Source organism: Tasmannia lanceolata, unplaced genomic scaffold, assembly GCF_043159265.1.
Source record: "Tasmannia lanceolata isolate RefF3 unplaced genomic scaffold, GAP_Taslan_0.1 ptg000003l, whole genome shotgun sequence".
In the NCBI taxonomy this organism is placed as follows: domain Eukaryota; kingdom Viridiplantae; phylum Streptophyta; class Magnoliopsida; order Canellales; family Winteraceae; genus Tasmannia; species Tasmannia lanceolata.
In genome coordinates this window covers 52,199,636-52,271,724 of record NW_027518680.1, presented here as the reverse complement: position 1 = coordinate 52,271,724, position 72,089 = coordinate 52,199,636, and the positions used below count along the sequence as shown (strand labels likewise).

General features: G+C 39.2%; 3 protein-coding genes across 5 annotated transcripts; all 3 read right to left on the bottom strand.

Annotated features, from left to right (window-relative positions):
* Positions 1-28,718: 28,718 nt before the first annotated feature.
* Positions 28,719-30,482, bottom strand: LOC143869888 (protein FAR1-RELATED SEQUENCE 5-like). The gene has a single exon (XM_077376446.1). The coding sequence runs from the start codon at positions 30,480-30,482 to the stop codon at positions 28,719-28,721; it is 1,764 nt and encodes a 587-aa protein (XP_077232561.1).
* Positions 30,483-32,756: 2,274 nt separating this feature from the next.
* LOC143863053 (cation/H(+) antiporter 15-like) lies at positions 32,757-42,765 on the bottom strand. Its single transcript, XM_077373874.1, has 7 exons — positions 42,223-42,765; positions 41,138-41,623; positions 40,656-40,859; positions 39,746-40,054; positions 38,140-38,661; positions 37,049-37,503; positions 32,757-33,256 (listed from the first exon to the last, which is right to left on the bottom strand). The coding sequence occupies exons 1-7, from the start codon at positions 42,472-42,474 to the stop codon at positions 32,971-32,973; spliced, it is 2,514 nt and encodes an 837-aa protein (XP_077229989.1). The 5' UTR covers positions 42,475-42,765; the 3' UTR covers positions 32,757-32,970.
* Positions 42,766-43,864: 1,099 nt separating this feature from the next.
* LOC143855722 (vesicle transport v-SNARE 13-like) lies at positions 43,865-65,485 on the bottom strand. Of its 3 annotated transcripts, XM_077365809.1 has the most exons (7): positions 52,790-52,818; positions 52,570-52,662; positions 51,037-51,165; positions 50,906-50,964; positions 50,622-50,810; positions 44,860-45,030; positions 43,865-44,283 (listed from the first exon to the last, which is right to left on the bottom strand). In XM_077365809.1, exons 3-7 carry the CDS (start codon positions 51,128-51,130, stop codon positions 44,131-44,133), a joined length of 666 nt encoding a protein of 221 aa, XP_077221924.1. In that variant the 5' UTR covers positions 51,131-51,165; positions 52,570-52,662; positions 52,790-52,818; the 3' UTR covers positions 43,865-44,130. The 3 variants fall into 3 exon arrangements, with proteins under 3 accessions (XP_077221924.1, XP_077221920.1, XP_077221928.1); XM_077365805.1 differs by lacking the exons at positions 52,570-52,662; positions 52,790-52,818 and adding an exon at positions 65,332-65,485; XM_077365813.1 differs by lacking the exons at positions 52,570-52,662; positions 52,790-52,818 and having other exon boundaries at positions 51,037-51,183.
* Positions 65,486-72,089: the final 6,604 nt, after the last annotated feature.

The following is a 72,089-nucleotide window of genomic DNA, read 5'->3' as shown; positions in this document are numbered from 1 at the left end:
AAGATATATATAGGGAGAGAAAGAGAGAGAGAGAGATATGTTGGTGGAGAGCTCATCATGTTGTCCCTCTTAGTGGAGAATCCATCATTATTGTTCTTAGTGGAGGGCCCATCATGTTTCTTAGTGGAGAATCCATCATTATTGTTCTTAGTGGAGGGCCCATCATGTTTCTTAGTGGAGAATCCATCATTATTGTTCTTAGTGGAGGGCCCATCATGTTGTCTTAGTGGAGAGCTACCATCATTGCTCTTCATAAGAGGCCTCACAAGAGGCCCCATTGAGGCCCCACAACGCGGGCCCCACAACGTGGGCCCCACAACGTGGGCCCCACAATGTGGGCCCCATAATGTGGGCCCCCGGTTGATTCAATTTTAAACAAATGTTCAATGCGGGCCCACCAAACGGGTACAAATTCTCCCTTGCTCGGATTCTCACGAATAACCCTTCTCCGCACTTTAGCGGAAAAAAACAGAACATTGCAGAAATGACCAGAAAGATTTGAGAAAGCGTAAGGGACGAACACCGGAATAGAAAACACTGAAAAATTGACAGCGAAACCCTAATTTCTTTTTTAATCAAAGCAGAGCAAAATGGGGTGTCTACAGATGCCCCTCTTTGGTAGAGATGACGTAGTCATCGAATACCAAAGTCAAAATGACAGAACCATTTTGCGTAGCTTTAATCGACAAAAGACTCTACGGAACCTAGACGCAAGCATTTACTACCTAATGTAAAACCCAAAACGAAGTCCTAGAATTGGAATGTAGTAAAAAAATCCCGCTGCGGTGCCGCTCGACATCACATTTATATGATGTTCAAAGAGAAAAGACCATTTTTGAATGGACTCAGAATGAAATACCATATTTTTACGGCTTCCAAGGAAATGAGACATCACATTTGTATGATGCTCAAAGAGAGTAAGAGACCATAGTTGTATGGACCTGAAGAGAATGGAATACCGTATTTTTACGGAGTTCCAAAGAAATGAGGTATCATATTTGTATGATGCTCAAAGAGAATAAGAGAACGTAGTTGTATGGACTCGAAGAGAATGGAACACCATATTTTTACGGAGTTCCAAAGAAATGAGGTATCATATTTGTATGATGCTCAAAGAGAATAAGAGAACATTTTTGAATGGACTCAGAAGAGAATGGAATACCGTATTTTTTACGGAGTTCCAAGGAAATGAGGTATCATATTTGTATGATGCTCAAAGAGAATAAGAGAACATTTTTGAATGGACTCAGAAGAGAATGGAATACCGTATTTTTTACGGAGTTTCAAGGAAATGAGGTATCATATTTGTATGATGCTCAAAGAGAATAAGAGAATATTTTTGAATGGACTCAGAAGAGAATGGAATACCGTATTTTTTACGGAGTTCCAAGGAAATGAGGTATCATATTTGTATGATGCTCAAAGAGAATAAGAGAACATTTTTGAATGGACTCAGAAGAGAATGGAATACCGTATTTTTACGGAGTTCCAAGGAAATGAGGTATCATATTTGTATGATGCTCAAAGGGAATAAGAGAACATTTTTTAATGGACTCAGAATGAAATACCGTATTTTTACGGCTTCAATCTTCGGTTGAGATTAATGAATTTGGAGGTTTTTTTATGAATTTGAATTTGACGTAGAATTGGATTTGATGAATTTGGGGAATTTGAATTTGACGTAGGATTGGAGTTGATGAATTTTGGGAATTTGAATTTAACGTAGAATTGGATTTGATGAATTACGGAATTCCAAGGAAATGAGGTATCATATTTGTATGATGCTCAAAGAGAATAAGAGAACATTTTTTAATGGACTCAGAAGAAAATGGAATACCGTATTTTTACGGAGTTCCAAGGAAATGAGATATCATATTTGTATGATGTTCAAAGAAAGAAGACCACTTTCAAATGGACTCAGAGAGTATATGATAGCAGAGATTATCAGGAAAGGGGGAACTGGAATCTCCAATTAACAATTTTGGAAGCAAATGATTCAATACCACCATGCAGCAAAGGTCTTTCAAGGCTTGAATATGAGATGCCACTTTATTAGCAACCTGCCCCAGTTTAAGGCCTTCTAACCTTCTTCTATTCATTGACCAGAGATCATTCTTGCAACGATTTTTCACCATTCGTGACAGTCGCACCTTTTCCAAGTTTCTCGGAATCCGTTAATGAACCTGCCTTAAGAGTGATTGCACCCTACAACAATTCTTTAAAATAGCATTTGTAAATTTTTCTAAAAATAGAACCACAGACATTGGTAATAAAAAGACAAAATAAGAAAGATTACTCAAGTGATCTCGTGATGCTTCTGACTTATCAGTATTTTCTTTTGGGTTAGGTTAGCCTCTTTTAAAGAATGTTTCTCCACTGATAAACATCTTCACTTATTTTTTAAGACAGTGATACTTCATATATCCTTCTATCAACTTTCGGATTGTTTTGAAATTAATGCCCTTAGTTTCGGGAATCATTGTTATTTTTGCCTGACCTACTGAGAGTTCAGAGGTCGATGTAATTCTTCTGGCGTGAACCCCATCTTACCACGACCAAGTATTCCTTTTTAGATTTTCAACTTGGCGGACCGTTCAACCTTAACTTTTGCCTGAATCGCCTTTTAGGTTTTCAACTCAGCAGGCTACCCCCTTAACTTTTGCCTAAGCTGCCTTTTCAGGTTTTCAACTTAGCAGAGGAATGATCCTGAATTTTGCCTAGATCGCCTTTTCAGGTTTTCAATCTAGCGGATTTTCAAGCTCCATTTTTTTTTTTTTTTTTTTTTTTTTTTGAACACCAAAAGGACTTTACAGGTGAGGTAGAGCTTTTCAAAGAATGGCTTAAGGTTTTGCAAGAGTTTCGACCGAACCTGTGAACAGGTTGCCTACGTATCCCAGTGTAGGAATCAGGTCATGCGTAGTTCAGGGGAATGCCCCTAGTACATTGGGTTTTGAAGGAAAATTTTATGTAGGCTCGAAAGGGTTTGCAAAAGGTTATATATTTTTTGATTTTGGGTTATGAATTTGGGTTTTATTCGGCCAAAAGACGGCCTTCTGGTGTTCAAGCATAGAACCTCTTGAGTTGATCAAGATTTGTTGGTTCCGGCAATATTTCTCCATTTAAATTACGGAGCTTGACGGCTTTTCCGGGTAAGATTTGGTCCACGATGTATGGCCCTGACCAATTAGGCTTGAATTTGCCTTTTGGGTCAAGCACTGGTGCTCGATTTTCTTTTAGAACAAGATTGCCTTCTTCGAGATCTCTGATTTTAACCTTTTTATTAAAAGCCCGGGCTATTCTGCGCTGATAACCCTGCACATGGTAAAGTGCTTTTAACCTCTTTTCATCTAGCATGTTCAGCTCTTTATATCTGGCGTCTGCCCATTCATTTTCTGGCAACTTGACTTCAGTCAATACTCGGAGCGAAGGTACACGGATCTCCACAGGTAGCACTGCTTCCATACCATAAACAAGAGAGTAAGGGGTTGCCCCAGTTGAAGCTCTAATTGATGTTCTGTAAGCCCACAATGCGTACGGCAACTTATTCGACCAATCCTTATAAGTTTCTGACATCTTGCTAATGATAGTCTTGACATTTTTGTTTGCAGCTTCCACCGCTCCATTTGTCTGCGGCCGATAAGGTGAAGATTTATGATGCTTAATCTTGAACTCTTCGCAAAGAGTGATAACTTCTTTCTTGAAATGAGATCCGTTATCTGAGATAAGTTCATGGGGAATTCCATATCTGCATATGATGTTGGTTCGTATGAATTTAGCAACTGATGCGGATGTAAGCTTTGCATAAGAAGCGGCCTCAACCCACTTAGTGAAGTAGTCAATTGCAACGAGTATGTACTCGTGACCACTAGATGACTTAGGGGAAATCTTGCCAATTATGTCAATTCCCCATACCGAAAACGGCCAAGGAGAAGTAAGAGAATGCAATTCGGTAGGTGGTACATGAATGAGATTCGCATGTATCTGACATTTATAGCATTTCTTCACAAATGTGTGACAATCTGCTTCCAATGTTGGCCAATAGTACCCCAGACGTAGGATCTTCTTTGACAACATCCTCCCATTCATATGAGGTCCACACACCCCTTCATGAACATCTGCGAGAATTTCTTCTGCCTGATCTTCAGTGACACATAAGAGTTGGATTCCGTCGAAGGACCGTCGATACAGCTCTCCTCCACAAATGACAAAGTTAACTGCCAATCTCTGCAAAGTCCTTATCTCCTTATTCGACGCCTCATTGGGATGCCCCTGGCCCGAGATATAGTTCTTTATGTCCGTATACCATGGTTTACCATCGGGACATCTTGCAGCTATCTCTATAGCATCAACATATGCAGGAGCCCATTGCTCTTGAACCGTGATGGGCATCATCTTCATATTGTGAGGTATGTCAATCATAGAAGCTAACGTCGCTAAGGCATCGGCGAATCTATTCTTCAACCTTGGCAAATAACTGAAAGTGATGTGCTGGAATTGCTTAGCGAGAACATCCAAGTATTCATGATATGGCAGCAACTTTTCTTCTTTGGTTCTCCATTCTCCTTGGGTTTGGCAAATGATTAACATTGAATCTCCATATACGTCAAGATTCTCTATGCCTAAGGCCAATGCAGCCTCAAGCCCAACAATGCATGCTTCATACTCTGCCATATTGTTGGTGCAATTGAATTGTAACTTAACGGCAAGGGGAACATGCTCATTTCGAGGTGACACAAGCAATGCCCCTACTCCCTGTCCTGTTTGGTTTGCTGCTCCATCAAAATAGAGGGTCCAACCAGTTTCTGGATATTCATCTTCTACCATCATGATCTCTTCATCTGGGAACATCGTCTTGAAAGGCTGATTTTCTTCTTGGGGTGCTTCTGCCAATTGTTCAGCAATGGCTCGGCCCTTTACTGATTTTTGGGTTACATGGGTGATGTCAAATTCAGACAACAATAACAACCATCTGGCAGTCCTACCTGTCAGGGCTGGTTTTTCAAAGAGATATTTCAGAGGATCCATCCTTGATAGGAGCAAGACCTTATGTGATAAAAGGTAATGCCTGAGTCGCTGAGTAGCCCAAACCAAAGCTAAGCAGGTTTTTTCTAGGACAGTATACTTCTGTTCGTACTCCAACATCTTCTTACTAAGATAGTATACAGCCTTTTCATGCTTGGTTTCTGGATCTTGCTGTGCTAACATACAGCCCATTGTGGTTTCTGTTACTGACAAGTAAAGCAGCAATGGATGCCCCGGTATTACTGGTGCCACTATCGGTGGTTCAGACAAACTTTGCTTTATTTTCTCGAAGGCCTGTTGACATTCCGCCGTCCACTCTTTGGAAGAGTTTTTCTTTAATAGCTTGAAGATAGGTTCACAAGTTGAAGTCAGATGAGCGATGAATCGTCTTAGGAACTGTATCCTTCCTAGGAACCCCCGTATTTCCTTCTCGGTTCTAGGCGGCGGCATCTCCTGGATAGCCTTAATTTTCTGAGGATCCACCTCTATGCCCCTTTGACTCACCATGAATCCAAGCAACTTACCAGAGGTAACCCCGAATACACACTTGCTAGGATTCAAGCGAAGCTGGTATTTGAGTATTCTTTCAAAGAACTTCTTGAGGTTCGGGATGTGATCTCTCCTTTCCTTGGCTTTTACAATCATATCATCGACATAAACTTCGACTTCTCGATGTATCATGTCATGGAGTAAAGCTGTAGCTGCTCTTTGATATGTTGCACCAGCATTCTTAAGACCAAATGGCATTACCCGATAGCAATATGTCCCCCATTGTGTAATGAACGAGGTTTTAGCCATGTCTTCGGGTGCCATCTTAATTTGATTGTAGCCCGAGAAACCATCCATGAAGGATAGTAATTCATGCCCGGCCGTATTGTCTACCAGGATATCGATATGTGGTAGAGGGAAATCGTCTTTCGGACTTGCCTTGTTCAGATCTCTGAAATCTACACACATTCTCACCTTTCCATCTTTCTTCGGTACAGGTACTATATTTGCAAGCCATTCTGGATATTCCACCACTTGTAGGAACCCAGCATTCAACTGCTTAGTAACCTCTTCTTCTACTTTCAAGACCCACTCGGGCTTCATTCTCCTTAGCTTCTGCTTTTTAGGTTTAATTCCTGGCAACAAAGGTAGCTTGTGCTGAACAATGTCTTCGCTCAACCCGGGCATATCTTTGTAGGACCAGGCAAAAACTTCCTTATATTCCTTAAGTAGGTTTATTAATTCATCGCGCTCTTCAGAGGATAGAGTATTTCCAATTCGTATTTCCTGTATTAAATCTTCTGTTCCGATGTTTATAATTTTGATTTCATCTTTAAGAGGCTGGGCTCGGCGTTCCTCCTCTTGTTTGAGCATATGCTGCAATTCCAGGGGAGTTTCGTCGATCCCTTCTTCCTCGTCTGAGGAGGGAGTGTTATCATTATTAAAGTCAGAAGCAAACACAGAGACATACTGAGAATCGGATTTCATTGAATTGAAAGAAATTACATCATTATTCTTGGACTCATCCTGAACAGGCTCAGGATTCATATAGTAAATAAACTCAGAAAACGACTCGCCTGGACTAGGCACTGACACTGATTCAGTTGGCTTGACTAGACTTGCCTTAGCCATAAAATAAGATGGAAAAATATCAGAACTCCAGTTGGAAAGATTTTCTGTTGCAGGTGCAATCTGACTCTGAGGTTCAGTAAAGGCAGCATCGCCCTGAATAACCGCCACTAGCACATCTTCACAGTCAGTCTCTTCTTGCTTTTTAGAATGATCTAAAACGGGCAACTCCTGACAAACAACATCAGGCACATCTTCTTCGAACAAAGACCCCAACATATCTGGCTCAAGGCAGACTATCCAATCCTCAACAGTTTTTTCAACACAATATACCGGCGGTTCTGTTTCTGGGAGAGCAAGGCCACTGAATATTTCAAAACCCGGTATCATGATCCCTGTTACTGAGTCATACCATGGTTCAGAAAACCCATAGTATGGAGAAGTCTCACCTTCTTTGATAAAGTGACCATTCATTGATAAGGAATATGGAGTCATTGGGAGTACCCTTCCAGTGCGGCGGATTTCTTCCTTCAATTTCAACAATTCTTTCATGGATTCCTCCTCCTCCTCAGTAGGTATATACCCTAGACCGAAAACTCCAGAGTTTGCTTTGATTGGGCGCCAATGAGACGCTTTGCTTGGATCACGGCCTAAATTCATACCCGGAAAGTAGTTCATTTTTCTCATCATCTTGGCAACCACAGGACTGATGGCAAAAGGCAAATACAACTCCTCCCGAGAGGCATCTTCATAGGAAATAGCAGTAACATCGAATGCGAAACCATTCAAGTTGTAATCATCTGCTTTTGTAACTGGAAGGATCCGAGTTTCTCCTGTTATCTGCCCTATTTCTGGCTCTTCGTCGCCTCTGACAGTGATCAATTTTCCTTCTTTAATGAACTTCAGTTTTTGATGAAGGGTTGAGGCAACAACACCTTCCTTATGCAACCAGGGTCGTCCCAGAAGTATATTGAACGAGGCCTTGATATCAATAACTTGAAATTCCACCTCAAATTCTTGACCGCCTATAACGATCCTGGTGGTAAGGACTCCGACCACATTTCTGCGGGTATTGTCATATGCGAGGATACCAAGGGTTGATTCGGCAAAATCAGTGGGACCGAAACCCAAGGTAATGGCAGTTCTTAATGGACATACATTCAACGCGGATCCATTATCTACCAGCACAGACGGTACTTTCTTGCCTTCGCAAACAACAGTGACATGAAGAGCTCTAGCATGATTCCGACCTTGAGGAGGCAGCTCCTGGTCTGAGAAACTAATGGCCCTGGTGGCGTGTGTCAGAGCGACAACTTCAGCTAGTTGCTCTGGAGATATTTCTGAGGACACCTGTGTGGTATTCAGTTCTTTCAACACAGCCTCTCTGTGTTTCTTCGATGCTATCAACAACCCCCAAACAGATATGACAGCCTGAGTTTTCTTCAACTGCTGAACAACTTCATCATCTGGGTCCTTCACGTATTGCGGCTCCTCTCCTCGAGCCAATGCCCCTGGATTTTCGACTCTTAATTCAGCAGGTTTGAAAATTCTTCCACCCCTTGTCACATGTCTGACTTCATCCAATTCTGGCTCACCATAGGTGATAATTTGAGGGTCTTGTGGCTCATAGGTGATTACCAAGGGAGGTACAGACTCTCTCAGGTACGATTCATCACAGAAGATGATTTGGGGTTCAGAAACGGGTTCTAAAGCACATATGAGGGTGAGAGGGTCAAACTCAGGATCTCCTATGGTTATGGCATTAACGGCATCGGGAGGATTAGCATGACCAGGTAGCGGGTTTTGGGTAACATTGGGTCTTGGCTGGAATGCAATGACTTTTTCATCAATAAGTTTTTGGATTCTGAATTTCAAAGCGATGCAATTGTCTGTAAGATGACCAGGACCCCTGTGATACTCACAGTGTAGGTCGGCTCGCCAATTGGCAGGTAAAGGATTGGGGGGAGGCCGGGTGGCAGGTAGGGTTATGCGACCTGAAGCCAGACATTGCTTAAGCACCTCTGAAGATGGAATGGGAAGAGGAGTAAATTCTACCCGGGCTTGTTGCCGAGGTGCGGTCGCGGGTTGAACATAGTCCATTACTAGAGGTTCCTGGGATTTAGAGGATTGAGCATTAGAACGGGAGATACTACTGACTTGGGCTGGTGGGGATTTTTTGAAATCTCTGGGGTTTGGGTTGCTACGGTTGAATACACCTTGAGCCATAGCCTCCTCTATTTGGGTGCCAGCTACGATGAAGTGCTTGAAGTCCGGGTAATATTGTAATGACATGTGATATTGGAGCTGGGGGGAAATATTTTTCATGATTATCTGGACTTGCTCCTCCTAAGACGGGCGCTCCATCATCTGAGCTGCTATTCTCCTCCATCTTTTCACAAAAATCAGAAAGGATTCTCTCGAGTCTTGTTTTGTTCTCTCTAAATCCTTTCTGGTGATTTCTGTCCCATCATCATATTTGAACTGCCTGATGAATTGCTCGCCGATATCCTTCCATGTCCTGTAACGAGTCTTGTCCAAGACCATGAACCATCTCCTAGCAACCTTGGTTAGGGAAACTGGGAACAATTGAGCCATTTGCTCAGGAGATAAGCCTTGAGGCTGACACATGATGGTGAACATTTGTAAATGTGTGATTGGACAACCCACACCATCATATTTGTCGAAATCGGGCATTTGAAAATTAGCAGGAAGGCGGATTTCGAGAAATAGAGTAAGATCACTGGGATTGAAACTACCCTGGTCTTGAAACTGAATGTCTTGAACTTTTCTGGTAAGAGTCTCTAATTTCTCCATAACAGACTTATCAACCATGGACTGAGAAGGTCTACTGCGATTCTCGCTATACTGCTCTTTTTCCAAATCTTCTTCGGTTTTATCATGGATATTGATGAACACTGGCTGGACAGGTGCTGCTGAAGTAGCTGCTTGGTGCACAGGCCCTTTATCCTTGGACAACGAAGGTCCCAACTTTTCAGAAAGCTGAGCCTTGATAACTCGGTTTTCTTCTTTGAGTTCTTGAAGCTGTTGGAGAATCAAGGTAAGAGTATCGGTAATAGCAGTGGGTGGAAGACCATCTTGGTTGTTTGCCATTGGTGAGGATGAGGACGGGAAAGAAGGAGATGCTGGGGTTCTCAGAGAAGGTGGCGGGGATACAGATTTCCTCTGTAATCGAGAAGAGACCCGAACCCAAGGAGTATTAGGGTTAGCTATGGTGTCTACGGCCCTGTAATATTTGAAAGACATATTTAAAATCAGAAAGAAGTAGACACTGATGTATGCATAGACGAAGATACTGAAAGAAAAAGGTGAACTTTTATTGATAGATCATTAAAGCTTGAGTACATGGTTCGATCTTTCAAAGATAGACTGATAAGAGAAAACATGACATTAAGCACTCTTTCTAGACTTCTTCTTTGGACGACTATCTTCCTCAACTGACTCCTTGAAAGATTTGATGACTCGAACATCCCAAGCAGATGAAACGGCTTTGACAACCTTGGGCTTGAGATCCTCAGGCGGATAGAAATGACGAAGGGGAGGCACAATGGATTGCTCCCTTCCATACTGACGCTGAATCCTGGCAGGAATATAAAAGGAAGTCTTTTTGAGGCCAAGAAGGCGAACGTAGTTAGCTTCTCCAGTATTGAAGACAGCTTCTTGGATTCCAGGGATTTGCCAATAAATCTGATCTTCATGGCGAGAACTCAACCACTCAGCCCAATCGCCTTTATGATTGAAAGAAACATCATGACGCCATTCACTGAAGGTGTATAACGTATGATCAAAATGCACAGGAGCTGCAATTTTTAGCTTGTGGCATAACCACACGTGAAGTAATGCAGGACATCCTGAGAAGGACCCAACAAAAGATCGAACATAAGAGCCTGGACCTGAGCTGGCACGAAGACGAGCCATCTCATCCAATCCATTGAAGGTTTCTGCAAGCATAGTAGGAATTGGATTGGCGCCACGATCCATCTGATCAACGAGGTCCAAGAGAACAGCTGACGCACAGCGAGAAGGCTGGACAGTGAGGAACCTAGCAAAGGAGCAGAATCTCAGAGCGCGACCTCGGGCTTTTTGAATATCAACAGCACCAATATGCCCAACAGGAGGGTAAATGTCAATCAGTTGTTGCATGGACACTCCCTGGTCTTTGATGAAAGAGTTCATGGATTCATCTGGATTATTCATCAAGCGAAGGAACAAAGGACGATAATCCGACACGTAAGATGGCTTCACCAGAGGGCCATCTACAGGATATTCCAATAAGGCACACCATTCTTCAAAGGTGGGACACATTTCTTGGTTGCCAAAACGGAAGACATGATGATCGGGATCCCAACACTCTGATGCAGCATAGAGTAATCCCCAATCGAGCTTGATGGTGGCCACGTAACCGAAGAGATTTTTCTCTTGCTCACTTATGGCATAGATATGGGATTCTCTTAATGTACCACGGATCCAATCAAGAATTGTACGAGTAGACATGGTGTCTGTAAGCCAGGAGAAAGGATACAGGGATAATCAGGATTACATGAACATGAGATTAGGATGAGTTCCTACCAATATAAAGGAAGTATGGATACTCGATCGAATCAGATAATATAAGATTAAAAATCGTACGATCGAGATGAGATGAGATAGCATAAGATTGCTTTCAACGGATGGATCATGAATGACTAATCCTATGAGATCTTTGGAAATGAATGGGATTTAAATCCTAACCCCAAAGGGAAAGTTTTTTAATCTTTGCATATTTTATCAGTGTTACCTGAAGGCATCAACCCTAATCCTAATCTAGCGGAGTGGAGAGAGGATCTCGACTCATGACTTTGTTTGTGTACCTAGGACCGATCGTAGCCATTAGAAGATGGTCTACGGCCTAATCTAGACACAAATAGGTAGGATATCCTAAACTAGGCTCACACACGTGATGCACATGTGTTCGTATACTACATGCATGTGTGGGTTAATCTAGGGGTAAGGCCAAGAGTTCCCTTAGCGCGAATCCCTGTTCGATATACTGTACCAGTGTCCGGCGTATCAGTACGTGAACAAGAGATCCGTTTACGTACCATAAAGGTACTAGGCTAAGGGTGGAATGCTTCTCTAGCACAGAGGCACCAGGTGATGAAATCCCAGTCAACCATGCTAGATAACACTCCGGGTTCCTAAAATAGGACGTGTGTGCATGTGAGATGCAGGGGTTTAGATGAAAGTGATGCAAGTGTGTGCAATAAGTTCGCGCAATCTATGATGCCTTCAGGTTTTGTTAGATTAAGTTTGAGTATATGTGATGAGAAAATAAAGCATACAAACTAATCTAACAAGCATAAAAGAGATAGAGTTTTCATGAGCCAGTTAAAATAGATTCAAATGAGTTATCCTTTGGAATTGTAATGAAGTTAGGTGGTCCCCAGCAGAGTCGCCAGACTGTGGGAGCCAGATCCCGCGAGAGGGGCGTGGGGCGCGAGCCGCCGCGCGCTCTCTCTTGGTCTCTCGTTCCCACGCGATTGGCGTGTGCATTTTATTTGTTGATTTGAATTCGTCTTTCCTGTGAACTTGGGATCACTAAGGCAATCCGAATTCCACACGAAAGAGATTGACAGAGTCGCCACCTAGATGTGGGATCTAGGACCCATAATTAACCAGAAATCTAGACTCGCTACCTGGTTACGAGAATGGAAGGTATGGGGAGTTATCCACCACATGCACCATTCTTGCCCGATAATCGGTCTTCGATTCCAAAAGCTAACTCTTTTAAATTTATTTTAAATGGCTCATTCAACTCTATGTTATTGTGCGAACTAAGTGACATGCATCCTATGATCTAATTTCAATGTGAATCCTAAATGTGTATCTTGATTTCTTAATTTGTCTGGATTCAATCTAGGTGAAAGTTCTCCTAAAATTCTAATTTCATGAAAAATCCTAAGTGATTTGATTAAGCATTTACAAGAAAATTAATATACAAAACACCACAATTTGTTGTGGTGCCGACTCGCGGGTGGTATGCCATCAGACATCCAAGCTGCCTACGTACCCAAGCCTCACTGGGATCAGAGTCGACGTAGTTCGGTGCACCTAAGCTAAGCTACTTATGCCTAACTCAACTAGGACACCGACTTAAACGGATTTGACTGTTTCAACAGTTTTAAAAGTAGTTATTTAATTCAAGTTGAGGATTTTATTATCTTAGGATTTCATCTAAGATGCTGTATGATTCTTATCTAAATGCAAGTTGTTCCTTAGACTAATGCAGGTTTGCCTACACCCTAGTTTACTAGGCTTGTCTTAAGGAAAGATTGGGTGACTAGTGTAACTAGACCTATGGTACGGTTGCTATTCATAGCAAGCGTCCGTGATGAGGCTGGACTCCTAACTCTAGGACTCCCTAAAACCTAGGACACGGCACGACACCAGTGTTCCTAAATTGGGCTCTAATGGTTCTTAGATTGGAAACCATAATCCAATGGTTCCGAAAGACACAAGATAAATCGATTTAAGTTCTCGAGGTTAATGAGTTTCAGATTTCGAAGATTTTCAGTTTCTAGACATTTAAGGATTACCAATGGTTCTAGGGTTCACCAATTTCGGCCTTGAATGGCATCCAAAGGAGGGAATCGTGCGCTCTTTCCTTGTGCAATTTAATACTTAGGTTATAGCATCTTATTGCCTGGCAGAATCTCAGGATTTCCGTGGACAATAACCTCGGAGCCAACAACATGCTATAACTTAAATATTCAAATTGTCAAAGATCAAGTTGCAATTGGGATACGATTATGGATGCACTGGCCATTTTTCCAGGAAAATCTAAAGATCCTAAAATTTCTGTTTCAATGGATTAAGGAGTGAACATGTGACAGAATTTTAAAGTTCTTTAGGAATTTTTATATGATTTTCAATTAATTTCGAATTTTCCATGGATTTTATCAATTTTAAGCATATGAGCGGTTTTACAAGTGAAAGTGTTGCAAATAAATTCGAAATGATTTGAAATTTCTACAGCAGCAAGATGAAAATGTATGTAGCTTACAGGATGAGTTTTGCATATTTTTACATTAAATTCACATTTAATCTTGATTAAACCATTAAATGTCCAGATTGCACAATTAACACATAAACTAGTAGAAATATAACTCTAAATTCTATGAAATTTCTACAGAAATACTATATGAATCAAAATAGCATGCAGTGAGATTTTCATGAATTTTAGAAATTATTTACTACCAATTTCGGATTTTACAATTTCCAGACCAGATTATAAATTAACACTACATCCCATATTAAAACAGATCCAAATCACACGAAACTTTTACAGTAACAAGTAATATGGAAGATAAGACTACGGTAAAAATTTTATGAATTTTAATGATGATCTGATGTTAGTAAAAATTCTCCTAAAATCTGATAAGTTTCAAAGAAAATATTAAATAATATACCAAATAAACTCCAAAAATCTTTATAAATTCATGGTAAAATGAATCCGTAACATATTATTTGCCCACGAAATTTCATTAATTTTAGAATCTGTTTGGTATATAATTTAATTTTTCTTCGTCAAAAGATGTTTTTTGAAGAGTTTTCCATTTTTAAAACACAATTTGCGGAAAAAATCAGAAAAATTCGGAAAAATACAGAAATATTTTGAGAACAATGCACCTACCTGTGGTGAAGATCTCCGCCCAATCCAAAAAAATATAAAAAATCCTGCCGCCGCCGATCCGCTCCGCCGTCTTTCGCTTTCTCTGGAGTGTTTAGAGGGAGTGATTGAGGGAGTGAAGAGATAATGGAAGAAGAATATTAGGGAGAGGGATGGAAGAATATATTGAGGAAAGGGATTGGAGGGAGTGATTAGAAGAGATAATGGAAGAGAAAGAGATAATGGAAGATAAATTTCTCTTTTTTTTTTATGGATGGGAAGGAAGATATATATAGGGAGAGAAAGAGAGAGAGAGAGATATGTTGGTGGAGAGCTCATCATGTTGTCCCTCTTAGTGGAGAATCCATCATTATTGTTCTTAGTGGAGGGCCCATCATGTTTCTTAGTGGAGAATCCATCATTATTGTTCTTAGTGGAGGGCCCATCATGTTTCTTAGTGGAGAATCCATCATTATTGTTCTTAGTGGAGGGCCCATCATGTTTCTTAGTGGAGAATCCATCATTATTGTTCTTAGTGGAGGGCCCATCATGTTGTCTTAGTGGAGAGCTACCATCATTGCTCTTCATAAGAGGCCTCACAAGAGGCCCCATTGAGGCCCCACAACGCGGGCCCCACAACGTGGGCCCCACAACGTGGGCCCCACAATGTGGGCCCCATAATGTGGGCCCCCGGTTGATTCAATTTTAAACAAATGTTCAATGCGGGCCCACCAAACGGGTACAAATTCTCCCTTGCTCGGATTCTCACGAATAACCCTTCTCCGCACTTTAGCGGAAAAAAACAGAACATTGCAGAAATGACCAGAAAGATTTGAGAAAGCGTAAGGGACGAACACCGGAATAGAAAACACTGAAAAATTGACAGCGAAACCCTAATTTCTTTTTTAATCAAAGCAGAGCAAAATGGGGTGTCTACAGTACTAAACAGATTTCAATTAGTTTAAAAATGCAATTGCCAACACCAAAATTGTGGCCTTCATGGCTTGTCTCCACCTAAGGAACCATGAACCATTGACCCCCAAATAACCAAATTCAAAAGATGATAGGGCCTGAAAAATTATATGAACCTGATTTTCCATGTCTGGCTCTAATCTCTTGGGAGTAAAGAAAGAGATAGCAATAAAGTTTGTTGGCAGAGGGGTCATACCTCACATATCACAAGATCACCTTATAAAAAGGTAGACCAGCATTGACAACACATGCTTGATCACAGAGACTACCATGCTAGCTCACACCACCTCAGATGCAAGCAGCCACACTGAATAAATTCAAGACTGAGGAAATCTTCCATTCTTCCTATCAGAGCAAACAATGGGACCAATGACAAAACAGGGGAAGTGTGCCATATCATGTTAGGAAGGTCCCAACTCCCAACACTCACTCAATGAGATGGGCAAAGGACTAAACTTTGCCCATAATACCAAAACAGCAGAAACTAATCTTTAGAAACTCATACATGAGCAAAATTGGTCAATATATGAGAGTCAGTGATGGAGCCAACAAGTTATTTGATTAAATTGGCCAAGTCTAACAAGTCTTCGTCTTCACAAACTAGGCATGAAAGATTTTATTAATGTATTGTCGTGACTTGTTGATAAATACTTATGGGCAGCCTTTGGATTCTCTCACCATTTTTCATGCATGAAATCTCTGTATATCTGCTTTCAGAAAATATGAGGACTCCCCATAAAAATTCTGTCTAAGAACAATGAAAGGGCTTCTTCACCATTTCCTTGAAATTGTTGTCAAAATTCCAGTACATATCTATACCGATGGACCACCAAAGTTTTCCCATTATATATAAATTTGAGTGAATTGTGATTAGGAAATATCTAGAGATGTGATAATTGTGCAAAAGCAAATGTCTCCAATTTCACAAAATTTCAACTTGAACTAGTTCAATATAATGGGGCAGAACTCAACCTACACATATATGGATCAATGAACAAGAGGCTAATAATAATATGATCCGAAAGTGATTAAGGATCTTGGTGGATTCGAACCACCATACTCTCGAGAAACATAGGTTAGGCAATGTTTCCCAAGTGCTCTTCCATTTGAGCTAAAGATCCAGAAGAAGATTGTTGCAAGCAAAAGCCTCTCAAAGTGAATCAATGAACAAGAGCTCGGTGCAACCATAAATAACATGTGCTTAGAGAAAAAAATCTCTTCAATGGACAACACTCAGCAAACGCTACAAGGCAATACTTTAGAGAACCAAACCTCATTAACTCCAAATCACTGAGGCATTTCATCAAACACTACAAGGCATTTAATCAAACACTGAGGCATTTCATCAAACAGTAGAAGGGATTGAGGCATTTCATCAAACACTACAAGGTCATGAGCATCTAAAAATTTCAAAACATTGAGCATCTCAACTTTCCAAATCCATTGCAATATGACCACGACAAAACTCACCACTTTCAGCCCCCTCAAAAATTTTCAACATTTATAATAATAAAAAAAAACCAATGAAATGTGCTAGTGGTTTCACTCTTACTATGCTGAGTTGCTGAAGCACACTCCCTATTTGGAGTAATGTTAGTTAATAAATAGAGGAACCTCACCAAACAAGGCCTTAGGGTTTCACAGGATCTTCCACAATGATTTCGTAGTGGGATTTTCAAAGGATCTTCCATTTCCACCAACATCCACAGTTAGGGATTCGTATTAAAAAAAACCCAAATGTCAAAAAAAAAAAGAAAAAAAGAAAAACCTAAACCCCATCAGAAGATAGGGAGTCATAACAGAGGTCCCTAAAAACCTAAACCCCATCAGCAAATAGGCCCTGTTTTGAAATGGTTTTGGTGTTTAATATTTTTGCGTGCCCCAGCTTCTCACTCGATCATAATTTTCTTGCTTGTGTTGTGCATGATGTTGAAAAATTGTCTAGCATTTTCACTCATAAAATAGGATCAAATTAACCCATATTTTGGATGGCACCACATCATTTAGGCCCTGTTTGCTTAAGACTATTATAACTGATTCTATGGACCAAACCGACTATTACAACCGATTATATGGACCAAACCGATTATTGGACTCAAAATGTAATTTTGAGCCCAATAATTGGTTTGGAGGTAACAATCTATTGTCATAATCTTAAACAAACAAGGCCTTAATACTGTACATGTAGGTAGGGCTAAAGATGACTGTAAAATTTAAATTAAAAAAAAACGACAAGATTACATTAATCGAATTTCATACAAAGTTACAGATGAACTAATTCCATTTCCCATGACTTGTAGGACTCATATCTAGAATAACTAGGACACTAATTTAAGCAAATTAACAATTCAAAAACCAGTAGGAAATCTAAAAATTCAATAAACTGTTCTACATAAGTTAGAGACAGAGAGAGAATACTAAACATTCCATGAACACCACCAAAACTTGAGAAATCGAAATTCAATTCCGAATCCAATTGAACAGAAAAACAATAAATAAAATGCATCAAGTCTGTTGCCTTTATAAATCAGTACGAAGAGCAGAGCATTAAACCCAAACGATGGAAAAAGAAGAAGAGATTTTTCTGATGCACAAAACAAACAATGGAAAAAGAAGAAGAGATTTTTTTGATACCTCTAAGAAAGCTGCAGATTGAAGAAGCTGAGGAGAGAGAGAGAGAGAGAGAGAGAGAGATGGTGTGCGTGCTCGGTGGAGAAAAACTAGGGTTTTTTTGGGTTTGGATTCTTTGGAACGAGGCAGAGAAGAATACGTAAGAGGCCCTATTTCGTTGGCTTTTTTCTCATTGTAATGAACGTACGGTCCAGATCATCGTGATCCGATGGTTGAAATGAATAAGCGCCTAATTTGTAAGTAGGGAACACACGCCCAAATTTACAGAGCATTAGTAAATTTAGAATCCCTAGATCTAGTACATGCCTATTTGAATAGCTTGTTGTTCATTATTAATCTCTAGTTGCTTAATCAATGTTCCGGAAAAAATATTTGATTTTCGGGCATATAATCTAATACTAACTCTAACATTATTTGCAAATAACTATATTTAACTTGGAAAATTTTAGCATATATATATACATATGAGAGAAGTGTTTCTACGTAGGTGCATAGAGACGTTATCTGCGCACTAATGGGGTTTTTGGGTTTCCATTCGCCCAAATCAGTGGGTCCCATTTAATGTGAGGTTTACAAACCACAAAAGAGGATTTTAAAAATTACAGCCGTGTCCCCACATCACGTTTTGAATTTTGAGAAGTAAAAATCCCAAAAATTCAAGATCGTCTCCCTCCCCCTCTCTTTCCAGCGTAAAAAAAACCCCAAAAAAACAAGGGTTTGGGTTTTGGTTCTCTCTCTCTCTCTCTCTCTCTCTCTCTCTCTCTCTCTCTCTCGGGTTTCCCTCTCTTCGGATTATTTTTTTTGGGTTTTGCTGCTTCACCTCTCTCTGCTTCCTCTCTCTCTCCCTCTCAGCTTCTCCTTCTTCTTCTCTACGGATTCAACAGGTATGTATTACTTTCTGTTTATTTTCATTTTTTTTTGTTCAAGATTAGAAATAAACAAATCAGATGTTGTGATTAACACAGGAAATGGGTTTTTCACAGGAAATGGGTTTACATGAATTTCTTGGGGGTTAACACTGCTGATTTTTTGGGTTTAACACTGTTGATTCACTTTTAGATATGATTTATCTTCTCTCATATATTTCTTTCTTCATTGAGATTTGGGTTATTTAAACCCAGATTTCCTCTTGGTTGTGGTCATCGAGATTTCTCTCATATTTTTTTAGTTTGTGTTTATTTTGGTGTTAACACTGCTGATTCACTTTTGTTTAAGATTAGGGTTTATTTTGAAACCCAGATTTCCTATTCAAACCCGTATTTTTATTTTTTATCGATAGGAAACATCCTTAGGCCCTATTTCTTTTAGATTTTAAGGATTAATTGGGAGTCCAAAACTGATTATTGGACTCAAAATTAAACGTAAATTTGTGTCCAATAATCAGTTTTGGACCCAACTTCCACGATAAAAAAAACCCTAAACTCCCTAAACTCATCAACCTTTACTCGAATTTTTTATTCTGTTCGATTTCATTATTGTCTATCTGGGAATAAAAGAAAGCAGAAATTTGCTTCAAATGACAGAACTTCATTCTATCAAGTGAGCAGAATTAATTATTTGGTTTAATTCAACAATCTGAAAATGCAATTTTGGAAAATTATGGCTTATATGTCAGTATGTGTGTTCCTATTTAAACTCCACTCAGTTTTTGTATTCTGATTTATACAAGTTGCAGAAAGGACTATGGATTGCTGAACGTTTAGAAATTGTTCCTCATGACTTGTTCTTCATGTTATTAGGAATTAACATGGCTTCCTCTGTCTGTAGTACTGAATTACTGATAAGGGGTAAGGCGTATATTTTGTCCTTTATGTCCGAGAGGAAAAGGGCCGATGGAAGTTTACATATCAAGAACAACGAAAAATACAAGCAGGCCCCTTTACACATGTTCTAACTGGAAAGTAAGTGCTAATTTTATCTGCATCGATTGACTTTATTTCTTTCTTTCTTATTATCACCATATTTTCTAACGGAAATGTAGATGATAAAAAATTATAGGGTAAAGATGGTTGTGGATATTTCCAATGGGTCGATGAGATGCCTACAGGAGTCGGACATGAGGAGCAAGTTGAATATGATGTGCCTTCGCCAGATCATCAACAGAACATTCAGATGCATCTTATTAGGATTATATATCTGGTCTTTTTTTTTGTTTTTTTGGTGGGATATGCTATGAACTCCTTGTATCTTGCTCACTAATAAGTGAGCAGCTAGAGTTGTTGTAGAAAGAAGACCTTTATTGCTCTCTTTATGCATATATTTTGTGTTTGATTTGTCTTCTTTTTTTCTATGTACTTTCACCTCAGGTTCTGTCTTCTGTGTGTTTGATATACACACTCGGCAATGTTGTTATACACCTGATGTATGTAATGTGAAGTGGCCTCACAACTTATAATCCATTGGATTTGATTTTAAACCCTAAGTTGGATTGATTTTTGTATAAAACCAAAGGGACAAGGGCCTTATGATTCAACTAGCAAATAGGCTGTACCCAAAGTTAGATAGTTGTCCACTCACTTTTTCCTATGAGACATGATCACTACCTTTGTTTTTTTGGTCAACTTCTTCTCTATTGTCTTGGGCCATTGTTTAGATGACTAAGATTATTTTAATTAATTGTTGTAATTTATGAACTCTGGCCCATCTAAACCTCACAAGATCAATGGTCCACCAATGATGCTACTACTTGTTGGGCAAGGATGAATGGCTAGTAATACAAGAACAACTTGTAATGACTCCAAAATACTATATGGGGTGAAGCTCTCATAATTAAACACATTTTCTGATTGGCTGTCATAACCTTTTGAGAATTAAAATAGCCATTCACTACTATGGAGCTCTCATAATTATCAATCCATAAATTTTTAGGGCGATGATATTTTCACCCCCATTGTAGTACGTTGCCCACTGTGGACCCCGATCCGGGAGAGAGGTGGGGGATGAGCCCCCAGCGGCCTCTTGGATCATCCACGTGAATGGAGAGCTCTACCAAGGAACTCTCGAAACGGATGCCACCCTCATAGCATAGCACGAGTGGCGATATAAAAGAGATACCTCTCGATTTGGGAACAAGTCCGGATTCGAAACGTACCTAAACAAACTCAGAGTCGCCATCCATGGTATATGGCCATGGATCCTTTAAACAAAAATATGCTCTGTATACCATGGATAACCAGAAATATATATGGGTTCGTGCCTGATTACGAATGGAGAAGGTCTGAGAGCACCCCCAATTCGTCCGAGTGCAAGCACTTGGTCTCTTATGCCATTTATTATTAACCTCAAAGAGTTTCGGGCGAATATCATATGAAATAGGAACAATTCTCAGGAATCGTCTACCTAAGCATGCATTTCCTGAGGATAAAGAAATAAGCATACAAAATAAAATGAAAAATGTGTCACCTAAGCAAAGCTAGGTTATGAGTGACATGTCTAATGGGTGTCTAAATTCTGATGTGCAAACACATACAAGCTATAGCTAAAGGTATAGGATCAGTACTAAAAAGTAAGAAAACATATCAAATCATATAATAACTACACAACAAATCCTAAGACTCTAAATTATTAGCCCGAGTCCTCGGATGGTCTGGTATTCATCCAAAGAAGCCTACGTATCCCCGCCTCCACGAGAATCAAGGCAACGTAGTTCTTCGCGCCTATTCTAAGCTAGGATGCCTAAGACACCTAGACCTCTATCCTAGACTCGATCTAAAAGACCGGACCAATTATTAAAGTTTCTTGTACGATTATTTAAATTCCAGTAAATGGTGGATTTTAGGACACCCTATATGCCCTAACTAAATGCATATTAGCCCTAAGCTAATGCAAGTGGTTCCTATAACCTATGTGTAACTAGGCTGTATTTCCTAAGGAAAATAATGGGATCACTAACGCATCCTAGACCTAGTCATCAGTCGGCGATGTGAATCGCCAACTGACCGGACGGAGGCGCTCCTATAACTCTAGGACAAACCCCTAACTCTAAAACAAACACAAACAAGCACACAACAAATCCAAGACAAACTCCTAACTCTAAAACTCTCTATCTAGGACAAACTCCTAACTCTAGAGGAAGATCTTGTTAAAAACAAGGTTTTGAAGAAAAAAAGTTAAAGCATTTATTTACAAAGTTTGGCTGGACTTGGGATATGTATTCCAAGCTGCACTACGTACCTCTTGAAAGAGGATCAAACCAACGTAGTTCGAAACGAACTCTCCCAATATGCTATAAAACTCAACACTTTAGCTGATTTAAGGTTTTTTAATGTTTTTCAAATGTTTTTGATATTTTTAAAGTTTTCAAATGTTTTTGAGTTTCAAATTTATAATGTTTTTGGATTTTAAAGCTTTTCCAATACTCTGGACCTTTAAATGCTTTCAATCTTAAAGGGAACACGCAAGCACAACCACAAACTAGGGCAAAGCCCTAAATCCAAAGGGGAAAACTCCGAACAAGCAACAAACGCCTCAAAGAGACAAACCACAACACGCGAAGAAGTGTCCCAAGAACAGAGAAAAACAATCTAAGATCCCAAGCAGGGAAGGCTCCAATGAGACTGAGTTAGTCTCGAAAGGAAAAACTCCTCACTAATGACACCAGGGAGGGAGTACAAATGAGTCGGAGACTCTAATAATACTACTAAGAATGGGGTAAAAATGAGTCAAAGACTCACTAGAAGAAAGGGAATATGAGTCAAAGACTCTAACAATACCAACTTAAAGGATAAATGAGTCAAGGACTCTCTAAAAGAAATGGAACAAGAATTTGCACATTTGGCAGAGGTAAAACACCCAGCCGGGCCGGACAGCTACTTAGCCCTAGGGTGCAACAAATGTGCGCCCAGTACCCCATAAGGGTAGGAGTATGAAGCCAAGCCGAGTAGGGTGTTCTCCTAAAACCAAACGACGCACAAAGAGGAGAACTAGCGAAAGAATGAGACCGGGCGGGTCTCCCAAACACACACAAAAATGGGCTCCAAGTAACCTTATCATTGCCCTTGCAAGGGGTAAGCAAGGATAAGACAACTAATTGACCAAATTGGTCTCTAATTAACAGAGGAACAAATTGAGGTGCAACCTCAGAGAGGATTCTACAAATGAGGCCAAGCAGGCCTTCTAAAGGCTAATTATTTACAAAGCCAAAACAGATGACTCCCTAATAACATCAATAAAGATCAAATGAGTCAAAGACTCCCCCGATAACATCACTACACAAACGAAAGATTCAAAGGCTCTCTAAATGAGGCAAGGCATGCCTCCTATGGGTACACCATTTATCAAAATCAAAGCAACCTCCCTGAGGTTAAGCTAAAAATGAGGCTTGCCTCCAAAGGAGGATTTTCTAATGAGACAGAATATGCCTCCTAGTATAAGTTCTAGTATATAAAGAAGTCTAGAAGACTGCGCTAGTCCAGCAAGAGAGCAGAAAAGAGCTACTAGGCAATCTCAAATTTACATTCAATTCTTATAAAAATAAATCAAGTGCTAAGCAAAGAAGAATTTTCAATAAAAAAATACACAATCTATAGCAATCATAAAATGATAAACAACATTAATTAGTCCAGACCAGCCGCTGGATAGCCTAATAAAGTAAAAGAAAACAATATCAAACACTTCTATGTCCAACCACAAACACCACCCAATATGGGGATGAAATCAGATGATGCTAAAGTAATCATCTGATATCATATACACATGATAATATTTCTATATCCCGCCTTGAAATCAGACAGTACTCATGTCGATAATATCGAATAGAGTAGTCATCTGATCTCCTTCTTCCTATTAAACAATTTATTTAAATAAAAAAGAATGAGTATAATAAGCTTTGAGATAATCTCACCTGAACAATCCATTTATTACCATCTTCGAACCCTAACTCAAAGCTTAGTATGAAAGAGAAGAATTAAATTTCCAACAGATTATAGAAACACATTAAATGATATTTTCAATTTGTACGAATTTTAATACATAACAGGGCATCAACTTGTGCAGATTCAAATGTAAAAACTGTGAGAGTGAAATATAAGCAGATTTGTGCCAACAGTAGGGCCGAAATGTGAACTTATTTGTACCAAGCAAATGGGTTAAAATATGGACTTATTTGTGCACAACAGGAGACAACAAGGTGTGAATAGATTATGTGCATCACAGGCGGGAATACTCACCACTATACTACAACGATAGATTTATGTGCAATATTTAAGACAGATTTGTGCATGAACTAATGCCAAATAGGGACAGATTTACGTGCTGAAATGAGCAGAAAATTGTGTTAAAACAGAGGGCTAAAATGAGGCTGAATTATGGGTGAAATCTGTGCTCAACCAGGGGCTGAAATTGATGGACAGAATTGCGCAAAAACTGGGCTGAATTATGGACAGATTTTGTGTAAAATTATGCTCAAATGTAGACAGATTCTGGTGAAAACTGTGTTGAAAAAGGGGCTGAAATGGACGAAAACTGTGTTGAAATAGTGGGGGCTGAAATGTACAGAAACTGTGTTGAAAAAGTGGGCTGAAATATTAAAAATTGGGTTGAAACAATGGGGCTGAACTGTGGACAACTTTCGTGTGAAAACTGGGGCTGAAATGTACTAACACAGGGGTTGAATTGTGCAAAACTGGGTTGAAACAAAGGCAGCAGTGGGGTTAAATCTGTGCCCAACAAGAGGTGAAGTAAGTGGACAGAATTATGCCAGAATTTAGGCCAAAACAGAAATAGATTTTGTATGCATAAACCTGTGCTGTACAGAAACAGAATTCTGTGTGTGTGCACTGTATTAAACAAAGACAAATTTATGTGTGTGCACTGTGTGTTGAAACAGGAGCAGCAATGGGTGAAAAAATGTGTTGAAACAGGGGGATGAAGTGGGTGAAAATTATACTTAAACAAGGAGTGAAGTGGGTAAATCATAATGGACAACAGCTATATACAAAAATGGACAGCAGCTATATGGAACTGTGAAATGCATGAGCATGACAAAATTAACTTTCTTGTTGCAATCCTATGATCAGATCATGAATTAATCAATATAAATGATCATCTAAAAATGCAATCTGACACAAATTCATCTATCCAGTAGTGTCCTAAACACTACAATTGCTACAAGATAATTTCAAGCAGTGCTATATAAAAAAAATGAGACTTATAAAATGAATCTTTTATTTCAGTGGCAATCCATGACTCATAATTTTTCTCCTTACTAAAAAAAAAACATATCTGCACCAAGCCTATCAGAGAATAAATGTTCAAATCCAATTTTGAGTAAAGGTTTCAAAATAACAAACAGCTGAAAATCTAAAGATCTTTTAAATTCATAAAGTAAATAAGAATATAAATAAATAGCAAATTTGACATATTGTCCGAATCAATCAAAAGTAATACCAGGCCAAAATATTTAAATTCAAATGCATTAATCACACTAAAATAGAGATTTGATAAACTAATCATATTTTCATACTTGGGCCAGCTACCTATAATGTGTTTTTTTTTTAAGAAAACAACAAGAGATCCTTTGAATTTAAGAGTCATCAACACGCAAAATTCCACCATTACAGACCACATGATCCGAAGTGAAAACTCATTGACATACAATATTAAGGTCCAGATGAGCCAAATTTATAAGGAAACATTCAGATCTAAAGAAATTGTGCCCGATCTTTCTAGATCTATACCATCAGCAATAGTAATTTTCTTGATAGAACAAAGAGCAATCAAGACTTTTTGTTTCTCAATTTTTTTTACCAAATTCTGACTAAATTGATCACATGTACCGAAATTACAAGCAAATGTTGAGAACTCTTACCAAATCTGCGATGCTAGGGTGAGTTTCTCACCTTTCTTCACAAAGCTCATGCACACCAACTGATTTTTTCCAGCGTTTTGACGCTAGATCTGAAGCAGATGACACCTCCTCGCAACCTCAAGGATCTAATTTGAAGGACAAGAACCGAAGCTGGAAAATCTAGCTTCCTTGCACTTAAATGAAATTCAAGAATGATAGGAAATTTTCCCCAAAATTGGGCTTTCCTCCAAAGAACGAAAACAACTTTCTAATTCAATGTCAATTGTCAGATAATGAAATCAAAAAAAAAAAAAAAATTGCAATGATCAGATCTGCCTTGCTAATAAGCAGAGAATAACCAGAATATGACTGGAATCTGGCAAAGGATGATCGGAGAAGATGAAAAATTTTGAGATTCCCACGCCAAAAATTCAGATCGAGGCTTAAAAATGATAGAGATGCACTATGGACCTGTAGATCTAGGATTATATGTAAAGAAACAAGAGGGAGGATAGAGATAGTGAAGCTTAAAGAAGAAGAAAGGTTCGGCCGGAGCTCGGTCGGAATTTGGGTAGGAAAAAATGAAGGTTAAGATTTTAGATCCAACAAAAAAAATCTTATATCTGGAAAATGAACGAAAGGAAATAGAGAAAAGAATGAAGAAAGGAAAATGGGATGAGCTCACCGGAATCCATGGGACTTGCCGGAGTTTTTACCAGTGCTAGGCCGGAGAAGATGATCCAACAGAAAACCCTCCCTCTTTCTTTCTCTCTCTCTCTCTCTCTTTCTCTCTTCTCAGATCTCAGATCTCAGATCTGAGATCTCACAGGGATGTGATCGGAGGTAGGAAGACAATCGGGGAAGATGATCGGAGAGGGGAAACGGATTTTTCTCTTTTCTCCTCTTTTCTCTCTGATTTTTCACGAGAAAATGAATAGTTTTTTTTTTCTTGATTTTTCATATATATATGAAAATAAAAGCTGCTGATATTGGCACTCCTATGATTGATAAACGCACAGAAATTGATGAGCGCGCGAACTTGGCTCGGCTTTGAATAGGCTAATTCACCCCCCTCTTTCCTTTATATATACATGATACATTTACTTCCTTTTTCCCGAGGACAACCCCCTTTTCAGATGCTTCACCCCCCTTCCGGACTCGCACCACGACACTATCACAGCTCGTTTGCTAGGCAAACGTGCTCGGATTTCGACGAAATTTTGTAGAGACCTTGGTGGGATTCTAACCTAGCTTAGGGTGAAGTTTGGGACCCTACCTAGTTGATTTGATGGGGTTTCGCACAATCATGGGAGGTTTAGGGTACGGTCAAAATGGGGTGTCTACACCCACTGTTCACGTCATAAGGGGGCGAATGCGTACGAAGAAGGGGTGAAATAGTTTCAATTTTGAGCATCATTAATATAGAGAATTTATATGATGGGTGGCCGTGAAAACAAGTGAAGTCTAAAAATACTAGGTACAACACACTTTTTTTATGATCCAAACCGTTCATTTATCTGGGCACAACGAAATAGGTTGTGCCCAAAAAATCATTTCCATAGGATGACCCTAACCCTCCGATTTGTAGAAAATTCCATAAATGATTTTTGGAAATCTCCATATTCAGAACAGTTCAGATCGGAGGGTTAGGATCATCCTATGAAATGATTTTTGGGGCACAACCTGTTTACGTTGTGCCCAAACAGATGAACGGTTGGGATCATCAAAAAAAGTGGGCCGTACCTAGTATTTTGAGACGAATAATTGTAACTTTCTGCTTCTAATTTGTAGAGAATATCAGATGATAGAAATTTCATAATAATTATATTCAATAAAGTTCTAGTTCAATCCATCCATCTCTTGGCCCATATTACTTGAAATAAAAAATTACATTACACCTGTGAATTGCAATGTTGAAATAAACAACAAATACAACCAATACATCACACCTGTGAATCATGTTGGAAAATTTAATCCAAAATATACATGTGAATCATGTGCTAACATTTAATCCAAAATGCACATTTATTCATGTGGGAAGATTACATCCAATGGAACAAAACATCCAAATAACACCAATGTTTGAAATCAAAACATCTTATTCAAATCCATTGCCACCTTTATGAAGCTCACAGCATCTGCCTGAAATCAAACAGAGAAGGAAAATCAGGCACACTGTACAAATACGAAGCATGTTATTACAAAGTCAACGTACCAAATGCGAAGCATGTTATTACAATATCATCCATACATTTCACGAAGCGATATCTTCGTCGTCCGCCGCTTCCTCTTCCTCCTCCTCCAGTGTACTCATCTATTAGAACCAATAAAAATTTACTTATAATTGGAGACAAAAGTACATGGAAAAAAGAGTGTAAGTGCATATAGAGGAGAACTGAAGATCAAACCTTGGCTTTCTTTTTACAGGTTCTTAGATTATGTCTCAACTCCCGACAACCTCCGCACTTCCGTTTCCCCATATTGGATTGGGAGAGCTCTAATGAAGACTTCAAGCGTGATGCTTCCCTTGGCCCGGCCCTTAGTTTTAACAACTTTGGGGTCTCGAATACATATCCCAAGTACTTGAGTGGGAAGAGAGTTAGACTGCACTTGGCTAGCCAATACGGGTATGTGAACTTGCCTCTCTTTCTTTCTCTGCTCAATCTCAACCACCAATTCAGAGTAAAATTCATCTAACTTCTTTAAAATAAAGTCGTCATTATCGAGCTCCTCATTCACTATTCATCGTTTTGCCATTACGGACCACTTTCTAAACGGGGTTGCACCTTCGTTACCTACTTGACTTGTAGGTTTTCCACCCAACAACTGATATCTAGAATCAATTGTCCATCTTCTTAGAATGTAACGCTCGGGAATGGAATTTAATTGCTTCTGGTCAAATACGGCCAGAATATGCCTGCATAATATACCTGAAGTCTCAAACATGGAGCAATCACAAGTTGCACTAACAGCATCGAAATCGTTGTACACAATAATCATATGCCCTTTTGACATTTCATTATCCCCACGTTTCCTTCTTACATTGAAGGTAGTCTCATTGCCAATTTTACTATGTTTCTTACCCTAATATAATCTACTACCATTAAGCTCAGCCAAAAAAAGGCCAAAAATTGTTCTTGTATAGTATTTTCCAGGATCATCTTCCAATGGGCTACCTGTAGTCATTGTCGGCTTTGAATTTTTTGACTTGAAATCCTCTTCTGTTTCTTTCCTACGACGGTCAGCAAGCGCTTTCTCATATTGATCAACAAAATCACGCAGAGAAGTCTTCTGGTTAACAAAACCATCGAAGAAAGCATTCTTGCTTTCACTGCGTTGACTAGAAGTTATGCCTCCAGTGAAAGTACCTTTCCAATAGGCCGGGACCCAGTGAATCCTTAGCTCCCACATCTTACTTAGCCAATCATTCTCATTAATTTTATACTTCGAACATAATCTTCCCCATTCCATCTCACATTCATTTATATCACCCGTGTTATACCAATGGTAGTAATCCTTTGGAAAGTCACCATCTACCTCTCTCATTGCAGGAACATGCTCAACTAAGTGCTTTGTTATGTGCCAAGAACAAAACTGATGACGTGTATTGGGGAAGACATTCTTAATTGCATTTCGCATCGCCAAATCCATATCCGTAATAATAGTTCCTGGAGCTTTTCCATGCATACATTGCAGCCACTGCATAAACAACCAAGTGAAGGTCTCCTCAGTCTCATCAGCGAGGAGCGCACATCCAAACAATGTAGATTGCATGTGATGGTTGACCCCTGTAAATGGTGCAAATGGCATCAAATACATATTGGTCCTATAAGTCACATCGCTGAAGGTCATATAAGACTCTCTGGCCCTCGAATCAGCCCAGAACATATATCTCAATGTACACTCTGAGTCCAACTCAATAGAAAAAAAGAAGTCATGCTCTTCAGCTCGTTTCCGTTGGAGACGGTCGGCCACTATCCCAGCATCTAACCCCATATTATTTTTCTTCTTCAATCTCAAATGGGACTGCACTTGCTGTGGTGAGAGAACACCATCTGCGCCATCGGATTGGACATTAATGACTTTTGTAATTCGAGCAGCCTGCAACCCAATTCCATGGTAACTATCCATCAAATTTTTAACAGTCTCCTTATATAGTCGGTTGTGTGAACGATGCATGCGTCTTCTAAGTGGAGAAGTGAGTTCATGCGAATATTCGTCTTCAAAGACTGACACTATCCACTTCTTGCCTTTCACGTTAATCGCCATCTTCGCCTGACAATCAAACCTAACAGTGCGACGCGGAATCACTTCCTTACCTGCCTGTCTCTTGTCATTAGGGTTTTTCTTCCCCTCCTTGTCACACACATACTTTCTGAATATCACTTCCTTTGTCTTGGTCGACTTGTTTGTAGTAGATTTTCGCACTCCAAAACCTTTACTCAAGCCATAGGTATTATAACATATGTAAGCATCTTCAAAGCTATCAAACTCCTGCCCAACAAATGGCCTTTTGTCTACACTCTCCTCGTCATTCCTTTCCTCACCATCTTCTACTTGGTTACCTTCATTTAAATCTTCCCCTTGATCTTCTAGTTGGTTACCTTCATTTAAATCTTTTCCTTGATCTTCTACTTGGTTACCTTCATTTAAATCTTCCCCTTGATCTTCTACTTGGTTTCCATTATTTAATTCTTCCCCTTGATCACCTAGAATGAAGGCGTGTTCATCAATATCATTTATCGATAGGCCGCATACTTGCGACACAGCGTCCTCAACAAACCCTAAGGATGTGCCACATACTTCATCAACATCAAACATAGAAGCGAGCAACGAAGCATCATCCATTTTACTAGGTCACAACACTAGATAACAAACCAGCCAACTACCACAAACCACCCATAAATCACCACCAAGCCACCCATAAACCACCACCAAGCCACCCATAAACCACCATAAACCACCACCAAAGCAGTCATAAAGGAAGAAATATGTCAGAAAACGAAAAAAAAGAAGTTAATACGCAAAGAATGGAAGCAACTATTCAAAAAAAAAAAACCATAACTAGCAATTCCATAATTCAGTGTATCATTTACACATGATTCCATCCCTATCCCCTTAGAGACAAACTACAAGTAAAGAAACATGTCCATAGGCACTCCAACCCATCTTCCTCATATCATCAACTAGCAAAACAGATAACCACTTGAGCTTAAAATCATATTTGCCAAATGCCCTCTAGCACCAGAAAATTATTTTGGAAAAATTACTGTATAGGTATGTAATCATTTTGGATATTTTTTTTTAAATGACGAAATATTAATAAACGGAACCGAGATGGTCCTCTGATTTTAAGAACTGATTTGAGTCTTTGGGACTCATAATCGGTTCATCTCTCTCTCTCTCTCTCTCTCTCTCTCTCTCTCTCTCTCTCTCTCTCTCAGTCTGTTTCAGCATTTTTTTATTTTGGATTTTGAAGACCTATTGGGAGTGGGCCTTTGGATTTTGAGAACTGATTGTGAGTCCTCCAAACCAATTTGAGTCTTTGGGAGTTGGGATTTGCAATCAGTTCTCAAAATACAAAAAGAACAGTGGCTTCAATATCTATCCCAAATTGAAAGTAAATTGGGAATATTTGATTGTGGCATATTCCTTCTATCTGTTTGTTTGTTTGTTTTGAAAACCGATTGGTACAAGGCTAGTTTAGAAAATGTATCCCAAATTGACAGTAAACAGTGTTCATTTCTTAGCCTTTCATAGTTCAGAAAATGTGAGTTTTTCTTCCTATCTATTTGTTGGTTTTGGATTTTGAGAACTGATTATTGGACACAAATTTACGTTTAATTTTGAGTCCAATAATCAGTTTTGGACTCCCAATTAATCCTTAAAATCTAAAAGAAACAGGGCCTAAGGATGTTTCCTATCGATAAAAAATAAAAATATGAGTTTGAATAGGAAATCTGGGTTTCAAAATAAACCCTAATCTTAAACAAAAGTGAATCAGCAGTGTTAACACCCAAATAAACACAAACTAAAAAAATATGAGAGAAATCTCAATGACCACAACCAAGAGGAAATCTGGGTTTAAATAACCCAAATCTCAATGAAGAAAGAAATATATGAGAGAAGAGAAATCATATCTAAAAGTGAATCAGCAGTGTTAAACCCAAAAAATCAGCAGTGTTAACCCCCAAGAAATTCATGTAAACCCATTTCCTGTGAAAAACCCATTTCCTGTGTTAATCACAACATCTGATTTGTTTATTTCTAATCTTGAACAAAAAAAAATTGAAAATAAACAGAAAGTAATACATACCTGTTGAATCCGTAGAGAAGAAGAAGGAGAAGCTGAGAGGGAGAGAGAGAGGTGAAGCAGCAAAACCCAAAAAAAAAATCCGAAGAGAGGGAAACCCGAGAGAGAGAGAGAGAGAGAGAGAGAGAGAGAGAACCAAAACCCAAACCCTAGTTTTTTTGGGTTTTTTTTTACGCTGGAAAGAGAGGGGGAGGGAGACGATCTTGAATTTTTGGGGTTTTTACTTCTCAAAATTTAAAACGTGATGTGGGGACACGGCTGTAATTTTTCAAATCCTCTTTTGTGGTTTGTAAACCTCACATTAAATGGGACCCACTGATTTGGGCGAATGGAAACCCAAAAACCCCATTAGTGCGCAGATAACATCTCTATGCACCTGCGTAGAAACACTTCTCTCTCTCTCTCTCTCTCTCTCTCTCTCTCTCTCTCTATATATATATATATATATATATATATATATATATATATATATATATATATATATATATATATATATTAGTAAAATGATATTTCATCCCCTTTTCGTGTATTTCCACCCCATTGGCTTATTCTTTCCAAGAAATGATATTATTTTGTGGATAGTCAAATAGGATGAGGTAAACATATTTGAAGAAACCCATTGCCTTTTTCTTTTTATAATCCTAAAAAGCACAAAACACAAATCTAGAAGTTCTTCTATTGTGAAGATATCTAACAAGTCTCATAGAAGGGAATTTGATGAAAATATAAAGCACCTTTTAATGCGCATTGTATTTAAAATGTAGAAAAAAAATTAGAAAGAAAAAACGTTCTAGAAAGGAAAATGAAAAGAAAAAGAATACTCCTCATTGTAAAGAAAAACTATCCATACACCAATGCTCTATCATTAAGAATGTTTTCCAGCTCTAAATATTCTAACATCAAAATTCTTAAGCTATTTGCAAAAATGAGAGAGAGAGAGAGAGAGAGAGAGAGAGAGAGAGAGAGATTTTATGGTGTCACTCAAGTGAGCTAGCCAAGTGTGTTGTAGGAGCCTTGCCCCTTCTAGTTCTTGGGTCTTGGCAACCATGGACGAGCGCTATTATTTAAGTATTGCTCCACCGGTTGCGAGGTGCTATCTGGCGTCCCCATTCCTTCCATTGGTGATGCCCCAACATATTGTTGTATCACTAGCACCGACGCCGTTGCAGCGAAATCTGATGATGCCAATAGATCCCCTACCGCCCCTAGCTCTGGGCACTCACTCCACTCTGTCATCCCAGTCGTCAACAGCGATACCATCCCCTGCCCCCTCCCCACAATGTAAAGATCGTTGATGATGTCCAAACAGCTGTTGAAAAAAGTGTGTGTCAATTGTTTAATATGTTAATCTTGAACCACAGTCAAAAGGTGTGAAAAATTGTAAATGTCATATCTTGGAAAGTAGATGCTGAAAAAATGGTGCATTGAAAAGTGTTGAATAGATAAGAGTCCTTATGTATTCATTAAAATCTCATTAGTGCTAAGTTTATTTCATCAAAGAGTCTTATGCGGAATTCTAGTTATAGATTATATTATCAAAGCTATTTCAAAAAAAAAAAAAAAGATTATATTATCAATGTGTCTTATGAGAACAACTACGTTGTTTAATCTAATTTGGAAAAGCAAAAAGATTTAAGGAGTCTAGGAGTCGGGTGTCTTATGGTGTACCTATGAGTCAAATAAAAAGAATAAGAAGAAAATAAACAAGGCAAGTAGAAAGAAGAGAAGAACAGAAGTTGTCTTGTAAATCTATTGATTTCAAAAAGATTCAAGGAGTCTAGAAGTCGTGTGCTCTTAAAATTTGGTGTATCTATGGGTCAGATAAAAAGAAGAAGAAGAAATAAGACGAATAAAAAGAAGAGAAGAAGAAGAGAACGGAAGTTGTTCCATAAGTTATTTGATATATATATATATATATATATATATATATATACTAGTAAAAACCCCCTGCGAAGCACGGGCCGATCAAGAACTGTACGGACCACATCATAGGTTGATCCAAACCATCCATGTGATGGAACACAAAATCAATAGGTTGTGCCCGTAAAATCATTTCCATAGGCTGATCCTAGCCCTCCAATCTATAGAGGTTTCCATAATTTGTTGTTCGTCTGAAGGTGCCCGGAATTTGTAAATATTTTTACAAGTGTGCTGAATTCGTAATATCCTCAAAAAATTAATAAGGAAAAATAGTTTTTTCATAATTGTCATATTTTGATACCTCTTCTTTGTAGTTTTTCCGTAATTGTCATATCGAGGTACCCGTTGTCCATAATTTCCCTCCCAAACTTTACTCGGTAATGATTATTATTGCTAGCTTCTTTCTTTACTTATTATTGCTAGCAACCTTCCAAGAAATAGTATTTACGTGCAGCTTTTCATCACATCTAATAAGACCAATCTCTGAATACATACAATTGCAAAGGATGGGCAAGACATAGCGTTTGGAGAAGGTGGCTAGAGAACATTCATACCTTTTTTACCCTCACATAGATAGTATGTACAGATATGTGGGGAGGGCAAAAAACTGTAAAAATCATCCACATTGACGTGTTAAATTGACAAAATTCTCTCCTTTTCTCTTCTGCTATATAGTAGTATATATATGTATATCTACTACTATATAGCAGGAGGAAACAAAATTTATTTTCTTTTTATCTCGGATTTACACGTCAGCATTACTCTTTTACCATTAACCCCTTTGCTGATATCCAACATCTATCTCTATGAGAAATTATTTGAGGGAAAAATCGTAATCTATATAGCAGAAGAGAAAATGGAGAATTATTGTCCATTTAACACATCAATGTGGATGATATTTACCGTTATTTGCCCTCCCCACATATCTGTACATACTATCTATATGAGGGTAAAAAAGGTATGAATGTTCGCTAGCCACCTTTTCCAAACGCTATGTCTTGCCCATCCTTTGCAATTGTATGTATTCAGAGCTTTGTCTTATTAGATGTGATGAAAAACTGTACGGAAATACTATTTCTTGAAAGGTTGCTAGCAATAATACGTAAAGAAAGAAGCTAGCAATAATACGTAAAGAAAGAAGCTAGCAATAAGAAAGAAGCTAGCAATAATAATCATTATGTGGTAAAGTTTGGGAGGGAAATTACAGACAACGGGTACCTGGAATGACAATTACAGAAAAAACTACAAAGAAGAGGTATCAAAATATGACAATTACGAAAAAACAACTTTTCCTTATTAATTTTTTGAGGATATTACGAATTCCGAACACCTGTAAAAATATTTACAAATTCCGGAAACCTTCAGACGAACAACAGATTATGGAAACCTCTATAGGGAGGGCTAGGATCAGCCTATGGAAATGATTTTACGGGCACAACCTATTGATGTTGTGTTCCATCACATGGACCGTTTGGATCAACCTATGATGTGGTCCGTACAGTTCTTTGTCGGCCCGTGCATCGCACGAGGTTTTTTACTAGTATATATATATATATATATATATATAGAGAGAGAGAGAGAGAGAGAGAGAGAACGGTTCCTACACATATGTGTAGAGAGTTCTCTACACACTAGCTTAAAATACAGTGGGGCCCCACATTGTTTGGGTGATCCAAGCCATCCATTTTAAAGGCCCTCACATAGATAGGGTGTCTACAAAAAATCAGATCCATAGGATCATCCTAACCCTACGATTTGTGGAGGTAAAATGGATGTCTTTAAACCTTCACAAATTAGTCCATTTTGTGCCTCCACAGTTCGAATGGTTAGGATGATCCTATGGATCTGATTTTTTGTGGATACCCTATCTATGTGAGGGCCTTAAAAATGAATGGTTTGGATCACCCAAATAATGTGACCCCCACTGTATTTTAAGCTAGTGTGTAGATAACTTCTCTACACATATGTGTAGGAACCGTTTTCTCATATATATATATATATATATATATATATATATATATAGAGAGAGAGAGAGAGAGAGGAAACTGTTGGTGAGCTTAAGCTCACCAAACTTATGGTGAGCTAGCTTGCCCAATCACATGGGGGCCCACTTTGTTAGGATGATCCAAACCATTCATTTGAAAGTCCCTTACATAGTTGGGGGGTGTACCAAAAATTAGCTCCATAGGATCATCCTAACCCCTCCATTTGTGGAGGACAAAAAAGGACAAACACAAATCTGCCCCATTTTTGTCCTCCACAAATGGAGGGGTTAGGATGATCCTATGGAGCTGATTTTTGGTACACCCCCTATCTATGATAAGGCCTTGCAAATGAATGGTTTGGATCACACCCCAAAATGTGGGACCCATGTGATTGGGCAAGTTAGCTCACCATAAGTTTGGTGAGCTTAAGCTCACCAACAGTTTCCTCATATATATATAGAGGAATAAGATTGTACGCTCGACCGTACCTAAAGTTAGGTACGGTAGAGTGCCAAATCACATTGGTCCCCCATTTTTGGTGGGCATCTAAACCATTCATTTGCAAGGCCCCATCATAGATAGGGTGCATACCAAAAATCAGCTCCATAGGATCATCCTAACCCATCCATTTGTGGAGGCCAAAATGGACAAACAATGTTTGTCCACAAATCTGCCCATTTTGGCCTCCAGTTTTGGAGGGGTTAGGATGATTCAATGGTGCTGATTTTTGGTATGCACCCTATCTATGATGGGGCCTTGCAAATGAATGGTTTAGATGCCCACCAAAAATGGGGGACCCATGTGATTTGGCACTCTACCGTACCTAACTTTAGGTACGGTCGAGCGTACAATCCTTTTCCTCATATATAAATAAATAATATATATATATATATATATATATATATATATATATATATATGTATGTGTGTATGTGTGTATGTATGTATGTATGTGTGTATGTATGTATGTATGTATATGTATGCATAAACCAAAATAAAGGTTTGAAAATTTATACGATGAACGAGTGGACATGTTCACACACGACGGAAGTACCACCCTTGATATTTGATCTAACAGCAGCATCTTAAAAACTGTGCTGCTGTCGGATTAAATATCAAGGGCGAGATAATGAATATGAGCATGTCCACTCCTACAGCATATAATTTCTCAAAATTTAAAGCACTTTGTAACAAAACCTTATCGCTGATACCGTCTCCTCGCCGTTGTTCACCACCTTCTCCGTGTACACCACCGACTTATCATTCACATTCTTCAGCCGAAACTCGTTAATATACTCGTCGTCGAGCTGCCTCTCCCTCTCGTAATCGGTCATCACTGTCAATATCTTCGAGTCATCGGCTCCGACGTCCGACGGCTCCACCACATCCTTCCCCGCCACCAATCGGAGCACCGTTAGACTCACTCCGGGGTGCTCTGACATCCTCCAAGCATAAGCAAGAGCCTCCCTATCGTCGGGCCCACCAAAGAACAACATCACCACGTGGTGGGCCACGCACACCACGGTCCCACCGCCACCTCCGCTGAGCCCACGGTCAATGAGAATCCCCACTGAGCACGGCGCGTTCACCAGCAAGTTCTGGTTGACCGTCCGTACAGCTGGATTGGTGGCCTCAAGAACGCCGTCCACTGCCTGTTGTCATATAATAAGATAAGATATCACAAGATTTGACTGTTGGATGATTGGTTATTAGATTAAGATTATGCTTAGATGAGAAATTATTGTTAGAGAAAATGTGTTGGAAATGGTTGGAAATAGAGAAGAAAGAGATGCTTCAAGGCACGTTGTCGCTTTCCTTACGACAATATTCGCCCCTTGCACAAACAGTAACAAGAGGTCTCACATACTTTTTTATCCAAAGGTGAATCGAGGTTTGATTCCATTTAGTGCAAAACGACATCAAACATTTGGTCTAATACCGGACTTCATTGTATCTTGGAGGCAAATTTGTGGTACCGCTTGCACACTAACTGGTAGTGGCGAATATCGTCTTAAGGAAAGCGACAACGCGCCTTGAAGCATCTCTTTCTTCTCTATTTCCCACCATCTCGAACACATTTTCTCCAACAATTATACGGTGCCCAAGCGTGTAGTACGATGAAAGTACCGCCATTGATATTTGATCCAACAACAACCTCTTAAAAAGTAGGCTGTTGTTAGATAAAATATCAAGGGCATAGAGTCCCTAGGGACTTTGCACCATATAAAATCTCATGCTTGATTAGGTAACTAGATTAGATTAGCAATTAGGCCAGAAGATTTTATCACCTGTTCCTTGTGGAATGGGGCAATAATTAGCGCCACCCGCTTCTCCTCGGCGATATTACAAATATCCTCATGCATCGAAGAGTAGGAGGAAATGGCCGACAATGGCTGAACGGAAACGCCCGTAGATTGGTCGACGTAGTTTTGGAATGCATTTGCGATGTGCTCGGAATTTTCCAGGGCCGGACTCACAGCGGCCCTGGACTTTCGAGTGCTATGGACGATCATCATGGCCGATGCTCGGCCGACGAGTTCTACCAAGTGAAGGGCATAAATGAAGATTGGAGATTTCTTTGTTGGGTAAGTAGATTCAACTAGGTTGATAATAGTAGGAACATTTCTAGGGCTGTGGATGCAGGCTATAAGGCGGAGCTCGGCATCAGGTTTTAATCCTTTTATTGTTCGGCGCTTGTTAGGGACTATTCGGCGAGATGGACCATAAACTGCAATCACCACCGGCGTGATCATGCTGGTAATTGCAACCGACGTGAGCACTAGGACTGCGAAGGACGACTCATCCAAGATCTGCCCATGCAAAAGTATCACTAATTTCGTATCAGTAAAATTATATTTTCACCCCCTTTTATTTGTCTTTTCTTGAAATAAAGGCAGTTTTGGGGAAAAAAAGACAAACAAAAGGTGGCAATGTTTTTTTTTAAGATGGTTAAGCTCGGGTTACGCGGGGACCCCGGCAATCTTGTTAGTTTTGGGGGAAAATCAAACAAAAGAGGGTTTTGTCTTTTCTTAAAATAAAGCCAATTCTCATGATTGAGAAGCTATTTACATGAGACTAGGTACAAAACTTAAGTCCCTGTTTGTTCTGTCCCTGTTTATTTTGGGTTTTCAGAATTGATTTTGAGTCCAAACTGATTATTGAACTCGAAATTAAGGGCCCGTTTGGATGCCGAAAAGATTTTGATTTGGATTTCTCACATTTGAAGCCCATTTTGCGTTGTGATTTGGATTTGGATCAAATCCTTGGATTTCCAATTCACTGACTGACCATGAAAAAATCAGATTTCCAAATATGTTGTGGAAATAAGTAATTGGAAGTCCACAGATTGGCAGTTTCCTTCATCCTCTTTGCTCCTCAACCTCTCCCCTCCAATAGGAAGTACCCCCTTCCCCCTCTCTCTCCCTCAACATGAGCTGCTAGATCTATTCATTTTGTATTCAAAACTCAATTCCAAATCCAAATACAAAGTACGAGGTATCCAAACAGGCCCTAAGTGTAATTCTGAGTCCAACAATCATTTTTTAACTCAAAATAGAAAACAAACAGGGCCTTTGGATTTTGAGAATTGAATCTCTGTCCAAAACCGATTATCGGACTCTAAATAAGGCCGATTTCATTTAGATTTTGAGAAGTGATTTAATTTTAGCCGAACCTGATTATTGGACTAAAAAATAATGCTATTCTTAGTCTATAACCAGTTTTACTCAAGAACGCTATTCTTAGTCTATAACCAGTTTTACTCAAGATCACTTCCCAAAATTCAAAACTAGCAGGGCCTAAACATAATTTTGAGTCCAATAATCGGTTTTGGGTTCAAAATCAATTTTCAAAATCCAAAACAAATAGGGAATTGTATTTTGAAAAGTGATCTACCTTTTGGTCCCTTCCAACGTTGAGGACTATCATTTCAATGAGACCTCTGGTATTCATGAGCATTCCAAGTGTGATGCCTTCCCTGAAGGGCATCTTATAGAAGAGGGCAACCACCATGGTTCCCACCACTTTCCCTGCAGATGCCAAGAGGATTACAAGTAAAAGAAATCCCCACGTCGACGGATCACTGAGCAAATATACATTTATTCTCAGACCACTGAGAGCGAAATAGAGTGGCAACAACAACCCCGAAACGAAATCCTCCAACTTCTCCATCAAAGACAATCCCAATGGCCCATTTGGTATGACCTGTTGTTGCGGAAAATAGTTCGATTTCAGATTATAGCAATGAATCGGATGTAATTGCAGTAATAATGGAAATGTTATCAACACAATCATATTTTGATATTTGCACAAACCCAGCTGTCTTTTCTTCATTAATTGTCTTATGAGAGCTTTTTGGGAAATATAATAGGGAAAATTACACTTACACCCTCTCAACTTTCTGACAGTTTTAAGTTGGACCTCTCTAATTTCAAAGTCATCAACGACACCCCCTGACTTTTCTATGTGTCTTTTTAACATGACCGAGACGACAGAAACGATGAAATATCCATAATGCCCATCAACTAACCCTAACTGGAGGGGTCCAACTCACTGCCCATCAACTAAACCTAACTAGAGGGGTCCTAACTAGAGCATCTATTAAGTTGATGGGCACGATGAAATATCTATAATGCCCATCAACTGATGAGGGTAATTCTGTCATCAGAATATTATCCCAATATAATAACCTTATGACTGCTCTTTAAATATTAAAAGACAAGATGGTTTGTGAACATATCAAAATATGGTTGTGCTGATAACATTTCCCAGTAATAAACCTAAAGAAAATAAAAGTAAGCATTACCAGCCCAAACACGAAGGCCCCGAAAATGGAATGAATCCCAAGCGCATCCGTTATGAACCCACAAGTCATCACACCTGTCAAGATGCTACACACATAGAACTCGTTCACCGGCTCTCCCTCCGGCGTTCGGCGAATAACCCATCGGATTGCCGGCCTGATGGCATATATGCAAAAGAAGACGAAGGCTACCCCGGACAGAATTACCTGTTAAAGTATAAAAGATTAAATAACAGCATCTCTAACAATTTACGCTTTTGAAGTAATTGGTTGTTTCACATGGTATCAGAGCAATCACTCCGGTTTCAAAACTCCTTGATATTAAAAATCCACAAGCAATGGCCAAAAAAGGGAGCTACATGTGCCACATGCAGGCCAACCCTAAAAAAAGAGGGGCCACACGTGAGGGATAGTGTTAAAAGCATAAAAGATTGAATAACGCTATCTAGCTTAAGCTTTTGGAGTAATTGGTTGTTTCACACTACCCATATAGAAGCCAAAATGGCGCCTTTATTTTCCGCAATGGCGATTACTAGGGCAAGTAGGACCCATGCTGCTACGTCGTTAATGATGGCCGATGCCATGGCGACCCTTCCAAGATCGGTGTTGAGGAGTTTGAGCTCGGTTAGGATTCGTGCGAGGACGGGGAATGCAGTGATGGAGAGGGCCACACCTAAGAAGAGGAGGAAGGTGCCTTGATGGATGTTCTTGGACATGTGATTCTTTAGGAAGAAGGAGGAGCTGATGCCGACGACGAAGGGGATGGTCATGCCTGCCAAGGCTATTGATATTGCCCGCCATCCTGTCCTCTTGATCACTATGATATCCATCTCGACGCCCACTAAGAAGAGGAAGTAGTGAAGTCCCACATTAGCCATGGTCTCCATCACTGAAACACTCTTCAAGGGGAACAACTTGGAGGCCAGCCACGCGTTTTGCCCTAGGCATGATGGACCCAATAGTATGCCACCCTACAACCACCACCACCAAAAACCAAACATTCAAGCACGGAATAATAAAAGGGATCCTTAACTACAACAATATTCCCTCAAATTTCTTCTTCTTCTGATCCCTTGTTAAAGGATAAGAACGAAGAGGTGGTTTCTTTTCTAAATACATTCTCTCTTTTTTCCTTTGTTTTTCTTTTTGTTTTTGCCATGGCACTTAGGTTTGCTCACCGAAGGAACCCAACTAAACAGAGCCCAGAGTGTCCTTTCTCTTCCATCTTTATCCATGGCCGAATTTGCACGTGGGACATGATTGAGGTGATCATGATTTCATTTATCTTGTGAGCTACCACCATGAGATCGCCCAATTCAATTGGAGTCTCTTCTGCTCAATCAAGGTTGATAAATATCAATCATCGAAATTTCTCGAGAATGCCATGAGGAATCCTCCTTGGGCGTGCATGGAATAATCTCGTCGTAGCTCACAAGATGAACAGTCCTGATCACAACACCCATATGCCAGGTTTACCAATGAGCCCGGATAATGATAATGGAGGAGTAATAGAAACCGATAATAATAATAATAATAATAAGAGGAAGAAGAAGAAGAGGAAGAGGCTTACAATGATCTCAGCGACCACCCGAGGCTGTCGGAAGGGCTTGAGGATGAAGGACAATGCCCGAGTAGTTAAGACGACAAGAGTGATTTGAACAAGGATAAGAGGGAGTGAATAATCGAGAGGGTCAGCTCCCATCCAAATCCCTTGGGTTGTAACCATATTTGGCGCAAAACACACCACCATGGTGTCTGTTATGCTCTCAGTCGCAGTCTGATTTATACCAAGCGTCATCTTCTTCAGATCTAAACTCGCCATGACAAGACTGATGCAGTCCGAAAACCCAAAGGTTAATTCGTGGCCTAGCAGCGGAGGCAAAATAGACAAAAGAAGACAAGACCCTTCAAATTAGAACTCAACATAAATTAAATTTCCTAATTGACGATTATGAGACTTGTTTCACGGTGCACGTTCTTGATTGTTTTCGTCTGCATCAAAGGCCAATTCTATTGCACATCGCTCTCGTAAGAAACAAAAATGATCAAGAGGTATAGAAGAAGAAGAAGAGGAAAAAGAAGAAGAAATGAAAATGTCGAGAGAGAGAGAGAGAGAGAGAGAGAGAGGTGTCAGGAAGGAAGAAAAGTAAGCAAAAGCAAAAAAAAGGGTCAGACTCGATAGTTTTTACCACAAGTTGAATTAGTTGTTGATGTTTGAGGAATTCACGGAAAGTTTAGTGGAGGGACTGTTTTTTCAATTGCAATGCAAATGCAAATGGACCTCCTTGAACCCATTTCTTCATGTTTGGAATTACAACTCACAAGCGCGGAGCCATCTGATTGATTTTTCAAGTCATCATTCATGTTTGGCCATCATGAAATATTTGTCATCTCAATTGTGAGGGACTGGGGAGAGACAAGAGGTCAGGAGTGGAGAGAGCACGAGAAATCCCTATGGTGGAAAAGAACAGGCTACATGAAATTGGGCTTTTTTCTAATTTAGGGGCTTTATACACTAGTTAGAAGTGGATTTTTTTTTTCTAATATGGTTTGGGTCCAATAATCAGTTTAGGACTCACAATCGGTTCTCAAAATCCAAATGCCCTGTTTGTTTTGGATTTTGACAAATGATTGTGAGTCCAAAACCTTTTTTTTTATTGAAATGGAGTTCAAAACTGAAATATTGGACTCAAATTTATGTATAGGCCTTGTTTGTTTTGGATTTTGAGAACGGATTGTGAGTAAAAAGCTGATTCTTGTTCACAATCGGTTCTAAAAATCCGAGTCAAACAGGACCCAGATCACCACCAAAAACGCAGCAAGACATGCACATAACTCAGATTGCCCTTGTCTTCCATCTGAACACTTTGCCAACCTAAGAAGGGTACCAGAATTGTGGGCTTTGGAATGTCTGAAATCAATTTTTTTTGGGCACAAGAGGCTTTACTTAATCTATAAAAAAAAGACCAAATAGCCTTATTATTTCAAAAGTCAATTTTCAAATGAAACCATCAACTTAAATTCACCGTAGCATCTTTACAGAACAAGCAAAGATCAGACTTGTACGTTGATTTTCCAGTCAATAGGCCCACTGAGATCATATTTGCCAGGGGCAAGAGCAAGACTGACCCACATGCTTGCTAATCGGATCCAAATCTCAGCTAATAATCGGGTCAGAAGCAGATTCTTGGCAAAGCCCGTTTCCGAGTCCAGGCCATGGAACACTTTGATGTTTATCAATTACAAAGAAATTGATTTTCTCATTACATTATCAATCCCAAAAAAATGAATTCAAACGATTAAAACTTTACACACAAGTAGAGTCTTCATCAAAGCCAGAGTCCAAAATAAACACCAAAACCAAACAAGCAAGCAAAGTGGGCCGTGAACAGAGAACTTGGTTACACTTCAACATTAGATAGACATACAAACGACTCAGAGAATACCAAGTGTCAGTTATGAAGTCCAACAAAGGGGTTTAATGGGAGAGCTTAAAATAAAGGATTAAGATAATTGCCAGGACCAAAACAACAATGACACCCCCAATGATCCACTTGTTCCTGCTCATCCTTCTTGACATGGCAGTCAAAATTCTCTTACTCTTGCCAATGTTATCATCCACCCCATGGAGCTGCATATAAACAAAGTTAAAACATTGAGAGAGGAGGGTCATTGGGTCATTGTGTTGTTCAACCTCCAATGGTTGTACAGAAACGAATGAATTAAAAGTAATTTTTTGTAACATCCATTATTTATCCGTTTTAGAAAGCTATAAAGGAAATAAAGATTGAATGGAATAGGATGTGTTACCAAGTCGAGTAAAACAAGACGTGACGGCAAAAACATCAAACACCTAGGGCCGTTTGAATATCAATATTTTAAAATCTCGGATTTCCTCAAAATCCTGGATGGGAGATGAGAAAAGGAGACCGTCCGTCGTTTTCTAATTTCCCACCCGTCTTTTGGTCAAGCAAGAGAGTAGGAGATTGTCCCGTGCTTCCAAGTTTTAGAAATCTCAGGATGGGAGAGAGATTTTTAAAACCTGGATTTCTTACTATAAAATCCAGGATAATGACTTGTAAAATCCTGAATTTTACACTGCTTTCAAACTAAAACCTGGATCTAAAATCCATGTATCTAAACAGCCCCCTAAGATTTATGACAGTAAGAAATCATAATGTGAAATGCAAGGTGTGGAAGGGCGTACTGTGTTATGGGCATGCAAGAGAGACTGGCGTTGCTGATGCAAGTCTTGAAGAATTGAGACACCAAGTTCTTCAGTCTCGAGCATGGTTCTTCTGCCCTCCTTGATTCTTTCGCCAGACTGGTTCAATCTATCTGTCGACATCAAAAGCCTTCCTCTTTGATCAGCAGACGCCTGCACCGTCCACCAGTACAAAAATAGTGCAACCAACTCAAGGATGACTTTTCCCATAACAATTATGCAGAAAATATGAGTTATAAGGATGATAGATCCATCGCTCCAAGTATGTCAATAGTGAAGACAAAACTTACATAACTTTTACACCTTGCAAACAAAACATACATTTACACCTTATAAATGGACAGTTATAATAGATTTTTAAAGTTAAACTATTTTATTAAAGATATTCTTCTACTTAGTCATACAACAGAGATGAGGCATCCCACAAAGTATATACAGCAGAAAATCCCAAGAACCCAACTGCCTAATCGGCTAACCCTCCAACCTTCATCTAGATTTGAGGCGGTGATCACCTTCTCTCCCTTCTCCACTCCTTTTGGCCAATTTTTCAGCTTGCTCGTAAGCTGACCGCTTAAATAGTAAAAGGTACTCCTAAAAGGTAATCCAATCAGATAGGATCGTCAAATCAGTGACATTTTGTCTATGATTCTAGATTGATAAACCAATTTCTCCATATCGCAGAAGGAGATAAATGAATTTCCTTTAAACTTTTGCAATTAAACATATAATACCTTACTAGTGTATCATATTCATACGTTAAATCAATTATCATGAGTGTAAGCAAACAACTTTATCGGCACACCCAATGCATTCGTATCTTTGCAAACTGCTGCTATATTGCTCCCGCTTACTTTCAGCTCCATCATTGACATCTGGAATTCAACCCCACTGTTCTTAAACATATCTGATTAAAGCTAATTACTCATATTTCTCACGAAGTGTTCTTATGATCTCATGTATCAAAACTTTCCCTGTTAACTTCCAGATTGGTTCCACCATCACTTGATAACACTACATTGCTTGGCATGAACCCCATAATATTGTTTTCTTTGTTCAATCTTTTTACAAAGTAAAACTAACAACCTAAACAAAATGATAAAGTGTTAGAATGTGAGAAGAGGAGAGAGGAAGAAGAAGAAGAGTGACGAAGAAGATGGTGAGTCTCCCCTTGTGAGCTCCTCATGAATATGATGTATATATAGGCCCAACTTAGGGCTACATGGTACAAAGCCTACAATACTTCTCAAACATACACATAATGACCAAAATACTCTTCAACACTCCCCCTCAAGCTGGAGTGTATATACCATACAACTCCACACTCCAGCGTGTTACAACGAAAACTACAATGCCCTTCACCTGCAAACAGCTACAATACCCATACAACAACAAAAAAACAATAATCCCATACACACACCAGCTTCGTACAACACTCCCCCTCAAGCTGGTGTGGTGAATACATAGTGAAAAACATAACAAAAAAGGACAACGGACACAGTGAGTACAATGACGAGATCAACAGCCATAAAAAAACAACAGCTCCCCTTGAATCAGCACTACCTCGAGAACGATCACTATAGCCCCCCCACCCCCCCACCCCCACCCCCAATCAGAGCAACGGCCAACGAATCTGCATACCAACCAACAACAATCGAACAGAGGGGCCTCAGCAGGAAAACAATAATGAACTACCAACCAAATAAGCACACCAAAGGGGCGCACATCGAACAACAGCGAAGTACCACGAGCAGAGATCAGCTAAACAGCACGTCGCCAGCAGAAGAAAAACCTCAACCACCAAAAAGAGAGGAACCAACCACCAACGAACAAGGCGATCACAACGGGGCATACGACAACCAACCAATGACGGCCGGACAGCACATCGCCTGGGGAGACGACCAACCAATGACAGCGGACAATCTCACCTGGGGGGATAACCGATCAACGACGGCGGACAGCACGTCGCCTAGAGAGACAACCGACCAACCGGACAACACGTCGCCTAGGGAGACAACCAACCAACGACAGCAAACAGTATGTCGCCCGGGGAGACAACCAACCAACGACAGCAAACATCACGTCGTGGAGAGACAACCAACCAACGATGGCGGACAGCACGCCGCCTAGAGAGAGAACCAAGCAACGATGGCGAACAGTACATCGTCTGGGGAGACAAGGCCGAAAGCAACGCTAACGACCGGACATATAGCCCCAGACAATGATAAGGAAGAAAGCAATGCTAACGACCGAGCATATGGCTATAGACAACAACAAGATGGATTGCAACGCAAACCACAATAACCACAATGAATGCGAAAATACTATGCAAAGCGACTACACACACATGTAGAAGTACCAACAAACACGACTCGCAAAGCGAGTCTACCAAAAACACCAAGCGGAAGGAAACAACTAGCAACACGAAGAAGCAACCAACCGACCAACAAAGAATGATGAACAACATAAAAGGAACCACATCAACAAACATGAACTATAAAAGGAACCAAACCAACGAGGCGAACCACCAAGAAAGAGGGCGATACCACATCAGCCTGGAGACGACAACGACACAACACTCCATCCTTGGAACTACATTTGGCTTAATGCTTTCAACTTGCAGCGGAAAAGACAATTTCAAGGCACCACACCTTTCTTAGACATTTCATCAAACAGTTGGTGGGCAGTGGTCATTTTTTTTAATGGTACAGGCAATGTTCATATTAACAAAAACTCCATAAAATATAACTCCGCTATTGCTACCAAAACACTAACCAACACCGCCAAGACTTACAATTTGCATCTCATAAAATTAGATTAAGAGTCTCCATGAACCACCCACCTTGCACATATCCGGCGATCATGGCACTCCAAGAAACCAGATTCCTCTCCAGCATAACATCAAACAATTGGTGAGCCAGATCCAAATCCCCCAATTTCGCATACACGGAAAGAAGAGACGTTCGAGCCATAACATTTGGTTCAAGCATTTTGTCAAATAGATGGTGTGTAGACTCAACAACTTGCAAAATTGACGTCTAGGTGAAAGAAAGGAGATGATGATTTTGAATTCCCTTCTTAACATGGTGAAAATAAATAAGGTGTACAAACAAAATAAAAACTGGAAAGAAAAGAAGTCAGTGGGTACTAAGAAGTTCCCATCAAAACCCAAATGAAGAAAGAGTAAAAAACAATAAAAACCCACCAAAAGTTTTAAAAGAAATAAGATGATATTGGAAGATTTGGATCAAAACCCAAATATAAGAAATGGAAAAGCATAAGAAAATAAGAGATTACAGAACTCAAGAAGCACCATCAGTACCTAAAAATGAGACTAAAAACTGGGTAGAAAGGGGGTTTTACGTGATATAGATTAGATCTGCAGGAGAGAGAGAGGGTTTACGGGGTTAGGAGAGAGAGAGAGAGAGAGAGAGAGAGAGAGAGAGAGAGTACAGAGAGAAATGGGGATTTGAGAGAGTACAGAGAGAGATGGGGATTTCCTAGAGAGAGATTACAGAGAGCTTCTAACCTAACCTGACCGGAGAGCGATGCTTATAAGGTTGTGGTCAGCACAGGATCGGAAGCTCTAATACCATGTTAGAATGTGAGAAGGGAAGATAGGAAGAAGAAGAGTGAGGGAGAAGACGGTGAGTCTCCACTTCGGAGCTCCTCATGAATATGATGCATATATAGGCTCAACTTAGGGCTACATCGTACAGAGACTACAATACCCCTCAACATATACGTAATGATCAAAATAGTCTTCAACAATAAGATTCTAGAAAGGGCCAACAATTGGTGGTGTTCATATGTATTTATCGCCCTTCCGTCTAAATGCAACTATCATATGTTCAAACAATTATGTAGTTTGAGCTAACCCTTTATGCAATTAAGCATAAATAATATTGAAACCCTCACACTGCAAAACCATAGCAATCTCTAGAATTTCAATGAAATATCATGTGACATCAATTCAAATGGCTTTAATCAATCCATACTTTTTCGAAATGATAAATTGATTAGGACGTGAACCAAGAGTCCAAAAATTACAGCAGGAGCCGAGATGACCCTAACAGAGCAAGAGACTACTTTAAACAATTCATTTCTTTCTTTGAAAAGTAAAGAATGCATTAAAAGAACAAAGAAGATTATACAATGCTACAAGAAGTCACTCAACTTGTCAAGAATCCCCAACACATAATGACAATCTCAAGACACCTTCCTCAGCCAAAGACTCGGCAGCCTTATTAGCCTCACACGTGAGTGACAAAAACATCCAAGACCCCCCACTAGATCAAGCCTCTCACCATTAATGGATGAAAACCTCCAATGACCCAGCCATTAGTGGCAACACACAAAATCAAGTTAAGTAAATCATCCTCCACAATATGGTACTCAACAGAATGAAAGCTTGATGAAGGAAATTTTGCACACATTAAGTTTATGAAGGAATGATGTGTCTAACATTAAAGCAAACTTCTCATAAATTTAAACGAAAATGTGGGAAAGATGCAAAGAATTGGATGCTTTGGTAACTAGGAAATACCCAACCCAGCAGAAAACCAGTTGAGAAGAAATTAAAAAACTCATTTTTCTGGGAGGAAATCACACAAGCCACTGTTCCTACAGCTTTTACTCAATCCGTCTATTGACTAACAAATCAAAATCACAGAATTATAGAACCTCTCTTTAAGTAAAATGACAAGCAACCCCAAAAAGACTCTTCTCTATACAGGGTAGAAAGTAGAAACCATCTCAGTTTAGGTTTAAAACCAAGACTTTTGAGACTCAAGAGGCATAACAAAGAATAGAAACTAAAATTGAATTCAAATCAGGTGAATTTATATTGGAATTGCAATCAAGTACATATCAATTCTCAACACATAAAATAGTCATGTAGAACTGAGACACTAGTGACATAACATGCACGGATGTACCTCAAGAAACATAACAGATGAGTAGCATGTATTCAAGCACATACTTTGGGATCCTAGAATGGTGTCCTTGTGGCAATCTATTTGATAGTATCAAAACGCCCAATGAATTGGGATTTACGAAAAGCAAAAAATGATTTATAATCAAGTGAATCAAGTCAAAGAGAACATGACCTTGGATAGGAGAGAATGGAAGAAAATGATCCATGTCGACGAACCCAACTAGTGTCAGTATTAGACCTAGTCAATTTGAGCCGGGTAGATTCTTTCACCTTCTTCATGAAAATTTTCTAAAGGATTCATTAGCCGACCACAACTAGTTTGGGACAAAGGCTTAGTTGAGTTGAGTTGAATCAAGTCAAAGAGTCTCTGGCACTTTTTGACCCTCTTCCTCCGTGACCTTTTATTGTAGGTTTTTTTTTTTGTATCTTTCTTCTTTTATGTTTCTTTCCCCCTTGCATCTTGACCATCTCAGTCTCTTTTTCAATAAAATTGGCGATCATTAGAAAAAATCAAGTGAATCTAAAATAAAATACATTCCATAGCACCAACACAGATAAAAGGCAGATCACACCATCTGACTGGTTCAGTAGAGCAAACATCCAGAAGAGCTAATGGACAAGAGTTTAGAAAGTTGAACTTGCATTAAGAAACTGCAAAATGACATGAAATTGTAGTGTGTGATGTTCTTGACACCAAGAGTCCTCAAATGACTTCTAATCGATGCAGCAATATTTTCGTAAGTCATCACATAATATATAAAATGACATGGCACTTTTGGAATAATAAGCATGAAAAATGGCCCTGACATACCATCAGTGTATCTGACATTCCTGACTCCAACAATTCATCTCTTGAAACCTGATTAGCATTAGTTGATGTGATCCTTTTAAGTTCAGTTTTTATATTGTTGAGATCTGATTTGTACTCCCTTAACTTGGCAAGAAGTGTGGCCTTCAAACTCGGCTGTAAACTTCTAGCCTCGAGGTCCATTTTCCGAATCTAGAAAAATTCAGGGAAGATTGAAACACGTGTGAATATTGTGAACACGAGAATAAAAAAACATCAACTGCTAATAAATATTGATCATACTATACCAAGGCCTCAGCATCATCAATTCCAGATTTTACTTCTGAGACTTTCTGTTTCTTTTGTTCTGCAAACAAAAAGTTAAGAAAATATTAGAGCATGTAACTAAGGAAAAGACAGGAAAACATGGTCTTCTTACCTCCATCAAGAAGACTAGCAGATGTACACTTTTTAGAGAGATTTGCAGAAATCTCGCAGTATTGGCGCTCGTAACCTTCAAATACTTGACTCATTGTGTCCAAGAACTCGTACCAGAGACAGAAGTATCCTGTAAGTTGATGAAAGACTATAAGTGAATTTTAGTCAAATCATACAAGAAACCCATTTCTAAACAACTAATCATTGAATACGAACATAAAAAGATTTAGAAAAATGACCCACATCTTAGCCAAGTAGAGCGGAATTGTGCATGTATTTAATGACGTGATTGGGTTTATTACCAAATTGCACTTTGGGATTTTTAGATTGCAGAAAAAAAACATAAACTGAAATATGAAAAGTCTCAAAGTCTACCCAAATTGCATTTCACGTTTACATCCAAATGCAGAAAAAAAAAAAACATAAACTGAAACTCGAAAAGGCTCAAAGTGTACCCAAATTGCATTTCACGTTTACGTCCAAATGCTCCCAATTCAAAGATGATAAAGAAAAATTAGTTGTTCTCCTCAAAAAGTAAAGGCCATTTCTTTTTGAAAAAATTTACTTTCATTTAAAAGAAAAAGTACAGAAGAAACAACTGTAAGGAAGATATCTCCTGTTTAAATAAGGGTGCAACTCAGGTCAAGTTTTTGGGAATTCGGGTAGAGTTTAACCTTAAAATTGGGTCGGGTTCAGGTTGATTCTAATTCATTTTTTTAGCAAAATCTCAACCTGACCTGACCCAAGTTGCACCCCCAAGTTTAGAGAAAAAAAGGAAGATATCTACAATTTAGAGAACTATTTCTACTAGTAAGTTAAAATATGTTTTGCTGGTCCAACGTATCAAAATCAAAGCAAGGAACCTACATAATGAAAACAAGTGAACTTAAAGATATCACTCCAAATCAAAGGAAAAAATTGTTTCTCCCCAAATAAAAGCATTTTACGCTACTTAAAGGAAAACATACAATAACATGCATGATATGAGGAGGAACAACGGTTTTCTGTATTCTTCGCAGCTGATATTCAAACACACGATCATCTTCAGCATAAGAAACTTGGATTCCCGAGAATGTGCATTTTTTTGAAGAAACTGGAAGAGAATGCTTATCATCTAATAAACCTTAGCGTGATGGAGCGGAAAGTATGGAACTTCTTTCCTGATATAATTTAAAATTTGTTGGATACGTTGAGGATTTGTTTTTATGGCAAAAAGGTCCTTTTGGCATCAGAGACACAATTTATGGAGACTCAATCTAGTTCCAGACTTCAGGGAATGCAGACTCAATAGAGTCTCACCTTAAAGGTTACAATATCTATGTTGTCTTGTTTGTGTAGATGTCGTATTGAATGAATTTTGTTGATTATTTGACAGTAACCAGATCTCTTGAATTCTTTTTGTGTTTTTTCCCTTGTTGTACAAGCTTCTAACAAGGTTCTTGCCTATATTAATTTATTTATAGTTCTGATAATGAATAAAAAAAACATCAGAACAACTGGTAAACAAAGTGTACCCTAGATGTTGGGTCACCACCTTAGTTGTCAATTTTGTTTTGGTGAGCATTTCTCAATGGAACTATACGTTTCAGTCATTTTGTTCTGCTGTTGGTCGAAACTTTTCCTTCCGCTATGACAAGGGAAAAAAAATTTAATAGTTAAAAGTATAAAAAAATCCAAAAAAAATCAGAAATTGTTAAAAAATATATATAAGAAACAACTAAATGAACCAAGTATGTAAAAGATCCAACATTTACTTGAAGGAAAATCACTATCAGCCAGTTGCCTGTGTTGACTGTTGACCAGTGTGTTGACCAGTGCCTGACAAGATGGATGAAAAATTTTAGAGACCAAATTATGAGATTTTTTATACCGGAATTTTGGGATTTAATAATGTTTCAACATGATATAATTTATGAATTTTTAAAATTGGAAGAATATCCCACCGTTTGGAAGTTAGATTTCGACCCGACCCATTTTTCGAATTTTGAACTAGAACTAGAGAGTTGAGTTTTTATCTTTTTACATTTGGGTCTTGAAACTATTTTTATAGATCTACATGGAGGGCATTCCCTTATTTACGTGTAAATCTTAAGTAAATGGACAATAAAAATAGTAAAGACATTTGTTTCGTTCTGGTTTTCGGCCGAAATGAAACGAAACGAAATTGACAACTAAGGTCACTACCCATGTTGTAAATCAGAATGCAAGTAGCATCATTAGGCACATTCTTTTAATTCATATTATGGGATGCGGATAAAAACTATCAACTCAGTCCAATAAGTGGCTTTACTACCTTCCCTGTAAACATGAACACCATTCCTCCAACTCTGATATCGTCAACTGCAATCTAATGAAATCATCTCTAGTTTTCAATAAGATTTATTCGGTGAAAGTGATTCTAATTGTTGATTATGATTTTCCTATGGCTAGTTTACGGATCAAACCTTAAGCTATAAGTTGCAATCCTAGCGGAAGTTTTGTTTTTCTTTATTTGAAGATGGTAACAAAATTCATTATAATAAAGAAAGATTACAGGAGAATGAGGTTGCCTAATAAAAGTATCTAATCCATCAACACCACTCTTAGCTAGCCTATCAACAAGGTCATTTGCACCTCTAGGAATGTGCCGAGAGGAGATGCCCTTTCCGCTACATCTGTCCAGGATTTCATCGCTGAAAGAATCCAAGCTCCAAGGATCTCAGCGGTCCTAGCAGAAGTTGTTTAGCCATCACAATAGCATTGAACTTGGCATATATAGGAAAAGGAGAGTGCATGAATTAGTAGGAATGAAATGACAACCCAAGTATGCAACCAATATTTGGCCAGTGTTTGGGCTAACCTTAAACTTCCTCGGGTCAGCCTCAGGCCTATTCCTAAAAGCCAGGTACGCTTGAGTATACCTTTTTCTACCCACGAAACCAACCCAGATCATGTATAAGGTTATAGATGGTAAACTCATTACTATTGTACCTAGACAAGCAATAATAGTAATATATTAGTAAAAAGATATTAGATTGCTCCAAAATTTCATGGAAACATCCTTGCAGATTCTTATTAGATTGACCCTCCCTCCTTCCCTTGTGTTAGTGCATCTTGCATGAATTTTAATGAGTAGACAAAAAAGCCGAAAGTAAACAAACAAATCAAGCAAAAAGAGGTCTAGATCTAAGCCAAAAAACCAAGAGAAGAGAACCACAACATATATTGCGCTGGCAATGACTTTAAATAAACAAAAAGAGTTATATACACTGTAGGAAAGGAAAAAATGGGAGAAGGGAACAACAAAACAGGTCTAGGCCAAAAAACAGAGAGAGAGAGCATGCTTGGCCTCTATGAGAGCATGCTTGGCCTCTATGCTTGAACTAGAAAAGAGAACTATGCATATCTATATACCATCAAGAACTATGGCTGTCAACTATAAATGTAATGGGAAAGAGAAAATTGGAAAAAATGCAAAAATCATATAATATTCATAAATCATAAGAGGGGGATCTAGAACTCTTCCGGGATCTTCAGTGTTGAGTCTTTCTATAGCCAAATTGTTCCTTGCCCATCATCATCGCACTTGTCTAAAGTCTGGCACATCCTAGTTCCGCCTAGAGTTTGTGCTTTTGGGTGGAGTCTGCCATGATAAGATCCTAATGGTTAACCATATGTGAAAGCGTAAGATCTTAATAGTTGATCATTGTTCCCTTTGTGTGGAGGCAAGCGAGAATGGATCTCATATTCCTCCATTGCAGGATTGCTAGAGTTGTTTGGAGCTGCATTTTAGAGAGATTTGGGTTGTCATCTAAGTTATAAATTCTATTTCGTTCGCCGTTTTGTTTTGGCTACTGGAACGGAACGTTTTAGTGTTTCGTCCGTTTCCTTTGATGTATCGTTCGAAACTTTTCGTTCCGCTCCGGAGAGGAAATTTTTTTTAAAAAAATAGTTAAAATGTGAAAAAATCCAAAAAAAAATTAGAAATAGCCAGAAAAATATATGAAACAAATAAATAAACTAAAAGACATCTTTATTACTTAAAAAACAAAGTTTACTACAACTAAGACATAAAAAAGTAGAACATACAAGAAAAAAAAGCCAAATACATCTCTAAATCACTACCAACCACATCTCAGATCATCTCTAAATCTAAATCAGCATGGTTATGGTGGTGAATCGTATGGTTGAAGAAACTCAACTAAGCCTTTGTCCCAAACTAGTTGGGGTCGGCTAATGAATCCTATGGAAAATTTTCATGAAGGTCTATCATTTTGCATATGTTTCCATGATTTTACAAGATTTCTACTGAGATTTCCAATCGAAACCGAAACGGTTCTGTTTCCGTGTCGACCGAAATTTAAAACTTTGGAGAGGACCGACCATATTGGAGATTTTCAACTTCCTTCCCCTTAATTTGCTCATGTCTGTTGTTTCCAGTTGTTTAGCTGTCTTGATGTATCTCTCCTTTCATGTAATGACCATCTCGATTGCAAAGATTTCCCTTTTTCTCTCTAATAAAAATAATCACCATTCAAAAAAATGCAAAACCCAAAAGCCCAAATGCAAATTGAAACACACATGAACCGTGGCTTCACAGATCACATATGAAGAGAAAAAAACCCAAAGACCTAATGCAAATTTTTTTTTTTTTATTTTTTTTTTTTTTGGAAAAGTAACAATTTTATTCCATTCACAAATCCAAAACTTACAAGAGTTAAGGGACAATTTTTTAATTTTTTTTTAAAGTAACAATTTTAGTCCATTCACAAATCTAAAACTTACAAGAGTTAGGGGATAAGCGGTCCCCCAACAGTAATCTTAAAAAACCAGGATAAAACAAGAGACTGGGGATGAAAGGCACAATAGACCCTGTACTTTGGACTCATCAATAACAACACGGTTCTACAACAGAAGGACCCCATCCTTTGCCAAAGCATCTGCCATTGTATTAGCCGACCTCCTCCTGAGCTCGAGTTCAGGGCAAATGATACAGATCAAATCCCGGATTTCATCAAGGATGCTAGCGATTCTCCATGGGCCGGAGCACCGATTTGCAGCCCATGCAATCGTGTTTGCACAATCACCTTCGACAATAAGAGGACAAAATTATGATGTGCATACCACTTCAAACCAAATAGACGATCCCTACCCTTAGCTTCATCTGCATCACAGATTCTCGCCGGGCCCGATAATAACATAGTGGGCACGCCCTTTGCATTACGCAGTACACTACCAATTTCGGCGTTGCCAGGATTCCCCATTGAGCTACCATCGACATTCAATTTGAACCACCCTTCCGGTGGTGGTTTCCACTGTGACATAATTTTTAAAGAAGATTTTTTTTCAGCTATCATCGAATATGCATTTCGGAGTATGTTACCGATCAAATACGGAATTCCGACAGTAGCTTTGGACCCCGCGACAATGGCCGTTTTGGTATCAAGTGCAATATGATGCCAACTTTTCTGCTTATCATTAAAGATTCGGTTATTCCTCAACATCCAAATGAACCAGATAATAGCATAGGGCATTGATATCCACATCGAACTGCCAAAGCACCCATGGAAGGCACCACTCCGAGTAATTGAGACCTTTGAGATGCTATTTTGAAGGGCCCATGACATACCGAAGAATTTGAATACGCTCATTCGGATTGCAAATGAAACTCAACTCAACTAAGCCTTTGTCCCAAACTAGTTGGGGTCGGCCAGATTGCAAATGAATAGAGACACAAAATGAATAAATGATCCAAGGACTACTCGGCATTACGACAAAGTACGCAAAAACTTGCTAATTGAAATGACCTCTTAAATCGGTCACAGGTGTTGATGCATCGGTGAGACGCGGTCTAGGCGAAACCCGTGATGGGAGGAGGGATACATGGTCTCCATATTTTGGCCCGTCTCGATGCGGGTCTGCTACACTTGTCCAGTTTTTGAAAGAATGATTTGACGAAGAACCCACCTTGTGAGTCTGGAGTCCATATCCATCTATCAGCTTCATGGTGAGGGTAAGATGCATCTAATATACTCAGGAGTGGCACAAATCTAGCAATTTCCCCATCTTTTAGGTCCCGAAGTAGATGTAAATCCCAAAATAACTTCCCAGAGTCATTCTCCCTTATCAGGTAATCAGAAATTTTTGAATCAGGGCTCACAGCAAGGCGGTGCAAGTCAGGGAAGGAGGAGCATAGACAGGTCTCACCCACCCACATGTCCGACCAAAATCACACCTCATCACCACGTCCCGCTCTAAATGGAACAAATGGTTTGAATAACACCCGGGTGAAACATATGGAACGCCAAGCACCTGATCCCTTGCCAACCGATGGATTCACACATTCCCAGTCACCCCAGCCCCTCCCATACTTGTCCCTATAATATTATGCCACAACGCCTTTTTTCCACCCCAAATCTCCAAAGCCACTTGCCGAGTAATGCCTTACTGCGTAACCGAATTTTACCAATGCCAAGTCCACCGTGCCGCTTAGATTTACATAACTTGCTCCAATTTAGCAGATCTCTGAGTATTCTTTTGCCTTCCCGCATGCCTTCCCATAAGAAATCCCTTTGTAGCTTTTCAATGCGTGAAGCCACCTTTGCCGGTATCTTATATAGAGACATATAATAGACTAGCTTATTAGATAGTGCAGACTTGATAAGTGTAATCCTACCGCCAAAAGATAGATACCTTTTTTCCCATGTCGCCAGCTTCCTCTCTATTCTCTCAACGACAGTGTCCCATTGCGCCTGTTTCGGGAAACTGTATCCTAGCAGAAGACCGAGATAGGTAATAGGAAGACTTTCCACCGTACAACCCTGAATATCAGCATGTGTTGCTCTAGATTAATACCCGCAATCGAACTTTTGGTAAGATTGATCTTCAAACTGGAGACCATCTCAAACCACCGGAACAGTCATTTAAGATTAGTCATCTGCACAATACCATCTTCCAAGAACACCAAGGTATCATCCGCAAATTGAAGATGTGTCACCGTAGGAGCATTTCTACAAGGTTTAAGGCAGGTGAAATAACCTTTATCTTCAGCCTTCGTTATTAGCAGGCTCAGCGCCTCCACCACTATAATAAATAGATAGAGAGAGAGTGACTCTCTGCTTGAGTCCACGAGTGCTTCCAAACAGTCCCACCGGTGATCCATTAAAAAGAACCCAAAAAGACAGATGATACAAGAATTCATCCATCTCCATGTAACCTCGAATGCCATACGGTCTAAGAAAAAATCAAGTACCTTCCAATCAACATGATCATAAGCCTCTTTTTTTTTTAATATTAACAGGATTGTAAGCCTTCTCCAAATCTATCCGGGCTATGACAGCGCAGCCCCCATCTCTTTTCAAGGTGTACAAGATCTCATTGTCGATGAAAATTCCATCCAATATCTGCCTCTCCGTGACGAATGATGCCCCTTGGATTTAGAAATAATATCATCCATTACAACACATAACCTGCAAGCCAAAACTTTTGCCAGTAATTTATATAAAGTATGCACCAAGCTAATGGCATCAGAGTTATGAATGCAGTATTTGCCTCCTTATTTTAGTATTCCCCTCTCATGAAATTCCTTAAAAAATGCCATTACATTGGACTTTATCATTTCCCAGTATCGATGGTAGAATGCCATCAGTTAAATTAAATGAATAATTTAAAAAAAAATGGTAGAATGCCATTGGGAAGCAGTCCAGGCCAGGTGCTTTATCTTTCTTCATGGCATTCAATGCGCCTTCTACTTCCTCCAAAGAGAATTCCCTATCCAACCACTCCATCTTGTTATGAGATAGCCTTTTGAAATCCAGCCCCCCAAGCTCGGGACGCCATTTGTGTTGACATGCGTATAGATTGGAAAAGATAATAACAATCAAAGTCTTGATGAAGTGCTTATCTTCGACCAGTTTCCTGTCTACTGAGAGGCAGTTGAGTGAGTTGATTCTACATCGTGCACTGGCCATTTTGTGGAAGAATTTTGTATTGTTGTCCCCAACCTTAAGCCATGTAGCACGGGATTTCTGCCTCCAGTTAATTTCTTCACGACAAGGAATCTCTTCGAATTCCAATTTCAGATCCATTCTTTTCTCATGATCCACATCCTCCAAGGACAGGTTCTCTTCTTTTTGCTCCAATAAACCCAATTCCACAATAATATCTTCCTTCCGTTTATTTTTCATGACATTTTCCATCTTAGCCCATTCTTTGATCTCCATCTTTAGTTTTTTCAACTTTTGGCAGAAGATGTAACCCATCCATCCATCAATTTGTTCGGCACTCCACCATTCCTCAATCTTAGCGTCGAACACCGGATGCTCGCATAGTGACATGTCCAGTTTAAAAGGTCAAGGCCCGTTCGAATGTTCTGCAAGATCCAATAGTATCGGGTTATGATCATAGGTTGGTTTGGGCAGTGCGTGTTGATAGATGCTTTGAAAGATGTCATCCCATTCCTTCGATAGTAGTATCCTGTCCAATCTACATTGAACAATTTCTTCCTCATTAGTGGTCCAAGTATACCTGGCACCCTCCAACGGTAGATCAATTAGTTCACAATCCAGAATTAGGTTGGACAAATTCTGCATGCTAGTAGTCATCCTTCCCGTACGGTTCTTCTCATGCAGGAATCGTCTGGTGTTGAAATCCCCACTAAGGATCCAAGGTCCCGGCCAATCCTCCCTTATTTTCCTCCATTCGGTCCATAGTGCAGATCGATCGCAGGCTCGCCGGACCATAAACAGCCGTCAATAGCCAGCAACAATTTAATTTGGGAGAGGAAAATCGTATTGATACACAATAATCACAGATAGAGTGCTGCTCCATAGTGAAAAGATTCTCCTTCCAAACCACAACGATACCCCCAGCTGAGCCCCCAGCGTCCTTTTGCAATCCATTGCCTATTTGTTCTTCCCCTAATTTCGTTTACAGCGGTGTCACCTACCCCCATCAATTTGGATTCAACGATTGCGAGTATATCAGGTTTCCTTTGCATGCATAACTCCTTTACAGCCAATTTTTTCCTCTCCGTCCCCAGACCCCTTATGTTCCAGAAAATGATCTTCATTAGAAACTATTATCACCCCAAAATACCGGAAATCCTTGCTTAACGCAGGGATTTCAATGCCCTCTTGTCCCTCCCCGACCATCTTACCTTAGATTCAGCTGGCCAGTCCCGGGTCTCTATTTCAATGATGAGTTGTCTCGTACTTGATATGTCGTCCTCATATTGAATGCCCAATTCTTTGCCCATGTTCGTCATTGCCACAAATTCCACCGATTGATCACTGCCCTCGGTATGGACGTCGCTTTCACAGCGAAGTAGACAGGAATTCATATTATTCCTAAGCTCCATGTCCAAGGTATCTTCAATGGAAGTCGACCTGTTTTCTGTGGCATTTACGTCAGTGCTGGCACACCCATTCGGGGATGCCGAATCCCCCACCTCTGCTTCCGTCCCCACAACAACAGGACCCGAATGTTCCTTCTTACACGGCGCCTCTTCAACTGGTTCCATCTGCTGGGTTGGAGTTTCGACGATATCCCGATTCGACTCACGCCTCACCAAATTGATAGATGGAGGCGTTTGGTTCCCCATTCTCTTCCATTTTAGGGCAAGATACTCTTGAATAACCTCGTCTATACAAAAGTATTTTGTTGTGGTGGTTCGTTCGCCCCGACTCCAATTCCCTTGGATTCGATTTGTATTGTATGCTTCCCTCTTGCACATCCATGGCTTTTCACCATACCATGTCGAGTAATTGATCATAGTTCTCAAGGTTATCAGGATTGACTAGATCAACCTGAGCCATTTCAGCAAGCCTATCCTTTTTCTTCTTCACATATGCAGTTAGTGTTCTTTATTTTCCCGGGCCAATAGAAAGAGAAACAAAGAAAAAGAAGGAAATTGAATGGGAAGTCTTCTGCTGCAATTCAATCTACCACTAAAAGTAAGGGATCTTAACTGAACAAACTGAGAAGCAGAAAAATGATCAAAGAAGAAAAAATCAGAGTGCCTGAGGGTTTTTTATTTGACCAACGTAGGCCCAACAAGAAATCAATATGAACATTAAGCATCTTATTACTCAATCAGTGTAAATAATGGTCATATAGAAAAAATAACAAAAAAATAAACTATGGTTTATGATAAATACAGAAAATTAGAGCTAAAAAAATAGCATATCCAATTCAGATGGATACTCTAATCCTAAAACAATCTAAAGCAACTTCATATAGTGCACCCAAATAGAAAAGCCTAACAAGGACAAAACAATGTGGAAAAGATCATGCAAAGCATCACTGAATATGCGCAGAAAATGGTTACTTAAAATAAAAAAAGGGAATTGTGAAAACATGATAGATTAATATCAATAATTTGTGCAACCAACACCAAATCCAAACAAAACATTCATGATTTCGATACATGAACCATCGAAATCACCATTATTGCCAAAATGTTGGAATAGGTAAAAAAATCTAAGCTTTAAGATACATAGAGCAGGCCAAGATGTAAAACAACAATACACGACTCAAATGGATACTCTAATCCTAAACAAAGTAAATCAACTTTACAAAGATCCAAACGTTGCCAGCCTATAAGATCAAAAAATGTCAAAGAGTCAACCAAAGCACAATTAAATATGAGCTCAAAATGGTATATTAAAATTAAAAAAAGAAGGAAAGACCCAATAAAGCTTGGATTAGTATCCAAAAAAATTACACTACCAACTCCAAAGCCAAACACACCGTGCATGATTTTGATACCCAAAACATCAAAAACACCATGCTGTTAAAATGTTTAAAATCATAGAACAGCCAACAGATACGGCTCAAAAGAGCCCAAGTTTCAACAGTAATTTAGTCCGACTAGGGTTCAATCAAAGATGCAACTGGTTTTTTTTTAAACCCGAAAAAATCCACATTGATTCAAATAGTAAGTCAAGAAATTGAAAATGATTCCAAATATCACAGTAAACAAATATTACAAAACTACTACCAAAGCCTTTCGAAATGAGCAAAATATAAATTATCTAAACCATTGAAAAACAGCCTTGCATATGAAGAATGAAAAAATCAGATAGATATAAAGAACATATACAAATTCAATATCAAAGTATCATGTCATACAATTTTCGGAGTTTAGATGAGGGAAGAAGATTGGCAATGCCCTAGTTGTCGCTATTATAATTTTGGATGGCGGTTTAGATGCAGAAGATGCTCACAGGTTAGATTGACTCCCTCCCCTCCTCTTGTTTGGGGTAAGGAAGGCGTATCTCTAGCGAGACCCAAACATGTCCAAGATAAAAGGCTTGGGGCATGGTTTTGTTCTCCTTGTCAATACCTAAACTATCAATGGCGGGTTGAATGTCGATGGTGTCATTCGACCAGATCATCATTAAAATGGATTCCTCGATCTCCTAAGGCGCAATCTAAGGATGATGAAGATAGTATGTGGCATGATTCGGGTAAAACTTATCACAACAGAAACTCCGCGATTCCAATTTTATCCATTTCAGGGCAGGAAATAGATGTGCGATTAAGTTCTCACAGATCCTGCTTGGTTGTGAAAAAGAAAAACCATAATGAGTCTTTGCAGGAGCTGTGGAAGTGGGCACAAGCATCCTGGGAACTCCCATCGTTACATTGCCCTTCTGACAAAGGATGAAGTCCTTTTTATGTTTGAATCAGAATTGCAGGCTTCACAGATCATTGCTAAGGGACCTGTGGCCTTGGACAACCGTCTGCTCTCCCTCTCACCATGGACAAAGGAATTTATTCAAGGAGAAGAGGCACTTTGGATTCATTTTTATGGCATCCCTTTGCATGCCTGGGCTGTTTCCAAGATGGAGGCTTTAGGGGGGCCTCTTTGGCAAGGTTGTAGAAACCAAGATGGAGGGCAACCATCAGAATTGTATGAGCTTCGTCTCGGTTAAGATTTTAGCCCCTTGATGGCTCTTCCCTACCTCTGGTGTAAAGCTCAAAATCTCTGACCAGGTCTATCCGATTGGGGTTGAGCTCTTGAAGGAAACCCCTGAATCTGTCGTACCGGAATTAGGTTCCTCCTTAGCGGTGGACCGGCTCCATGCGACCTCAAGGCCACTACCTGGTGAACAGTTGGGCCCCATTGAGAATTCAAATTCAAATTCAAAGTTCCTTGCTAGGGGGTCTGAGATAGAGCCGTTAGCCTTTACAGAAAAAGGCTTGATGGGACCTGAACAGAGGCATGAAGATTTTTGGGGATTGTGGGTAAAGCCCAAGAAACCTACCCCTCACATCAGACGAAAGTTTGTTCCACGTCAGGAAGAATTTCGTCAATCGTGCCTCTGGCGGTTCCTTCCCAGTCAGGGTTTCAAGTTCCAAAGACCACTTAATTATGAATAAGATAAGCTCTATCTTGGATTCCAAACTGGGTGTAGCAAAAAATTTAGCAGATTGTTTAGACTCTTAAGGTTTTATTTCAAGCCTACTAGATTTGGCCCTATCTATAACTAAGTCTATAGCTGGGGTTCCCAGGGTTGGACAAGGCTATGACAATTAAAAATACCTGTCGATTTTCTGTATTTATTGGTTGCTAGGGAGGCGTATTGTCAGATTCATAGCACTCCTCCCTAGGAGTGAAGGTTCCAAGGCCATATACTCGCTTTGCTATTAAAAGGCCCTCTCCATTTAGTTTTTGAACGCAAGATCCTTAACAAAGTAGCAATGGCTTTCGTTGAGAAACCGGGAAGGCCAGTTTCCCTAAGTAGTCAGCTCTCCCTTATTTTGTTCTGGGACTTCACCGGGATCTTGGGAATCGGATTTTGTATTGAAGGGAGCCTAAAACGTTTCCACATTAAGGCGATGGGTAGCCGTATGGTAAAGGAAGTTTCGGTGATCAGTGACCCTTCTGAAATCCAAATCCTGTTCTTTGGGGTTGTATATCTGCTTGATACCCAGATTCAGCATAGCATGACTGAGTCTCTTCTGGCTTTGATGGCTTGTATAGATCACCAAACTAAATGACTATCTAAATGGTGATGACAAGTCTGTTTTGAGAAAACCCTTGCATGAGAAGCCCCCAAGTTCAGCACTTTTTGTTGGATTCGGTCGGATGGACACCCTGGGGCAGTGCTATGGAGTTTTGGGGGAGTGATGAAGACTTGGTAGGAGGACAGTGCATGGATGGGTGGTCCTCACTGTAGCGGCTGAATTAGTAGATTTTCCCCTTTGTTTTAAATGGTCTAGGAGTATGCTCCTGGCCATCCTTAATTGATTCTATTTATCGCAAATTGGGACCGCCGGTCCCCAATGTGATTTCCATAGTATCAATAAAATTGTCAATTTTCAAAAAAAAAAATATCATGTCATACATCTCAAAGTATGATGAGCAAGAAAAAAAAATACTTCATCAATGGAAGACAGCCATTGTCCCATAAATATAAGGAACATGTACAAATTTAATACATACGTATGATGCCATGCACCTCAAAGTAAAATGAGCAAGATAAAAATTTACTTCAGCGATTGAAAACAGCCCATGTTCCTGCTCTTATCGTTTAAACCAAAGAGCAGATATCAAACAAAAATCAAAAGAGACAAAGAAATCACAAAAAATAAAAAAATAAGGCTACTGATATTTGCATGACCAGGCTTTGATTGATAATGGGCGAACTTATCTTGTTTTACACTTTGGAAATGGCTAGTGAAATCTTTTTTGGGAATTGTAATAGCCTTTTAAAGCTGGTTAAACAATCTAAAACAAGGTGAATTCGCCCCATTATGAAAACATGTCATGTGGATATCAATAACAAAAAAATAATTAGTAAATTACAACCAACGATGACGTAAAAACATAGGATGAAACTCCAAAACTGCTTAGGAAACCCTTCTTCTCCAACCCTAAAACACTTTGAATCGATATAGCAGCCAAAAACCATGAAAAAGGTAGAAAGAAAACACAATTGAATGAAATCCCTACGAAATCGAAACCAAAACACTATGGCACGATGGAAATCTCGCGATATCCAACGATCTGCAGGTGTTGTAAGAAGAAATTCAACAGAACGCATCTCAAAGCAGAAATTTTTTTTGGAATAGTTGAAAGAATTGAGATCTAATCAGGGTCCTGGATGAATTAGCTAACAAAACAAATAGGAAAACCCTAAAAATCTGTTACAATTTCCCGAGAACACAAAGGAGACGATGTTTTGGAATACAAATCCTATGCTCCTTTGAAGATCTGTCGATTTCTAGGGTTTTAGAGACCTAAAATGTTCCCAATTCAAGCATATGAGAAACCCTAACTTTCAAATTAGAGAGAAAGAAAAGAGCTTACCTTTCGTTTGTGAGAGCGTCCAAGGGGGGCGAGAAAGGATCGAATATGTGGCTCTTTCTGCGCACTTTGAAATGGAGTTGGATTTTGGTTTCTCTTGATTAGTATTATGGTGAAGGTTCTGCTGTTGGTTATTTGGGGGTTAATTTTTAATACTCTTGTTGGCACCAACATGTTTTGATAATTGCACTAACTCTTCTTGTCTTGTATGATTTAAACAGCTGTCAAAAGGTTATTAACTTATCATAGTTCCTGTATACTGGTGCAACTCGGGTCAGGTTGGGTCGGGTTGGGTTGAGGCCGACCCAACCCGAGATAGTATTCCCTCAACCCTAACCCAACCCACCTCCAAAGCGGTCCGGTTGGGATCAGGCCATGTCATCTACAACCAAACAAAAAAAATATAAGAAAGAAAAAGTATAATCCTAAGAAAATCATGATAAATTTAGAAGACGGAGGTCGGGTCGGGTTGCCAAGGCCTCAACCCTAACCCAGCCTGAATTTAAATCGGGTTTGTGCCAATATCATTGGCCTACCTTTTCTATGTTTCCCTATTTTTATTTTTATTTTTATTTTTATTTTTTTGTGTGAAATACTTTTTGTAGGGGCAAGGTGTGAAGATGCACCTCATATGTGCAGATAAATTTTTAATGAAAACAATTATATTTGTTTTAGGGGATTAGCTAGGGACCATTGCGTAAGGCATTTCTCAGACCGGCTGTTGCATGAGAGAGCAGCCAGATAAGCTCAGATGAATTGAATGAATGAGACAAAATATGAGCCTATCTGGCTGCTCTCTCATGCAACAGCCGGTCCGCAAAATGCCTTCTATGATGGTCCCTAGCAAATTCCTTGTTTTAGAGGTGCTAATTGTGTTGAGTTGAGCCCGAACACGACCGATTTTGGCTCAGGTAGGTTGGGTGTTTCCTCGAGCTGGGTTAAGTTAGGGTTGGGATTTAATTTCAATTTGGGTTAGGTTTGCAGCCTCAGGCAATCCAACTAGAACCTGACCTCCGTGCTCTAATTTTATTATAATTTCTTAGGGTTATGATTTTTTGTATTTTTCTGTCAGGCCCTAGGTTGACCATAACCCAACTCGACTCAATTTGGAAAAAAGCATGTTAGACGACGTGTTGGGTTAGGATTGAGAGATTTAGAGGGGAGTTGGGTTAGGGTTGACCATCCTTGAGCCAAGGCTCGACTTCGGTCGGGCTAGGGTTAAGGGAATGTTAACTTGGGCTGGGCTAGGCTAGGGCTGGGCTGGGCTGGGCTAGGCACCCTTACCTGGGTTGCACCCCTAATTTGTTTCAGTGGCTAAGAAGACATGCCAATGTCACTCACGTGTGTCCCCCAACCATGGTTTAAAATTTCGGTTTCGGTAACCGTTTCAGACCCCACCAAAAACCGAAATTTCGGTCCGAAATTTGGTAATTTGGTTCCGAATTCCGAACCGAAATTCTGACCGAAATTCCGAAATTTCAGCCGAAATTTTGTAACACTTTTATTTTTTTAATAAATAATGTCATTAAATCGAAATTTCAGACCAAAATAATGGCGAAAATTTGAATTTCAGAAAATTTCGGTTTCGGTCCCCACCGAAATCCGAAAATTTAAACCATGCCTCCCCCCCCCCCCCCCCCCCCAACAAACCCTTCACATTGCACCACAAACCAAATCATTTATCTATACGACAAAAAACTATGGAACAATTACGAATGGGGGACACAAAAATGACGTAATTCTCAACAGGACCCATGCTTTTCTGAAATTATCAACGAGGGACAAAAGAGGTCTTGCAGTATAAGCTGGATGAAAATGCCCTTTGGCATCTACAACACGTTTTCACCTTGCTTTTTTCCTTCTTCCCTCTTCTTTTACTTTTCCATTTTCAACTTTTTGATTTTTACACTACTAATCATCTTCCTCCTAAGTCAGCCACCATTGTTGCTAGCATGTCTTGAAAACTTGAAAGTTGAGTTCTTACCGTCCATCTCTCTATATCTAGGTTTTGTTTTTCTTTTCTTTTTTAGGGTTTTGCACTATTTTTCATTCCTCTGTTTTTTATTTATCTTGTTTAGGGTTTAAGTGCTTTGTATTTTAAGGTATGTTCTAGAGATAATGCATGGATGGCTTCACTCACTTTTTGGAAGAGAAGTGGTTGTATAAGAAAATTTTGATGTAATACATGAATGGATGGCTACACATTTTTTGATGTACTTAAATTTTATTGTAAGGCACGAATTGGGATGTAATACATGAAGCACATTTAATGAACACAACATCCATTTCTTTTATTATGTCTACCATGAGCAGAATTGTAATGCCATTAGAAGAGTTGCTATAGGCAGAGGGTTTTGTAGGAGAAGGGGTTTATCAACTCTCTAGAAGGGGGTTAGTAACTCTCAAAAGTAGGGTTACCAATTTCCGAATGGGCTTATCAAGTTCCTGAAAATTGGCTGAGGGTACTGGAGTTTTGGAAGAGGGTTTTCAGGTCTTTAGGATTGGGTTTATCTAGTATAAAAAAATAGGGTTAGCAATTTTCGAATGGGCTTATCAAGTCCCTCAAAATTGGCCGAGGGTACTGGAGTTTTGGAAGGGGTTTTTTAAGTCTCTGGGATTGGGGTTATCTAGTATAAAAAATGGGGTTACTAATTTTCGAATGGGCTTATCAAGTGCTTCAAAATTGGCCGAGGGTACTGGAGTTTTGGAAAGGGGTTTTTAAGTCTCTGGGATTGGAGTGATCTAGTATAAAAAATGGGGTTATCAATTTCCGAATGGGCTTATCAAGTTCCTGAAAATTGGTCGATGGAACTGGAGTTTTGGAAGGGGGTTTTCAAGTCTTTGGGATTGAGGTTATCTAGTATAAAAAATGGGGTTACCAATTTCCGAATGGGCTTATCAAGCCCCTGAAATTGGCCGATGGTACTGGAGTTTTGGAAGGGGGTTTTTTAGTCTCTAGGATTGGGGTTACCAATTTTCGAATGGGCTTATAAAGTCCCTTATGAACACTTTTTTACTTCCTGTTTTTTTTCACTTGTTCATTTTCACCGTTTTTTTCTTTCTACCCTACGATTCATCTTCCTCATCCGCCATTGAAAGGGAGAATGAGAAATGCAAAACCATAGAACAAATGAAAAACAAAACCTAGATACAGAGAGATAGATGGGAATGAACTCACGTTTCAAATTTTCAAGACTTCCCGGCGACAATGGTGGCTGAAGGATGAGGAAGATGACTCTGGTAGGGTAAAAAAACAAAATTTAAAATGGAAAAGTAAAAAAAAAAGAGTTAAGAAGAGAGAAGAGGGAAAAGTGGAAAAGTAAAACTTGTTGCTTAAGAAAAGGGCATTTTCATCCAGCTTTTACTGACAAGACCTCTTTTGTCCCTCGTTGATAATTTCAGAAAAGCATGGGTCCTCTTAACAATTTCGTCATTTTTGTGTCGCTCATGGATAATTGTTCCAAAAACTATTCTGAAGACCAAAAAAAGGCAAATGATATATAGGCACGATTATATTTTGAAAATGGGCACAAAGTCAACTTGTCTTATAGCGTTCAAAAGCTGTCAAAAGGCTGCTGCCAACTTTTGGGGAAGTGTAACATATGGTTAAAGTATATAGGACATGATGAGTTAGTGCATATTATCAAAACATGGCTGTTCTGATATCATTTCTAGACAAAAAATACTCGCATCTCTTTTATAGACTGACAATGGTTTCCCTACTTTCGTACATGTGGAAATACTAGAAGGGATGTTGGGATGATCTTGAGACGTGTGTCTTCTTCATTGCTATTTGTTTTAAGGGATTTGCTAAGCTCCATCGCAAAAGGCTTTTCATGGCTGGTCAGTCGCACTTCGGACCAGCTACCCCATGAATGGAGACTGACCAGCCTCTCCATTCACGAGGTGGCTGGTTTGAAGTGCAACAGACCACGAAAAGCCTTTTGCGATGGACGCTAGCAATTCCCTTGCTTTAATTGCTCTTTAATGTGAAATCATATGAATGCAGTCTCTATCGGCATACCTGATCAATCATAGACATATTCAACTAATTAGTCACATTTTTATCCATCGGTCAAAGAAGACTGCGATTGGTCAGCAACAAATTAGTATTCAAATAAACATTTTATTATGGCCCTGTTCGTTTCAGATTATTGCAACCGATTGTGAGTTGATTATTGAACTCAAATTTATGTTTAAATTTGAGTCCAATAATCGGTTTGGCACTCACAATCGGTTGCCAAGATCTTAAATGAACAGCACCAAAAAACTAAGGCCCTGTTCGTTTAAGATTATGCTAACTAGTTGTGAGTCCAAAACCAATTATTGGACTCACAATCGGTTGGCATAAACTTTTGTTTTAGATTTTCACAATCGATTGTGAGCCCAATAATCAGTTTTGGACTCAGGATTGGTCATCAAAATCTAGAACGAATAGAGCCTAGGAGAATAAGTTTGATCAAACTTTTTCTCTGTTTCATGCTTCCAATAAGCTTAGGACCATAATTAGGCCTGTTTAAAGTCTTATTAATTAGCACCCAGCAACTGGCTTTTGATCCTAGCCTTTGATTTGAACCAAAAAAGAGTGTTTTTAGCTCGAAACACCCCTAAACCTAAGTTTTAGAGCCTACCCATGTGTAAGTCCAAGTTGACCTCGTTAGGGCCCAATGCCATATATGGAGAGCAATTTTTAGCACAAAATATGAGAGAAAATATAGTAAGAAGAGAAGATGCATTTAAGAGTTGTAACATTGCTCCCATGTGACTTTAGTATTCTTCTTCTTCCATGATTTAAGTTTTTCCTAGTTTCTTCTTCTTCCCATTTTTTAGGTTTTTTTCTATTCTTCTTCTTCTTCCCTAGACTGAGCAAGAGAGGGTGCATAGAGAAATATGGAGAGAGAGAGAGAGAGAGAGAGAGAGAGAGAGAGAGAGAGAGAGAGAGAGGAACCATCCTAAAAAAGGGATTTCTACATGGAAAAGGGTATTTTAGTATTCTTATTAGACAAACTTTGTGAATTCATTGTTTTATTAAAAGCTTGGCAACTTGGTAGTTTCATTAAAGTTGCTAGGCAACTTTAGAATTATTAAATTGATGCGATGATATATTTGTTTAGTCATTTTTTTTCTTTATTATTGATGTCCTTTGTTGAGTTGAGTTGATGTCCTTTAGACTTTCTAGTGACTAGATCTCCACTGAAATTGTTGCAGCCATCTCCAATCTCCATCACCTCTCAGTTATTAGAACAATCAAAAGGTGGGCCCATCATGAATGGATCATGGGCTGACACCCGTCTGAATATCCTACCCATACAATCAAAAGGTGGGCCCATCATGAATGGACCATGGGCTGAAACCCATCTCAATATCCTACCCATGTAACGGTGTAATTCTACAACCTAAGAAAAAACATATAATTAGTGAAGTGCATATGGATACAGGAGAAGCTAGGCATCTTCTCCTACTAAAGAACATCAGACGGTGCTAGTAAGAAACTTGAAAAAGTATTTAGTGAAAAAAAGAAGCTAATCAATGGATACAATTAGGCCTTGTTAGTTTAAAATTATGCCAACCGATTATGAGTCCAAAACCAATTATTGGACTCAAATTTATGCTTAATTTTGAGTCCAATAATTGGTTTTAGACTTGGTTAGCATAATCTCAAACGAACCGGGCCTTAGTGAGAAATTGAAAGATGTATGCACCAAAAACCAGAGTAACTTCGCTGTAAATATTGTTATAAGAAAGAAAGATTAGAAACATCTGTCTTGTATCATCTTCTCGTTTTAGGCCTCATGAATTTCCACAGAATATGCAATGAAATTAATCAAATTAAGTGAGAACTCTCTATCCAGACGATGATTTTTGTCAATTTCGAGCTCCATAGAAGAATTTATGGTAGAATCAATAATGCATTGCATGAAATCCGAGTTTATTGAGATAAGTAACTATAGATCTTCAATTTCTTCCTCAAAGAACCCATGGTTGGACTAATATAATGTGTTGGATATTTGGGGTATATAAATCAATTCAACAATCTAAATAATATAGATCGAGTAGCTAATCAAAATGTTGCAGGAGCCTCCCTAGCAATAATGACTCATTATCATGGGAATTTTGCTTTTGTTTCTGTAGACCCCGATCCGAGATAGGCGGCGAGGGAACTGGTCCCTAACACCCTCTGGATCATCCACGTGTGAAGGAGAGCTCTACCGAGGAACTCTCAAAACGGATGCCACCCTCATAGCATAGCACGAGTGGCGATATAAAAAGAAAGAGATATGTCTCGATCCGGAGCCAAGGCTCGAAACCAAGACATACCTGAAATAAACTCAGAGTCGCCATCCATGGATATGCCATGGAACCCTAAAATCAAATCCTCTGTGCAATGGATAACCAAAAATATATATGGGTTCGTGCCTGGTTACGAATGGGGAAGGTCTGAGAGCACCTCCAATTCGTCCGAGTGCAAGCACTTGGTCTCTTATGCAATTTTTAGTAACTCCAAAGAAGTTTGAATAAAAATCATGTGAAATGGGAACAATCCTCAGGACTCGTCTACCTAAGCATGCATTTCCTGAGGATAAAAAAATAAACACATATAAAATAAAATGAAAGATGTGCCACCTAAGCATAGCTAGGTTATGAGTGACAAGCCTAATGGGTGTCTAAGTTCTGATGCGCAAACACATGCAAGCTATAGCTAAAGGTATAGGATCAGTACAAAAAGTAAGAAAACATATCAAATCATATAATAACTACAC

What these genes read in the sequence shown, in the direction of transcription:
- LOC143869888 (XM_077376446.1), bottom strand. Translation starts at nt 30,482, where the DNA reads ATGGATGATGCTTCGTTGCTCGCTTCTATGTTTGATGTTGATGAAGTA.
- LOC143863053 (XM_077373874.1), bottom strand. Translation starts at nt 42,474, where the DNA reads ATGGCGAGTTTAGATCTGAAGAAGATGACGCTTGGTATAAATCAGACT. An exon ending in GGGCCTTCGTGTTTGGGCTG is followed by an intron (nt 40,055 to 40,655) that starts GTAATGCTTACT and finishes CCGCAACAACAG; the next exon opens with GTCATACCAAATGGGCCATT. An exon ending in CCCCATTCCACAAGGAACAG is followed by an intron (nt 37,504 to 38,139) that starts GTGATAAAATCT and finishes ATATGACAACAG; the next exon opens with GCAGTGGACGGCGTTCTTGA.
- LOC143855722 (XM_077365805.1), bottom strand. Translation starts at nt 51,130, where the DNA reads ATGAGTCAAGTATTTGAAGGTTACGAGCGCCAATACTGCGAGATTTCT. An exon ending in TGCTAGTCTTCTTGATGGAG is followed by an intron (nt 50,965 to 51,036) that starts GTAAGAAGACCA and finishes TTTTGTTTGCAG; the next exon opens with AACAAAAGAAACAGAAAGTC. An exon ending in TCTTGCATGCCCATAACACA is followed by an intron (nt 44,284 to 44,859) that starts GTACGCCCTTCC and finishes GTTTATATGCAG; the next exon opens with CTCCATGGGGTGGATGATAA.